Here is a 72089-nt window from a genome sequence, read left to right as displayed (position 1 = left end):
GCTGATGGAGCAGTCCCTACCTGGAATACCACCAATCACCATGGCAGAGGGAGAAGACAAGAAGGCAAAGCAAGGAGTGACTTTTAAAGCTTCTACATGGAGGTGACATATTACTTCCATCCACATTTTAGTGGCTAAAAATGTGCCTCGATCATGCTTGAGCTCAAGGCCAAGGATGAACGATCTTACAACGTGCCCCAAATGAGAGAGAGAACCAAAGACAAGGAATAGCACCAATGACTAACATGATGGGTACTCACCACAAGAAAAGTTTGGTTTCAGTTAAAATATCAGGGGAGGGGCACCTGGGTGGCTCAGTAGGTTAAAGCCTCTGCCTTTGGCTCAGGTTGTGATCCCAGGGTCCTGGGATCGAGTCCCGCATCGGGCTCTCTGCTCAGCGAGAGTCTGTTTCTCTCTCTCTCTCTCTCTCTTTGCCTGCCTCTCTGCCTACTTGTGATCTCTGTCAAAGAAATAAATAAAATCTTTAAAAAAAAAAAAAAGATCAGGGAGACCTCTTGGGGTAACCAGGAAAAGAGGTATTTGTGTTAGACATAAAACATAGAAAGGATTTAAGTGAATGGAGAGTAAAGGAAGAGGGAAGAGAGAAAAAAGCACAGAGGTAGGCAAGCACTAAGCAACAGGACAGGAGAGAGTCTCACTTAACAAGAACACAAGGTGGTAGTTCATTATGAAAAATAACTTGACATTGGAGAAGAAGATGGATTTGCATACACCAAACATGTCGATAAGCTTGAGAGTAAAATGATACGCTAAGTATAGAATGGATAATAAGGTTGCATGATAGACCACGAAATTAGGTTCAATGAGTAAATGAAAGAATGAGACCTGAGGATGAGGTTTAAGAAATAACTTTTTGTTTAAATCACAGAGACCAGAAGTATCCTGTAGGAATTAGAAGATAATAAAGGGTGCCTGGCACGAGGAGACATGCATATTCAAAAGCACATTTTCTGCCTTCTTTCATGAAGAAAAGAACAGACTGTGTAGGTTTTACTTTTAAATGCCATTGTGCTGTTAACGCCCTCTTGGTTCTTTGGGTTGGAGAAATTATTAACATTAGGAATATCTTCCTTTGTCATGATCGTCACATAGTAGGAAACTGGTAGTTTCATTGCTACATTAAAAACCAATTTGGATTTAAAGCTATAGATGGTTAACTATCAAATACTGCTTAATATTCCCATTTCTGTAAGCCCCTGGAAGGCAGGGCCTGCGTCCTATTTAAATTGATGTCTTCATTGTAACCATAGTGAAGACGTTCAGTAAAATGTGTTGAATTAAATTGTCTACAGCAAAGAATAGAATATTATAGAGAATTACTTCATTTGGGTTGTTCATACTTTCTTTCAAGGCAAATATTTTGCTTAGGTAAGATTTTTGGCCACATTAAAGCTTTCATGAGCAGAGAGTATGTGGTTTGAATACTGATGTGCTGAATTACAATTTTCTTTAAAATTTCATTCTGTGCTAGGCTCCCTTCTCTCCCTGTGTTTTTGCAGTACCTGTCAACTTCCCACCCTGGTGAGCTGAAAGGAACAACTTAGCAAGAAACACCAACTGCCTTCTAAGAGCCTGCAGCCAGGAACACTCTTGAAACAGTCAGCTTCTGGCTCCTTCCATCAGCCTCAGTATACTCCCTGAGCCCGACCTTCAGATATTCTGCTGCATGACTAAGAGAGAACAAAGGAAAGTACAAAGGAAGAAAGTTCTTTAGGTGTTGGCTACTACTGTCGTCCCTCCAAGGGTTTCCTAGATTATAATCCTTTTGTATCACATACCTTAGTTCCTTCCAGAAGGTCCAGGTTGTCAAACATCAGTATGCCTCAAACCACCAGAAACAGGAGAAGCCATCAGCTCCTGCCTACTGGATGGCCAGGGTGGCATCGAGCTTACTTTTCCAAACATGTGTATGGCAGCCTTTGGTGATCTAGAGATCGTATTTCCATCCCTGATATTGGACAAGACCCCATCCTGAGGAGGTTAAATTATGTGTAAAGGCTGTCAGGCCAGGAGTTTATGAAATCATTTCTTTGTGAGTTAGAGATTTAATATGTATAAGGGGAAAGTATATATTACCCTTTCAAGGAAATGGACATTTAGAAAACACCTCCATCTTTTGAGGGACTGGGCATAATTGCCTAAAATCAACTAAGGAACGAAGGGCAGGTGGTGAATACCCACGTTCTGGCTGGGGCCTGGTGAACAGGGAGCATCTCCGCACCTGGCTGACCAAGGAACTGGATGTTGGGCGGAAAGACATGAGTGCAGATCAACACCGTGCACACTCTCTAGCTGAGACCATAGCTGGGACGGAGCAGGGTTCAGTGAAAGGTTTTTACCAAATAGATAATATTAAGAAGACAAAGAACACTGAATCACTAGACATTTTATTAAGTTATTTTTGTTTACTAGAAAAAAATCACTGCATTATTCTACTTCATTGATGTATCACAATGTTAAAATGGGGTCCTCAAGACCCCAATTTTGGCAGTGGCGCTAAAGTATCAGGTCCTCACATGAGCATCAGGGACTTAAAAGAGCCAGGGCTGGAAAGAAGAGAGGGGAGGACTTTGGGAAGAGGTTTATTTGGCGCAAACTGTTACCTATCACCTGCTGGTAGTGTGAGGATCCTCCACGCAAGGGGGGGTATGACTCCTTCATCTCACACCTGGTGAGGACATTCTCTGCAAGGGAGCCACTGAGAGCTGTGTTCCACACACCTGCAACCCTGTTGGCAGAGAGGGCAGCTCTCTGGGTCAGTCGACACCTATAGAACCAGGAAACCACCCGGAAGGAAGAACCTCACTTGTCCACCTTCCCCAAGCTTTGACCCTGGAGGAGAGGAAAAGCAGCTGGCAAGTGGGAACCAAAAGAAGTCAATTACAAGTCTGAGCGTAGGAATGGGGGTTCAGGGTGGAAGTCTACCTTTGAAAGAGGATGACAGCCACAGTTTAACATTTGGGCCAGAAAATCTAATTTCTGAATTGAGACTGTTTTTAGCTTAAAGGGATCATATACCAATCTTTTACCCAAGGGTATGCATAAAAGTCACAGGGTCTTCCATCCAGGGGCAGAGAAGGATCTTCCCACTGCCTAAATTTTAAATAAGCAGGAGACATGAACCCAGAATAGAAGTCATATACTCAACACCAGAGCGCTTTCATTTATGATCACCTTCTGAGGCCTGACTGTGACATCGTTATGTCGAGTTCCAAATGTATAAAAACTGCCACCACTCTTCCTGTGATGTGAAAATCTCCAGTTGTTTAAGAGAGACATTTCAATCTACCCATCTCAATCCCTTGAAACGTTTGTAAGAAATAAGGGAAGGCATCTTCTCTGGAGATCTTGTTTTCTCATCAGTGACTCCGAGTGTTGTGGTCAACTCTTTCTCCAGTGTTACTGGTCATTGAGGCTTAGGGTTTTAAACTAAGCTATCTTAGGATAAAAAATACCGTATTCTGATTCATCCATTAAATTTGCCAGCTCCTCTTTCCTCCTGTAGCTACAAGCCACCGTTTCTTTGTATGTCAGGCTACTAAAATTTCTTAGACAACCAAATTTCCTAGATTCTCTTTCCTCTGCGAGCAGGGACCTTTAGAAAGTAAGTGGCAGGGGTGTGAATGCGGGCTATTATCCTGGCAGAGTTGAAGATGAGAGGGGGACGAAGCCCTTGATTGCTATGTGGGTACCCAAAGTAGGCTACACCATGCTTAAGGGCAATGGGACCTTTGACTGTCAAAGTGAGCATTCAAAATGACTTTTTTATTAACAACAAAAAAAAATGATTAAATATAATTCTTTATCTTCAAAGTGGTCCTTTTGAAAAATTGTGATATTTCTACAAAAGATGACAATCTGCCAACACAGAATAACTTGTGAATGCAAATATTGCTCACTTCATTGTTCCTGGTTTTCTTCAGAAGCTACATAATCTTACTTTCTAAAAGATGTCGGCTGCAAAGTTAATAGAATTCAAAAGGACTACCTTTCAATCTGAAAAGTTATAAAGATGTGAGTTCTCCAAGTCTTTAAGGAAATCCAATTATAGGTCTTTTTTATTATTATTATTATTCAAGCAAAGACCAAAAGAGGAGCTTTTCTTTCCTGGTGTCATTTGCTCAGCAGGAACTCACCTTGACATTGGAGCTGATTTCCCTGCATTTCTCATTAAGAAGTTACTACCAGATACCCAAACTCAGACTGAAACAATGTTTGAGATGTCCCAAGCTGCTCTGCACACGTCCTAGGTGCACTTTTCACACATGTTTATCTGTGGCTTTCAGGGATGGGACTAGGGTGAGGCAAGTGGAGTCCAGAGCACAAAATTTAAGGAGGAACTGACTCTCAGGGTCATGCAAGTGCAGGGTGAGACCGGGCGCATCCTTAAATTTTACACCCCACAGGCCTCCTCCTTCACCCTTGGAACCTCTCATTTCTAAGTAATCCCCAATCATGAAAAAAGGAAATGAAAATACAATTTTAAGAGCCTACTAAAATGTGTACTGAGTTGCTTTGGAGACTTTCAAAGAACACTGATTTAATATTTAATCTTCACACAAACAGGGAGTTGAGTGAAGTAGGCATCAACTGATAAAGCCTTCCTGTGAATTACACACACACACAAAGCCATCCCAGAGAGGGAGCAGGATTCTTTGAGGTATTCGAAACACAAAGGTATCTGGGAGCATTCATCTCTGTGCCAAGAGAGAGGTTCTTATTGGTTTTGTCCAAACTATATAGTGTATTTAATATGTCGACATGACCATAACAAGCTGACTGTAACTGACCTTTCTCCTTCATCTTGTCCTCCCCCTAATTAAATTGTTTTACCATACGACATTTTCTTATAGTGATCTGTTTTCCCTTGCTCAGGTTTTTGTTATGATCAGTTTCTATCAATTTTTACAATGGTGCTACTTCTATGTGTTTATGAGAATATGGAGTTCTGCCTTTAAGACTATGTGAGACTGTTTATCTCATTCTCAGGTTTACCTCAGCTCAGTGCTTGACGCACAAACAGACCACAAGCAGCTGCAAAGACCAGCCAGCACCATCCGAAAGGGGAAGACCAGGTCTTAGGACATTTTCCTGGACCAGCAGAAATATATATTGCAAATGTTATTTTACCCATTGTGTTTTTTTAATATTAGCAGTAACAGGCCAACGTAATGTCACTATTGACCATTGAAGACTATAGAGCTTGTCGAGTAAGTATAATAATGACTGGCACGTTCTGCTATCTCCCGAGTCTTAATTATCTTTTTCTCTCCCCCACAATTCATACCAATCATTCTTGTCCCCTTTCATCGAGGATGACTGAAGAAAAGTCAGAAACTCATGTCTCTCTGAAATCAACTTAGTGATTATCAGCAGTATCTTTGATACCACTGAATGGCTAATGCACACTGTCCCACTTTGACTTGGACAAGAAGAAAGCCAGACCAGAGCCCTCCAGTTGTTATACAAGAATTGAACATCACACACAAAAAAGGATTGTTATTTCCCTTTTCTTGAGGCCTTTGACCACAGCACATATCCAGATTTCCAATAGGCCCCATCACCCATAAACCAGAATGTGTATTTCTCTCTCCAATGAACATCCTATACAAGATCAAGAAATGTGATGCCTGTATCAGTGAGGTAGTTGTTAAAACAAATAAACCCTAAAAGCTCAATAGCAGTTTATTTCTTATTCATCGAACAGCACCATGCAGAGGTTCTGGTGGGTGGGGAGGTTTCTTCTTGCTCTGTATCCAGAATCTGGGTTTCGTCCCTCCTAGGGTTTGGCCATCCTCTAGGACTGTGGGGTCTTCTGCATCCAGTGATAAGGGCAGACAGAGACGGTAATGAAGGCACACTCTTTGCTTAACATCCTGGACCAAGAAATGATGTACATCACTTCCACTAGTGTTCCAAACAGCACCAAGAGTCAAATGATCCCACCAAGAGGCTAAGGACACAACAAAGATGTCCACGATTGGGCAACTGCTTTCCAGGAAAAAGTCTGTGATTGGGGACCATACGTTTTGGTAAACATCTCTCATTCTAAACTGTCCAACTAAAAACAGAAACTTTCAGGAACCGTAACATGCACCGCTCTTATTTTTCATTTTGAAGCAGATCCTCTCAACACCAAAGCTACACACTAACTATGAGTTTCTGAGGCTTCCTAAAATTCCCCACTCTTTGAGACTTTGAGGATACTCTTTAATACAACAAAGAAATTGTGTACTAAATGTTGTTCGGTGTTACTGAAAGAGTTAATGAGCTTTTCAAATATCTCACTTGCAGAGAAAATAACATGTGCATTGAAGCATCTGTTTGATAGTGTGACACTTTTTTCATTTGTGTTCTGTAACTTTTGACTCTATTTTGTTATATTCTCATTTTTAATCTTTAAAAATGTCCTGTATCTGAACATTGTATATAGAAGCTTCCATTCTTGAGAAGAAAAGCATAATAGATTTTAATTAATAAGCCAGTCAGTTCCCTCTACCGCCTGTTTGCTCCTTATTGGATCCATAGGCCCAGGATGTGTCAAGGATAGCAAGAACCTTGGACTCAATCCAGCCCCAAACTCCTCATTTTACAGATGAGCAAACATGCTGACTAACATTATTGATTCTTCCTCTTCAAATGAGTTTTCCCTTAGCTTTCCAACCCTCCATCATTTATTTTTACCATTCTTTTTACCACTAGCTTCCCGGCGACTCATATACCTTTGTCTAGGTTTACTCCTGAAGTGAAAAGGCTTTTGCTATCTGAGCATTTCCTAAGTAATAGGGCAGGCACCATGTGTCCCACCTCACTGTTACTCATAGAAGTGATCTGCTGGTATTTCTACTTAATTCTTGCCATTGTTCATCTTTAATGGATACTAGTCAGTCAATATAAAATAAGTCTTACTCATTCTCTCTCTTCAGGGACAGAAACCTTGAGAGAGATGCTCTATTCCACAACCTTGCCTTCTTTGGTTCATTCTTGCCACCGGCAGGAATTGTACTTTAGTTAGTCATAAGAGTCCTGTTTCTTCGTCAACCCGCTCCCCAAATTCTCACTGAGCTTCCAGTAGGATAATCACAGAACCAAGTTGTTCCTCAAAGTTAAAAATGGCAAGTGTATCTCAATAAAGCTGGAAAATAAATGAACAAATGAGCAAATGAATAGACGAATGTTAAAGAAAGTCACACTGGGGACGTTCATCAGGATAATTTTTGGTTTCATATTTTGCAAGGTTGGAAACAGGGAGTTACACTTCTACATCCTAGGATTTTTATCCCCTTGTAGCAGAGTATATTTCACTAAATGTCTATTTGGTCTACAAACATCTTTTTTCATTGTGGAATCCACCTACTCCTAGAAATACAATGTATCATCATCAGAAAATGAGATGATCCATCTCTAGAAACCCTTTCTGAGCTCCCCCCATTTCCAGGTGCACACAAACTCACCAGGTAGGTAAAATTCTCTTCCTTTGCATTTCCATAGCAGCTCCTATTTATATCTGTTTAATACCTATCACAGTGTATCGTTCCAGTCTGTTTTGTCCTCTTTGGTGTTTTGAAAGTAGAAACTAAACGACAGCACTTAGTCCAATATGGAAATTCTCAGTAAATCTTGGTTAAATGAATACATAGGAAATCCCTCAATGGTTTTAGTTAACCCAGTCTTGCAAATTAATAGTCTCCCAAACCTCAGACCTGAAAAGAATAAAATAGAAAACTGAAAGATTTCTTTTTAACTGAAAGCAACAAAAAAGTTATAATCGGATCAGTGAAGCCAACGATGAAATTGTTCAGGCTATTGATGGTCACTCAAAGGTATAAATATAAGATGGTATTCCCTCAGTCACCAAATATTTGTTGCATGCCTACTTCTTCCTGAGGACAATTAATAGGAGGAAGAGGGGGGACAAGTTTGCTGGTAGATAAAAACCATGGGTGACTTTCAAGTTCTTTATTAACTGGCCATTTAAAGATCCTTTTCCCATGGTTTGCTCATTGTGTTTCCAAAGGAACACAACTCTTGAGGCGCTCCTTACTCTCAGTAAGTCTTTATACCGGTATGTTATGGACATTAGTCTGAACCTCACTATGTACAGTCTCTGCACTAAGTACTTTGCATGGATCATTGCATGCAATTCCAGTAACAACCCACTTTGAAGATAAGCTGGAGACTGAGGTGAAGTCGTTTTCCTTCCGCATGTCCATGCCAAGGCAGAACCGAGTTCTAGGCAGTTGATAACACACCGCTGTACCTCTACGTGTGGTTTTCAAATAGTCCTCCTTTCCCTTCCTTTTATAAAAGACATTCACTCTCTACATCTCGTCTTTGACAAAGCCTGGCTCAGGGTCAAGATTTAGAGCTCCTATCTTCCTGCCTCTCTCACTGCTCTGCTCAGATAATCTGTCTCCCACAGTCCCACCTTCAAATGTCCCAAGATGCTTTGCACTGGGTCAATCTGTTCTATACCTGAAAGGGTACTCAAACAACAATTTAAGAAGAACAAGATAGTTCTGTGGAGCCCGCCATGGTGAGGGTAACAGGCTGGGCCCACAGAAAAGTGGGCCCACACTTTTGGGGCCCACAGAAAGTCCATGAGATCCCCATGCCCTTCAAGGCCTTTGGAACATGGAAATAAGCCCCCTCATACTGAAGGAGCTAAACCCTCCCAGTTGAGATGGAAGCTTCACCTGACCCAGCAGTCTTCCCTTTGACCGGCAGACCATTGACTCTGACAGGCTTCAGTAGAAACTTCCTCCAGCCTGCTTCATCAAAGGGACGCTTGCTACTGTGCGGAGAGGCTTTGAGGTCTGAAGAGGAGAAAGAATATAAAGTGAGGAACTGAGAGGTCTCAAAGGACATCTCTCCCAACAAAAAGCGAAAGAACACTAGTATAAAAGACCCATGATTTCTCTAACAGTCCGTAAAAAATACAGGTTGCTAGTTTGTCATATCGTAAACGTTTTCCCCACTGACTCTGAAGCCATCGTGAGCTGAACCAAATCTGAATTAAAAAGAGGCTTCAAAGGAAGCTTAACAGTTGGTCACAAGGGGTAAATTTCCCTGTACTGCAAAAGAGAAGGCTCCCCGGAGGGTGCTAAGTGGTAGGGTCCCTTCAGTAGCTTAATACAGTAGAAAATCATAACTCTTCGCAGACCAGAGCTGGATGCCGCGGCCACCTTCACCAACTTGCTCAAAGTCGCAGTAAAACAAGAATGCAAACCCACAGCTGTCATCTCTGATGACGGATTTACTGACTTCGGATGGCCGCTTCTCTTTTTAATACTTTCCTCCCCCAGCGAGGATGCGAATGACAGAGAAACACACTGCCAAGGTTCAGGAAACTTCCCACGACTGCTGGGCCTCTGAATAAGGAGTCACCTTCCCAGAGAACGGGACACCTTGGAACAAGTGCACATTTGCAGACAAATCCAAGAGAAGAATGTTCAGGCTCCCCCTGGGAGTTTGCTCATCGCCCAGCTGCCTATCTCCTCTGGAGACCTGGCGGGGAAATGACTTCCATCCCCAACAGGGAAGAGGAATGTCCCCCCACCCCATTCCCACTCACTGGCACTTCTGATTCCCCATCAGGGAAGCTGTATCCATGTACTGAATAAACATTTCAGTAGTGCCGGATGCTGGGCATTATTCTAGATGCCTTAGACTATTAATTTACTTAATTGGACAACAGTTCCGTTATCCCAACAAGGAAATGGGGACATAAGTTTGTAACTTACCCCAAATCGCATGAGTGGGAAGCACCCGGTATCCAACCCAGACTCTGGCTCCAGAACCCAAACACATCACTGCCTTACCCTCCTACTCCCCCATTAACTCCCTTTTTTTCTACACAAACAATTCAAGTCCCTGTTGTATTAGATCTTCCTCTGGGTTTGATTACCCCCCGCAGGGTTCCTAAGGTACCAGTGCTTTAAGGCACAGTTTTACAATCCAGCCCAGGACAAGTTGGGGAAAAGGAGAAAGGACAGAAGGCAGAGGACCATTGTGAGTGCGCTCCCAGGGGTGGTTAACGGGCAGCTTTGTTCCCCTTGGCTATTTCCCCCCTTGCTCTCAGAAAGCCAGTGAGCTTCTGATCCCTCTGCTGCTTGGGGTGGTGTCTGTTACACTCGCCATTTGCAGGCTCCCCGGGCTCTTTTATGTCCCCACGGGTTGTTACTTGGTTTCTCTGCTTCTGGAATGTCTCTGGCCGCTGTTTCATTATGTAGAGTCAGGCAAAAGACAGACGGGGGTGTGTGAAGCCGCGACGAGCCTGGCACCCGGGCTGCAGTGTCTCGGGTAGTTTATTATGCTGCCAGCAGAAGAGAAATCTGATCCTGGCAGATGCAGCCTGCTGTGAATCAATATTTTACAGGTAGTATACTTTGAAGAGATGACATCAAGACAGAATCAAAAGAGAGGAGGGGGAGAGAGAGAGAGAGAGAAAGAGAAAAGGCATGAGTAGGAGCAGAGAATTTATCCTGACATCCTTTGACAGTCCTTCCCACAAGGAGTGAGGGGAACAAGCGCCAGCAAGGGGAGCCGACACCGACGCAGGCAAGGACGGACTGCTTGACAAAAGCCGTTACTCCCCACTTGCCTTCACCACACACGCTATCACAAAGGGGGAAATGCGGCTGTGATACCCTTTGGACCAAAGGCAGCCAGTTCTTAAGCTCAGGCTGAGAAACACCTGAAGGCACAACAGGAAACAGACCTCTTGCCTGGTTGGGGGACAGGGAAACTCAGAAAGCGCTAAGCGGAGAGAGGAACATGCCCTCCACGTGTCTGTTCTGGTCTGTGTGTTCCAGAGAGCCTCTGAGATCTCCAGAAAGCATTCTAGAGCCATGATCTGGGGGATACAAATATGGGGCGGGTAGGCAGGAGATTCCCAGGGCTTTAAGGATCCCAGTGGCCAAAGCCGGAGAGAGCTCTCCCCTGCAGGCGTGGGTGCCGGCAGGCACCCAGACAAGGCTGGGAGGGTGGCAATTCCTGCTGAAGACAGACATGCTCTATACACATGTGGCCTTGAATAGGGGGAGGGTGACTTCTCAAGAGATAAGAATTCATTAAACAGCAATCCAAGAAGAATAGCAATGAAGAAAGCTGACTTGAGACCCGACAGTGGGATCTGGGAGAGGTTTCCAAGAGTTGGGGCAGAACCAGACGCACGATTGGGTCTGGGTCTGGGGAGCTGGCTGGATTTCAACAGAGCAAGGGTGCATCCCGGGAAGAGGAAACTACTTAGGCCAGTGTTTCTCAAATTGTGTTCCAAAGAACACAGGGCACGCAAGAGAGATATCGAATGAAATAGCTTCTTGGAGAAATAAGCTTTGGAATTCCCAACGTACACAGAGATAAAATTTAACACAGGGTTTAAAATGTTAGAGAAAGTTTTAGGGGAGAAAAAGAGATGCCCAATAGTGCAAGTCTACAGTTAGAAGTAAACTTTTAAAAGGCAAATTTGATGCATTCACATCCCTGCTTGAAATCCTGCCATGGTTTCTCATTGTCTTTGGGATGAAGTCCGCCATTCTTAAGATGGTTGTTGTATGCCCCTCTGTGGCATCATTTTGAGCTCATCCTTGCCCTCTGTGGACTCAGCTATGTGCTTCTATTCCAGGCCCTTAAATGAGTCACATCTTTTCTAGTGTCTAGGCCTTAGTATTATGGTTTTCTCTTCTTAGCTAATTCCTAAAAATTCCTTAGGGCTCAGCTTAATGAGAACCCTACATCAGGCTAAAGCTTCTTATCATGTGCTCCCAGTGAACCTTGCTTTCTCCATGGCCTTTGGTGCCATTAGGGCTGTACCTTTGGTATCTTCCACAGCACTTGACATGCAGAGAACTCAGTAAGTTGGGGTAGAGGATGAACCCTAAAGCAGCTGCTGGAGCCAGGTCGGGGAGGGCCTTGAATTCCCAGGGGAGACTAGACATCATCAGCAGGCAAGAGTGAACATGGAACCTGGGGGAGGAAAGACAGGCTTGAAGCTGTTTTTCAAGATTACTTAGCAGTGAAATGAAGGTGGTTTGGAGCACGAAGAGGCTGTTAATATGAAGACACATTAGGAGAACACTGCAAGAGCCTGGTCAGGGTGATGAGCTGGTTGCCAGAATATGAATAGGGAAGAGAGGTTGAAAGAAAGAGTCTGTGGAAATACACCCTCTAGGACTCCACAAGAGATGGCACGCACAAGGGGAAGGGAAACAAAGGCGATCCGAGGTTCTGAGCCCACATGATTGGAAGAACTTTGATACTGCTCACAGAAGGGGATTGAGAGAAGGAGCTGGGCGTGAGAGAAAGAGATGAGGGTGGGGCGTAGGTTCCCTCGCAGAGACTTTGACTTTAACGTTCAGGTGCTGAGATGGATCCATCCAGGTGGATGTGGTCTTTCCTGACCTCTCGCTGGCCAAGCCTGGGAGTCAGTGTCACCTGTTCCCAGTCTCACACACCCCGTGTCCTGCCATCCTTCCCCTCCGAACAGCCTGTTAGATGGGTCCTCTCCTCTCACTCCACCACCTGACTGCTGACTTTATAATCTCTCTCCCAGATAGGTAGGTAGATAGATAGATAGATAGAAAGACAGACATAGATATACTGGTTTTTTTCTCTGGAAAATCCAACACATTTACTCTTCCTCTCCATGATGACCCATCTCCTAGCTTTCTACTCATGACTATACTATGTTCCTAAATTAGCTCACTTCCAACGCCACTATTTCCTGGTGAACTTGGATTTAGAAAGATACTGAAGGAGGATGCTGAAGAAATCAATTAAAAGAACCAATAATCTTAGAGGAAGTTTTTTTTTTTTAAAGAGGTGATTTAGAGTTATAAATCATAAAACATTGAGGAGAATGAGAACCAGAAGGAAGCCAGAGTTCCACAAAAAGCCATCCTAGTGACTTTTGAGGGATCTATTTCTATAGGTTGCTAGGCTAATCTGGCCAAGAAATGTAGGGTGAGGAGGATGGAAGGTCTAGAGCAGAGCGTCTCAGACTATCTGTGAGGAAGACTCAGGTTGCTCTCCCACTCTGACCCCCAATCAATCAATATGTAGACTAATATTCTGAAAAGTGCAATAAAAACAACTACTTTAAAAATGATTACATGCTGGGGCACCTGGGTTAAAAAGCCTCTGCCCTCAGCTCGGGTCATGATCTCAGGTCCTGGGATCAAGCCCCACATCAGTCTTTCTGTTCAACAGGGGAGCCTGCTCCCCCTTCTGTCTCTCTGCCTGCTTGTGATCTCTCTCTCTCTCTCTTAAATAGATACATAAATAAATAAATCTTTTTTTAAGAAATGATTACATGCCTATGGTGAGTGCTGTGAAGGGTGTAAACCTGACAGTTCACAGACCTGTACCCCTGGGGCAAATAATACATTATATATTAGTTTTAAAAAATTAAAATTAATAAAAGATGATGTCAAATGTCAAACTGCCATCAAAGTTTTAGGTACCTTTTTTCACTTGCTAAATTTATCTCATTTTAGACCTGTACCAACAACTCACAGAGGGATACCTGTCCACAGACCACACTTTTGGGTAGCAGTGGTCTACATTTGTATTGTCCTGTCCAACGCAGTAGCTACTAGCCACATGTGTCTATTGGGCAGGTGAACTGTGGCTAGTCTAGTTTGAAACATGCCCCACATTTCAAAGGCTTAGCATGAAAATAATGTAAAATATCTCATTAATAGTTTTAATGTTGATTACATGTTGAGACAATATTTTGCATATCTTAGGTTAAATAAAATGAATTATTAAAATTAGTTTCACTCATTTATTTACGTGGCCACCAGATAATTTACATTACATTTATGGCCTACATTGCATTTTTTTGGACACTGGTTTAGCTGGCAAAACACTTCTGTGATTGAGTATCCTTAAACGTGATTCGATGGGATTCACACTGTTAATTTATTTTTCCACAGAATCGAACCACAACGCATCCCTGTTTTATCTATTAGTTATACAGTTATATCCCAGTTGTTTTGTAAAAAGCTTCCAGGCTGAGCTGCACTGAACTGAGCACACAGACAGGGGTTTGAGGGAACAGCTGCCCCAAAACAGGAGTGGGCTCATTTGTTTTCTTTTTTTTTTTTTTTGCAAGCATAAACAATAACAATGGGAGAGGGTAGGAAACAACAGTGGGCAGAGGGGTGAGGAGGAGATGGGTCATTGGAGGATTAGGTGAGCTTCCCTGTAAATGTCAATAATGTCTAAGCATATTGACATGACTTACTGAAACCCTAGTGGGGAATTGTGGTATGAGATACTTTGTTAGTCTAAATCATGGAGCTAAATATTCTCTGCACAGCAGCCCTCCATCAGCCCTCCTATGAAAGAAGAAAAGGTGCCCTCAGAAAAAGTGAACCATTGGATCCTGTTTAGGAATAATTCGCATCTCCAAGAATATCATCCCGATTAAAAGACTCTCTTCTTGACAGAGTCACTGGGACTAGGTATCTGAAGAACACTTTAACTTGACTGATAGACTTTGACTTAACTATGGCTTAGGGAGGGAGCACAGGAAACAATGTCAAACCTATCCAACAATTTTGTGCTTTTTAACAAAATAAACAAATATTCAGCCAAGACTATTTTTGAAGATTTTCTGATAAATTAAAGAATAATAAAAAATTATTCTTGCTAATTAAGGATATGCAGTGTTACATATTTATCTTTCCTATAATGCCAAGAGTAATAGATTGGGTTTGCCCTGTTCATTCCTTTCCTTCAAGACAATCCATTTCTTTTTTTTTTTTTTAAGACAGTCCATTTCTTATTAACACCTATGATAGGTTCTCACTATGGCACATTATTTGCTGTCTTGAGAATAACTCTTTGTCTACCTTCCCCATCACGAGCAGGTGGTCAGACCAGAGATCATCAAATTATCTCCATGCCACCTACCTCTCCTCTTTCAGAGGTACTTTCCTCAGGAAGGTGAACATGGAGTGAGGGAGGCAAACAGCCTTCAGAACTCTCTGCCATTTTCCTAGCCATCTAGAGCCTAAAGACTGTACTGAAGTTACAAGGTTTGGCTTACCTACTTGAATCTGGTATTTGGTATCTGCCACCAGTAAGAAGTCCATCCGGAAGGTCAGTTCTCCTTAGGCCCATAGACTGGATGGACTTAATGTATTTGATTGTAACATAGGGGGCAAGAGAGATTGAATGCCTCTCATGTTATATGGAAAAAAAAAAAAAAACCTAGAAAATATAGTAACAGTGTGTGATATCCAAATACCGAAAACCTGGGGTGACCACTCACCTCAGTTTATGTCTGTTTTCACAACATAATTGTTCATAGAGCCCCCTTTCACTTTTAAAAGCACCCCTATTTGGAAAATAAAGTATATGGCCACCCTCCCTAACCTGCAGAAAAGATGAGCAAAGCAACTGGGCATGCGACCCACTCAGGCCCATTGCCTCACTTCCATCCATCATACTCATAAAAGCTGTGTATGCTAACTGAATGCCACAGAACCATAATTATGATTTCCATCGGGAAGTGACCATTGATTAGGAAATGGAGTTCTTTTTATTGGAGTAGTGTAGGGCTAGCCAGAGGTTAATGGGGACAAAAACAGACTGGCCTAGAATCCTTGATAGATTAATACTAATTTGCATGGTGAAGGTTAAGTGCTATGTGGGCTGCCAAAGGAAATACAAGTGTCTCAGAATAATTGTGGATAAACAGGAAGGTCAGAACAGAAACAGGGGCAACCTGTGTTCCCTTCCAGCTCATGTCCTCGGGGGTGAAATGGTCACCTCTCTGGGGGGAGAGCTCCTCAGTTCTTGACAGCTCACCTAATGCTGATAGCCTAGGAGGATTAACAGGAAATCGCAAAACACATGTTTTTATAGTACAATCATCCTTGCCATGTCCTATGATCAGGATGGGAGTTTAAATATCTAACACAAGGCACAGATGAATCAAATGGATGCTCGCTGGCAACAGTCGTGAGCCATTGTGTTCCATCTGAGAATCATTGCTGCCGAGGAAGGCAGACAAAGTCTGACCCTGCCCCTTGCTCACCACACTCCCCTACTCACTGCACTCCAGCTACGTTGGCTCCTTTCCAACTTCTCAAATAAGTCAAACTCTTGCCCACCTCTGAGCATTTTCTTATTTTCTCTGGCTGGTATGTTCTTTCTCCGGGTTCTGCAATGGCTGATTTTTTTTCTTCTGTCATGTGTCAGTGTAGAAGACAATTCCTTAAAGTGGTCTTCCAGACAATTCTATTTAGAGAGCCATCCTCCTAGAATATTCTCTACCAAGTCTCTCATTTACTCCCTTCATTATATGTCATAAGGTGAAGTTATCTTGTTTATTTGATTCCTGGGTTATTGTTTGTCTCCACCGTGAAAACAGCCACTCTTGTTCTTGTTGACCGTTATAACACTGTGGCAGAGTTTGGTACACAATACTTGTTGAATGAGGAAATGAATGAATGAATGAATGAACAATGTCTACAGAAGAATAAACATGAGAGAGAGTTACCTGAAACCTACCCTATCAACCTCATATTCATGGAGCCACAAAGCACTGAGCAAAGAAGAATTAGCACAGCCAAAGGACCTCCTTGTTGGATACATAGCATAAATCCAGGGCTGAGAAGTGAAATAGGAATGAACTTCTTCCCAACATGTTATGACCATGGATTATAAACCACACAAAGTCCAGCAAAATATGTCTACTGTCCCCATGTTTCCAAGGCTCCAGTCACACAAGAGAAGTGTTGAGAAGGGGAGGGTTGAGTCAATTACCAGAGAATTCATGAATGGGGGGGGCATATGAAGGAAAGGAGGGGAAAGAAGGGGTTTTAAGGAGTCTGAGAGGGATCAAGAGGGCAATGCTCTGAATAAATCAGACTTACAGTCTATTCCAAACACATTTGTTGCCCCAGCCACTCCCCACTCTACACTGCACAGATACGCAGTTTTTAAACCTGAGTAAGTCACTTGAACCCTTTAAGCCTTAGTTTTTTATCATCTGGAAAATGATGATGGGGGTTACTTCCTCCAGGTCCTACCAAGAATTAGCACTCTGCAGTTGAAGAGGACTTGGAACATTAAGCAACAAATAGTCCAATTAGGTGGCCTCAAGTGGCACAAGGGATAACCCAGGAAACTTCCAGAAGACAAATGCAGTTATCCATCACGTTACACCAGCTCCCTCCCAGCATAGAGGGGGAAGTGCCACAGTAATGAGAATGGGCTATCTGACCTGTCCCTGGAGATGAAAAAGCATTTAGATTTTAAATGTGAGATTTTCCTGAGAAGGAGAAACAATTTTAATCATATATCAATACAAAAGTATTCTATCTTTTGTCAGGATTTTACAGAAGTGAGTATGACAGTCCCAGCAAGGCTGGGTAACAGAATTGGACTTCATGTCAACTGAAGAGGGGGCTTCACCCTGTCTGCATTTTCAGGATGAATCTTCACAGAGCTATGAAGTTGTAGGTAAAGAGAGGCCAGTTTATTAATGATTACGTTTATTTAAAAATGGGGTTCCATATACTTGCTTTTGAAGGACATGATCTGTCTTCCATCCCTTTGTCGTCATCACCATCATCATCATTGTCATCATCATTTCTAGGAAATGATGATGAATTCTCCAAGGTCCAGAGTGGCATGGCTGTCATCGTTATTATGGACAGCACGTGATCTTACAATGAAGTTGTGCTCGGGTACAAAGGGTATGATTTGATCTGATCACAGAATTATGAATTGAATCATTTCTCATTTAAGAGATGTTAGTGAACCAATGGCTTTTCCAACACATTTAAAGCTTAGCTTTTGAATTTGCATAATGAAAAATAAAGCAGCATCTTCTCCCCCAAATGTTGACATCGCCTTCATTGACTCATGTGCCCCTAGAAGAATTTATAGTGTGCCTTCAGATGTGCTTGCTCATGAATTAACATATAATAGAGCAAAACCAATTTCAAAAGTCTCAACCTGAAACCTTAACTGTTTGGGAATGGAGGGTCTATTCACATGCTAAAGTCATCATACAGTGTCCTAAACTTGTGAGTGACAAACAGCTGGAAAGATATTCTGAGGTAAGCAGACACCATTGACAATCTGGCCATGGTCTGAGGACTCAGAGGTGGAGATCTATCAGTGTATTCCCATGGTCCCTCTTAGTGGGTGCCTGTAAACTCATCTCTGTAGTTTCCCACAGCTAGCACTAGACCTTGATCAGAATCACCAGCACCTTCCCTCTTGGGATTTTCCTCATTGTGTGACATTTCTGCTCATAACAGCAAGCAAGGCTTTGCATTTAAGCATTTTGTTGGAGGGTTGTCTGTAGGTAACTGTAACCCATGGCTAAACCACCCTTTATCCATTGCACCAGGTTGTTTTCATTCCCAAGCCCTGTAGCTGATGGCTGGACCTGCAAATGCCCCAAACCACAACCCTTGCCTGAGGGAGTCTCGAATGTTCTCCCCGAGTCTGTGTGACAATGACATTTTCCCCCTCTGCTTGGAGAAAACTTTGCATTTGCCTTCTTTCTATAGGACATGGAGGATCTGTTAATAAAGACAATTCTCAGAATCTGTTCATCTGTGCTCATTGGGAGGAGAGAAAGCAGGCTGAACATGGGGCCCCTCCAGAGTCAACCCAGGGCCAAACCAAAGCTTGTAACAGCACATATTCATTCTAACCATCTCAACATTTCAAGATCATTATATAGCTGTCTCAAATTATACTGAACTTATTTTGTTTCCCGGCTACTGGTATTTTATTTTAAAATTGAAAATGGGCTAACATGCTTGCTTAAAAGTTTTAATTTTATCATAAATATTGACTAATCCATTTGACATCTTATTCCAGTTATTTTATTTTTTAACTATTACTGCCTTGAAGTGAAAATGAAAAATATATACCCATATAGAAAGTTTAGAGAACACAGAAAAGCTAAAAACCAAGGTAAAAATAAGTCACTCTGAATCCCACCACCTCAAGTTGCATTTCGATGTATTTTCTTCTCTTCTTGTCTCCCTCCATTCATTTTAAGGTAAATAAACAAACTGGCTCAGAATCGAATGAAAAGCCCGCTGCATTGTAATCCTTTTATTGGAAAAGGAGCCAAGAGAGAGCTCAGCTCCACTCACGAGGCCCTGCTGCTACAGCACGACAGGGATGCCACCCCTTTAATAAACATATCCTGAGCCCCTTCCTTGTGCTCAGCGCTGCTCTGTGCAGGCAACAGGGAGAAAGGGCACGGTGCCTGCATGGTCCCGTGCGGGGGCGGAGGAGGAAAGGGACACCACATGGCACGAAGAGCCCACCACAGAGGTAAGCCCAGACGGGAGGGAGAAGAAAAACTTTCTGGAAGGGATGGCACCGGGCTTGAGTCTCACAGGACTAGGAGAAGCTAGTCAGGCGATGAAGACTGCCACAGAGACAGAGAGAGCCGCACGTGCAAAAGCTTTGCAGTAGACGGATGGGCAGATGCAGGGAACGGCATGTCCTTCTAAGCACTGGGGCAACTAACAGGTTGACGAGCGGGAGATATGGGAAACTCAGTAGCTTCCGTCTGAAGTTTGGAGGAGCTGAATTTCTTTTACCTGCATTGCTCTGTGTCCAAATGCAAGGAATTGGCATCAAGACAGTATTGATTCTGGATGGGAAGCTGTGACCTGGGGACTTTCTCCGAGTCCTCCAGGGACCTGAATCAATCATTCTTAAGGGGGCAAATGTCCAGTTTGATTGAAGACATTTATTAAAAGCCGTCTTAAAGGGGTGCATGGGTGCCTCAGTCTGTGGGGCAACCAGCTCTTGATTTCGGCTCAGGTCACCATCTCAAGATTGCAGGATTGAGCCCTGGGTTGGGGTCCTTGCTCAGTGGGGAGTGTGTATAGGATTCTCTCTCTCCCCCACTGTGTTCCCATCCCCCCACATTCCATCTCTCAAGCTCTAAAATAAAAAATAATAATAAATAAATGCCAGTTTAGAAAGATAGCAATCTTGATCAGGTCCTTTTCTCTATTGAAATCTATTGATCTAATCATCTATAGAGCTAACACTTCCTTAGTGCAGAAGCACAGATTTCTAAATTATCCACTTTAATAAAAAGTCATGTAGAGGCAAGAGAATGAATAGTGTACCTAACCTCTAGCATATGTGTGGATATATTCCCTTATTTATGTCTCCATCAGTCTTCTGGTCAGAGCCAGTGCTGAATGCTAAGACTCCCAACAAATCAGTCAGGTGACTAAGAGGATGTGTGAGACCAGGGATGCCAAACAGGCTTCATTTCACCTGCCGGATTCTGATGATTGGTAGGGACTGTCTACCAGTCAAGGGTCAGCAAACTTCTTCTATAAAGGGCAAGATGGTAGTCGTTTGGGATTTTACAAGCCATGTGGTCTTTCACGGCAACTATTCAACTCTTCTGTTATAGTATAAAAGCAACCACAGATAATACATAAACAAATGTGTCTGGCTTTGTCCCAATAACACTTTATTTACAAAAACAGGTAGGGGGCCATATTTAGTCTGATGACTCCTGGCCCAGAGCACTGAATGAAGAAGGACCTAAGGCTATATTTCGGCTAAGCGGTAAGAGTGGGGACACAAACTTGCAATCTCCATGTTACACTAACTCCTTAGCTTGGGAATGGACAGTTTACTACTAATTCTGGCTCTTTCTCGAGTTTACAAGGTAATTTCAAGGCAACAGATTAGCCTCTTAAATTGGTTAGTGTTCTTGGTTGCAAACCAACAGAATCCACTATAACTAGTTTGAGGCTCAAGTCATAAACCACACAGCAGTTTCAACACAATAATTAAGGATCTCAGGGCTCCAACAGAGACCCCTAGAGAACCAGTGCCTTAACCCTAGTGCTGGGCAATGAATCCCCTCTCCAGGACACCACCTCAGGTTGCTCACTTCTGTGTCCAAGTCTCAGTTTCTTGTGCATTTGAGTAACAAATCTCCATCACATATCTATTCCTCAGCTGAAGAGAACATCTGGAAATAAGGATTTGGGATTTAGTTGAGAAAACAATACTCACAGAATGGGAAACCATCAAAATTTAGAAATGGCACACGGAAGGTGGGCAGCCAGGGTAGACAGAAGCCCACACGATCTCCCAATCTGGATCTCTTCCCTGTTACAACAAACTGCTCAGTATGGTCATTTATAGGTGACATAACAGTTTAAGTCCTGAAATAAGAAAAAATACTTGACTTTGACATAATTGGTTATTCTTAAGCTTCCAGGATTCCAGTGTAACGTGTGAGCAGTGTTAAAATACATAATAAATATATGGCTTAAAACTTAAATTTATCCCTGATGTTGACTTGTCACCCATTACTTTTCTTATCCCACCTCAAAAAGTTAGCTCCCCACATACTAAAGGATACAGGAAATTGGGGAAAATACAACTGCTCTTCATAACAGCAACATAAATAACAAGGACCTTCCCAGGTGTACTTTTACTATATCAGAAAAACAACTGATGGCATTTCGCTCTCCCTATCATTTTTAAATCTGTCTTTTCCTTTTTTTTTAGCGTCAAGCAGGCCAGAGGTCCTGGCACCATGTGTGTCCCCTTTGCAGTCCTGGTAAGTGTCCTTTATACCTTGACAGCTTTATCACCTACCATCAGCCTTTTCCCTAAGCCAGGCAGGCGTATTATTGGAAGGCGGTGTGTCGGCTCCTTGTGTGCCTTTATTGCCGTCCTCATCTTTGTCTACAAAGGAGGAGGCTCTTTTATGGCTGTGGGGATACTTGACTCACTAGACTTTCCTTGGATCTTTCAAAAAGCTTCTCACCTTATAACTTACAATTGTAGGCGTCTCTCGCAGTTCAAGCAATCAGGTAATTGTCCAGACTTGGTGAAAGCATCTCTTCTCTCACTTTTTAATGGGGGCTTCTCTTTACTGCTCCCTGTACCAAGGAATCGCTGCCCCTACCATCAGCCATGACAGTTTCTGGGGTTAAAATCCATCATACTGGCCTCCGTCTTCCGGTCTCACCAAACATTCTTCCGGAGCACATTTTATCGAACTCAGAAACCAGCAGCTGATACTCTTTAAGAAATCTGCAAAATACTTATCTGCTCCATACAATCAACCCTGCTTACTGAATTTTAGAATTGTGGGGAAATCACTCCACTTATCTAAAGACACACAAAGATTATTCCAAATCATATCTGTCTTGCTCATTATTGTGTCTCCAGCAACAAGCCGGGCCTGGCACATAAGGCTCAATAAATACTTGTTGAAAAAATAAATAATGGAAATATTAGATTCTAAATGTCTATATAGATCATCCCAAATTGTTCTTCTGATCTTTTATGTTCTCTGGCACAAATGTCCATGGTGTCCAGTATTAGATATAAATATTAGTCACAGGGATGGAAACAGAAATTACCATCAATATTTTTTTAAATCAAGAGAAACAGAAAATTACTTACCAAAAGTCTAATGACTTGGTTAGAATATTGTATTTGTAGATTCACTAAAAGTACCATATCCAACTTATTTGTTATAAATGATTGAAACAAAAAGTGTCAGGAATCATTTGATTCCTTACCACCCTCAAGTCAAAGAAACCAAAACTCTCAATAATTCATTCTTTTGCCATCATTTTTGAGCCACTAGATATAGGATATAGATTGTTCATTTTATATCTTGCAGTTCAATGTCTAGAATACCTGCATTATTAGTGAAACTTTGTAGATGGGTTTCAGAGGTTCACAGGTTAATACCCAACCTTTTTTGTTTGTATCTGCAAAATACGCCAACAGGGAAAGAGTCCATTGTTGGCATCATCTTCTCAAATAAGATAGTGATCAAAAAAACCTCTGACCTAAATGTAATGAAAGCTAGCTCTACCAGGTTTTCTCTCTGTTTGAAGTGACCCCAGCCTAAGGTAGTTTGAAAAGAACTGGCAGTGGATAGCATTTCTGGCTTTTCTGGGAATTCTATAGTTTAGTAGTTTTGAAGCATCAAAAGCTCGAGATGTTAACTAATTTAACTAGTCACCAAAACCTGTGCTCTGGAAGGTAAGGTGCAAGAAATCATGAATCCAAGTCAGCCAGACAAAAAATGACCTTTCTAAGGTGAGATTTAATCTATACCTAAAAATTCTGCCCAAAGTGCCAAACTTTCCAGGTGGTCAACATCAAGGAAGTCAACAGCTGAAGGCACAGTTTGGCGTGTATGAAGCCTGCATTTCAGTCCATGCTGATGGCGCCCAGTGGGGTTGTTACAGGAGCTGCTGGGAATCACATGACTCTCCAAGGACAGAGAAAAAAGGACATGCCAATGTAAAATTTCAAGTAAAAAGGAGAGCTGATTGTCCAGAAGGAAAAAACTAAAACATAAACAAAAACCCAATAGATCCATACTTAGGAATGGCAGTCCTTTTTGAGTAAGTATAGATAAAAGCTCTTCTCCTCTTAGAGGTACACTGAGCCCTTTCCTGTTTCCAAACGGTGTCAGTTTGTCTCTGCAACCGAGGTGTGTTGCAGAAATGAACCTCATCTCACTCTCTCCAGCTTGGATCACTGTACTCTCCCATCCAAGGTAGAAGAAATGTGTGCGACTCTTCTTCCCCAATCCTGCACCAACCTACAGCTTCCAAAGAAGGCAATTGCTTTGACTGGAATTGAAACATATCTTCCTCATGTCCACATTCCCAGCCAAGATGTGCTCCTTATGAAATATACTATCTATAAAGATTGGGGGAGCTCAGAATTGGTTTTTCCAAACGTTTGTTTTAATCTAAAATAACACAGAGGGAATAGCCCATGCTTTTTACTACCTATCAAGATAGATGTACAACATGGTTTCCACAAATAGATACATTTTTAAAAAATAAAACCTCAGAGTGAAAGAGCTTCTCCTCCTAAACAAACACAGGCAGCGAAGTACAAAATCCAGTATCTCTTTCAGCAAAAAAAAAAAAAACCTAGGGGCTACACTGAAAGGTGGAGAGTGAGCTCGGAAGAGAAGGAGGTACAGAACAGGTAATTCTTGATTTGTAAAATGCAAGACAGGTAGAAAGACAATTTGGGAATGAAGAGGTCAAAGGGCCTTAGCTGGAAAAACGAAACCCGAAGTAACTAGTATTTGGATAATTAGCCCAAACAGAGTAGTTCCTGAGTACAGTGAGGTTTTATATTTTTGATTACCCAGAAAATTGTCTTAAATTTCCATTTCCCACGACAAGTATAGATACGGGCAAAGCTATTTACTGATGGGGATAAGGGGACGAATGAACAAGAGAGACTTAAGAGTGGGGAAGTTTCTAACCACTTTAAACAATCATTCTGCATAACTTAACACCAAGAGGATAATTTTGTAAGTGGAATATTTCTGTAGCATCCCATAAAATTCAGGGGGAAAAATAATAACAGTGAGTATTAAAAAATAAAGCTAACCAGGTGTCATTTCATTTTACATAAAATAGAGATTGCATTCCCAGCCGGCTCGAAGTTAAGACAGCTATTTTCCATTTACTACGCCCCTTAAAGCAGTTTTAAAAGTGCAGCTTCTCTGCTCAATTGTAAAATGCCTCCTAGTTTTTTGAAGGAGTGCTTTGGAGGGTGAGAAAGATTCAACTCTAAAATGGCTAAAAGACAGTTTTATGAATCTCACCATGTCTACAAGATGAAGTATTCAGGCCATTATCATGTGCTTATATTTCCAGGATGTGAACGGACAGCTCCTGACTCTGTATTGATGACTGCTTACTACGAAGGCCCCTTTTGTGCCACACAATAGGTAACACATCTGCAAATCCACTTTCAGAAGCAGGAAAGGCAGCTGTTCAAATTACACTCTTCCTGCAGGAAAAGCGCCCCCCCAGTCGTGAGCCCTGTGATTACCACTAAGAAGTCCTCTTCCCTGATCCCTGTTGATGAGGTTCATACATATGTGTGGTCTTCTGAAAATATCACTGAGGTGTGTTGCCAGTCTTCTATTATTAGCAAGAATTCCACCTCTTGTAAGACAACAGAAGCTAAACCATTACAGCTTATAGACCCCCCCCCAATTCCTACCTATTAGGCAACCAGTCTCCCATTGGGTTGGAAAAGGCTGAAATTTGCATGCACATAGAGTTTAACCAGAAATATTTCATTTCAGTAGAAGAGGACATCTCAAGGTGGTAAAAATCAAAAGTTTCCCATTCCTATTCAATCAGCCTCTTCTGGGACAAAGGCCTTCTATCTCCCTGGCCCACTGCCCAGCAGGTCGCCAGGATCCTATGGGTCAGTCCTGACTGTGCTTCACGTTACCGTGCAGGAGCTGGGCACTGCGAGTGTCCCCAGAAAAAGAACCTTCAGAGCAGCAGGTTCTCTGTAATGACAGGGGGGCCCTTGGTTCAAAGCAAGGGTCCAACACAAACCTGCTTGGAAATCACCTGCTTCCTAGGAAGTGGGTGCCCAGACAGCGGCATTGACAAAATGGTGGCCCAGGGATTTCCTCCCATGTTTAATTTGAAACCTGTACTTGTTTTCTGTGGTTGCTATAACAAACTGTCGCAAGTTAGGGGCTTAACGCTCTAGAAATTTATTTTCTCCCAGTTCCAGAGGCCAGAAGCCAGAAATCAAAGTTCCAGGGGAGAATCCCCTCTGTTCCAAATCCAGCTTCCAGTGGCTCTCAGCCTTCCTGGACTTGTGGCTCCATCTTCGAGTCTCTGCCTCCAGGATCACAAGTGCTTCTTTTGTCCATGTTATCTTTCCCCAGTGCCCTCTCTTATGAGGACATTTGCGGGGCATTGCAGGATTCACTCAGATAATCCAGGATAATCTCCTCACCTCAAGACTCTTAACAATGACATCTGCAAAGACCAATTTTCCGAATAAGGTAACATTCACAAATTCAAGGGTTTCAGATTTGGTAACAATATCCAAGACCTTAATTCTTTCTCTTTTTGTTCTATTTAGTTATTTGGTCTTTTTTGGATTTTTTGTTTGTTGGTTTGTTTTTTGGTTACAGAAATAGAATTTAGCGATTCATCACTTACATATAACACCCTGTGCTCATCATAAAAAAATGCCCTCCTTAATACCTGTCACCCATCTAACCCATCCTCCAACCTCCTTCCTCCATCTACCCTCAGTTCGTTTTCTATCATTAAGAATCTCTTATGGTTTGCTTCTCTCTCTTTTTTCTCCCCTTCCTGTATGTTCATCTGTTTCATTTCTTAAATTCCACATATGAGTGAAATCGTGTGGTATTTGTCTTTCTCTGACTGACTTATTTCACTTAGCATAATACACTCTAGGTCCATCTACAACATTATAAAAGACAAGATTTCATACTTTTTGATGGCTGAGTAATATTCCATTGTGGGTATATACCACATCTTCTTTCCCCATTCATCTATCAATGGACACTTGGGCTCTCTCCATAGTTTGGCTATCGTTGATAATACTGCTATAAACCTCAGGGTCCATGGACCCCTTTGAAGCTGTATTTTTGTATCCTTTGGATAAATACTTATTAGTGCAATTGCAGGATCACAGGGTAGTTCTATTTTTTAATTTTTTGAGGAACCTCTGTACTGTTTCTCAGAGTGGCTGCAACAGTTTGCATTCTGATCAAAAATGTAAGAGGGTTCCCCTTTCTCCGCATCCTCACCAACATCTGTCGTTTCCTGTGTTCATTTTAGCCATTCTGACTGGTGTGAGGTGATGTCTCATCATGATTTTTATTTGTATTTCCTTGATGATGAGTGATGTTGAGCATCTTTTCATGTGATGAGACCTTAATTCTTAAGTCACCAGAGGTTTTGAGATTTGGTGCAATTGCCAATGTGACATTACTGATTTATTTAACATTTCCCTCCAATCTATGAGAAGAACACTGGGCTTTCTAAGTGCCTTGGTGCCAGATGACTTCAATGAGTTTGGCTAGGCCTTGTCTGGCCTTCAATCCTGCCACTCACCTTTACTCTCTCCCCCATTGCCTTCTCTTTGCCCAACACACCAGCACTGTTGCTGTTACAAAGAAGAGGAAACCCTATAAAATGCTTCATCCCTTTATCTTACTTCTCTCCTCTTTACATGAGTAGACAAGGAAATGAACCATAGTTCACAGAATCTGTATGCTATAGTAACTTAGTTTTACTATCAATCTGGCAATCTTAAAGACCAAAAACTTCTACTGCCTGTCATAGTCTGTTTCATCTTTGTTTAATCTTCTTTGTTCTTTAATCTCAGATGAACCAGACGAAGAGAATGTGGCCACTATGTTGTTTGAGCCCATTGCTTTGCCAAATCCTGGAGAATTGGTAGATATTGGTTTTGAGGAAAAATGTAAGGCCACATCTCTCCCCAAAAAATCCCCTACAAGGAGTAAACAGAAAAGGATATTGTCCAAATTTGCTAGTCTCTCTAAAACTGTGTCCAGCTGAAATATGAATTCAGGGTCAGGCCTTGCTTTTCAACACTCATACTACAATAAAAGAAAAAAAGGGAGTACAGTTCAACAACACTGCATTAGAAGCACACATAACTTAGAAGAACTCAACTTAATGCACCAGGCTGCACATAGAAGGAGAGAACATTTACATCATGGTGATGTTTCCACCTACCATTCCACTGAGTCAACATTTACCTCAATTAGCATGAAATGGGAGATGCTAATTTCTATTTCCTCAGGTAGTTTTGTCTCAGTATTCTATTACCTCCCAAAACACGAGTATCTTGATACAGTGCACATAATTCCAGAATTGAAAGATATGTATTGTCATGCAACACAACCCTTACAGACAATCCAACTAATTTATTTTAAATGCATATGTAACACATATGGGATTACATTTATATTTATATATTTTATATATATATATATATTTATTATTAATTATTTATATTTATTTATTTTCTTACTGAATTTCTCATTATTTTCAAGGGTAATGTTGAAAACTCGTGATTTTTCATTGACTTTATCACCTTTGATAATTACAACTCAACTTTGACAAAAACAAAAGCATTAAATAGCTACAAGCAGAAGATACCAGAAATACTATCACACAATTTAGGAGCTTTTTATGAAAATATTTAAAGTATTTCTAACACCTCAGCTATAGAAGTCATTTTAGAGGTTGTTTCACCCAGATTACAGCCTGTATCAATCAGGATAGGCCATTCTGCTACAGCAATACACAACCTCGATCCCCCTGGACCATCCAGGGTTTGTCTCTCCTCATGCTACATCTCCTATAGGGGAGCTATGGTTCTCTGTGCCATGTTCATTAGGGCCTAGGCCTACACATTAATGGTATAGTGTGGCAAATAGAAAAGAGGCAGCAAGCTATGCCTTTTCTCTTGAAATTTCTGTCGGAAAATGGCAGATGTCACTTCTCTTCACATCTCATTGGCCAGAGTAAATCATATGATCACTCTTGCGTTCAATAGCTCAGAGAGGTGTAACTCTCCTGTAGAGAGAGGAGAATGGAAAACTTTGCAAACTTCCAAAGATCCCTTCAATATTTCCCCCAAATGGCTACCCAACCAACAGTTAAGACCTCAACACCTCTCCAAGAAGCCCCTTCTACATTCAATCAGTTCTAAGTTTAAGAAAGTTCTTCCTTAGGTTGGTTACAAATCTCCTTGGAGCTTACACCCCTTGGTCCTCTTTTGTGTTTTGTCAATGGGAACAAATTTAGTTATTTTCTATGGGACGGCTCCTCAAAGATCGGAAACAGCCAAACACTTCTACTATTTTTCATGTAATAGGACATCCCATCTTTTCTCGATAATTTTATTTTTCCAACTCCCTATTCTGATAATAAATTTCCTTAGTATTCCTTCTGTCTTGTAGAACTTTTTACACATTTTGGCTAGAAGTGATGTGTTTTAACCATCAAATTCACTTCAGTCAGTTCAAATACCTGTCACAAGCCCTGTGGTCTCCCTCCCAATGTCCAACAAGCAAGATTCAGCAGGAAGATACATGGTTATGGCACCCTAGGTATCCGTGTTCCGTGGCACTGTTTGTACCTCATTAGTAAACATTTTCTTGAAATTATCTTGGATACTCATTAAATATTATCAGCTACTTAGAACAAAGGATAATTATGAGTTTAATGAAGCGTGCACCAGCTTGCTCAAGTCTAACGTTTGTTTCTCTGCTGGGACCCCATTTTACTTTGCACTTATCCTTCAGCAAAGCTACTCTACAAAGTCACTTTGGCAATAAGAAGTATTTAATTAGATTAATGAATTTTTATCGCCTCTCCTAGGGATTAGGCTTGTTAAATCCTGGCGACCAAAGAACAACAGATTTTTTATTACTGAATGTTTAGGGATGCACTGGTTGAGCTGCTGTGTCGGTCCTCATAAGTCAGCCTGCTCTGGGCAGTTCTACCTGGCATCCCTCGGTAGGCTGGGGATATTTGGCAGAGACAACCTATGCCTTCAGTTAAATCACAGAAATCAAAATGCAAATGAAATCATGTGCACCCCAAACAGGGCTTTTGGCAGCTGTCTTTCTGTCAGAGGCTTCTGACTTATTGTATCTAGACAAAATGGACCCGTCTTCCTCCATTTGCAGGTGTTTGGGAGGAAAGGGAAGACCCTATGCCCAGTACATCATCTTCTTGAAGGCAAGGGAATCCACTGATATTTTCCTAAGTCGTTGGTGTCATGTTTACTAATAAGGCAGGAAGGGGGTAATTTTTTTCAGGAGAGTTGTGTTCTCAGGTTGGTAAGCAATATACATACATAAAACAGTGTGGTGTCTTTCATAACTAATCCTTTGAAGGATGGTAATATCATTCTTCTAGAAACTTCCAAGCACTGAAAACAAAGTCAGCCATGTTTCTCCCCCATTGCATTCCTATGAGGCAGTTCTCCAGCATCGGCACCCCCACTTAATAAATGGAAAAACTGAGGCACAAAAGCACAGAATTGGCCAAAGTTGTAAAAACAAGTCGGTATCACAGCAAAGGAACAGTCTTGTGACAACAAGACTGATGTTCTTTCAGAAGTGTGTAAATCCAAATGTAATCACAGAATCCTCTCTCAGGGTCTTATAAGGATGCTTCGGGAAAAGAGAAAAGGATCGACACAGGGCCTAAAAGGAGATCAGAGATTCCCTGGAGTGACCATTCTGGATTGGCAAGGAGAGGGGAGACTAGAAAAGTGGAGGTGTGGAAGGGAGGTTTCACAGCAGTTCGGAGGGAAATTCAACCAAATTATAATCACGGAGGGCATCCCTAAATTTCGTCAACTTGTAAACATTTAGGTGACCCTATAATTCAGCACACAAATGAGGACATTTTTGAGAGAGAAGAAGATGCCATTAATAATACACCAATTGTGCCTTTGTCATTTCTTTTCAGTTAGCCTAGAAATTAAAGTTTTATGGTCTTTTAAATAACAGTTCTCATTTAAACACTGAGTGTTCCAGAAACCTCACATCTTTGGAAGGAAACGGAAGAGAAGTAAAAAGATGAGCAGAGGGAAGGGTTTTTGGTAACTATAAAAATGTGAACCAGGTTCAGTGCCTGTTCTCTCCTAAGATCAGCCTTCTTTCCTAACACATCAGGGAGGAGAAACTGCCTGGGAATAGATTGTACAAGGCTCATTTATAATCTAATATCTCTCTCCTTTCCAGTTATATTTTTTAAAAGTCAGTGTTCCCTGCCAACCACGTGCAGGTGACCTGGCTAACACAGTCACGGAGAAGGCAACATTTAGGGACTGGACGTCCCTGCAGACACAGACATTTATCACCGCAGCGTCAGGCGTTTACTCCCTCATGGAGAGAGTTGGACATGACGCGGTAGGAAGGAGGAGCTCCCTTCCACCCCTCACCCTGGTGAGGTGACTAATAAATAGCCCCACGGAGGGGGGAATCTTTTAAGAAGTTTCCCTTAAGGAGCCCAGAATAAGGACCCACACCTGCCTCTAGACAAGTTCTGTTCGATAGAATTTCCCAAGATGACGGAAAGTTTCTAAATCTGTACAGCTCGATACAACGGCCACTCACCCAATGTGACTATTGAGCACCAAAACGCCTGTGGTGTGACGGAGGAACTGGGCCATGGGGTTTTGTGTGATGTTAATGAATTTCAAAGTCACGTGTGGCTAGTGGCGACCGTGTTCAACAATACAGATCTAGACACTCAAGTCTGTTTTGTAGGAATCAGTAGATACTGCACTGGTTCAAGTTTCTAAGGCCTAAGAGCAGTGTTGCCCCTTGGAAACCATCTTGTCCTTAAGTAGAATAAGGGTAGAATCTGGAGCTCAGCCCGCTAAGAAGGGAGCAGGAGAGGGGAACCTTTCCACCCTTACGATGATGACAGCTGATCGGAACAATGATCTGGGGTCAACATCACAACCTCAGAGAACAGACTCTGACGGGGGGAAATAATGCGGTGCAGACACACCCGCGAAACCAGAAACATGTGGATCTGCTAAAGCACGGAATGCAAGAGACTAAATGCTGTCTTTCCTTTCTTTTCTCTGCAGTGAAGACACAGTTTAAAAGAGCTGAGCGGTTGCCTTTGTGCTAATATCATTTAACGTTATGTGTGAGTGACGGGTCCGATTCGTCAAGGAAGCAAGATCTGTCCTGGTTTGGATGGCTCTTCTTCCAGTGAAGACAGCTCAGTGACCACGGATTGAGAGCACCTCACTCGCCTTTCAGAAACAAGGCTGGTGTCAGACTGCCCCCTGCTGGACAGAGAAGGAAGGAACATTAGGTCCCCTCTAAAGGACCACCACCCACCCTCCTACTTCCTACAGGAATGTTCTGTTTCACTCCCAGTTCAGGAAACTATCGCTAAGAGCAGTTTGGATAACATTACAAGGCATTTGCCTTGGTCACATCTTTTCATTTCTTCTAGCTCTGGGAGGGGGCACAGCGCTGCTGAGGTGACCCACCAGAGGGAAACGTGGACCCGCTTCTGCATCTTTTTATGGAAGGCTTACCACTCATTACAGCGTCTACTGCTTGGAAAAGGAACAGCACGTGTTTTGTGAGAAATCAAAGCTAGATAAATTGTGGAGGAGTTGAAATTAATGCAGCTAACACATCCACACACATTCAAAAATCAGTGCAACACATGGGCATCTGTGGATTAACTACCGGACATACCCGCCCCCCCACCCCACCCAGCCGACAAACTATGCTATGAATGCAGTTATTGGGACTTTGGGGTGCCAAACCCACATTTGCAACATCGATACAAATACTTTGCTATTAATGCAGACTAAAGAGACAAATTTCCTTTGCTGTGAAGGTGCTTCCTAAAGTCCAAAGTAAAGCCACCTGGATTCCTGCACTCCTCTGACCTACAGGTCATGATAGACACTAAATCCATCACAAATTCAGTAACAAGGTTTGGGTTTGACTTTTGAAACTATTTAAATTTCATTCAACTGTTCTGTCTTGTAGAATTATGATATTTTCTTCTCTATCTTTCCCATTTCCAAAGTGGAATAAGATACAAAATTAAATACAAACTCAGTTAAGTTAGAAATAATTCGTCTTATTACATCCTTACCACGGAGAAGCCACTGCTAGGATTTCATCAGAATAACTCACATCTGTGTGAGCAGCACAGATGTGCCTGATGCCCTTCAGCTTCATTTACCTCACTCCTGCCCCTGGCCCTTAATCATATGAGCCACACGACCCTGACCCTGGGGCTAAGGACAGGTTACAGTGAGAGAGAGCAGTGTCTGGATACCGTTAGAGTAAACCTAGCACTAATTAATAAACACTGGATGAATTTCCCATTTTGTTCTTTTCCCTGATTTGGTGACAATTAGACTTTGACTATATCCCAGACCACCACTGCTGGAACCCTAGCCTCATTTAAACCAAACTTAGTTTCTGAAAACACGACACATGGCTAAAGCCATCACAGACCAGCCATCAGACCCGCTGCAGGGTGTGAAGGGGACAAAGCAGAAATGAAGTAATGCTCTACTTGTGTCTGCGCTAATAGACCCCCAGCCGTGCTGCCTGCCCTGGTCCTCACGGGGTGGCAGAGCCAGGCAGAGGTGATCTTTCTCATCTCTGGGCTCTGTCTTCAGAGAAGCAGGGAACACGGGGCAGGCAAGGGAAAACACAGATGATAACAGTAAGGCAAACGAAGACACCAACGCTAACTTCAGAGTTACTGCTCCTTTGAAGAATAAAAGAGAAGTCACCATAGATGAATAATCCTGCTAGAACACGAACGAACCTCAGGAAATGCCGAACTTCACAAAGGGTAGCTCTCCCCAAGTTGTTCCAACCCCTCTTAGCTCTTGTTTCGTTTGGACCTTCATGGATGGATGCTGTTCTCTGACCTGAGGCCCATGCGGACACCCACGGCAGGGACACACACCTATGTGTGTCCAAGGCTCCAACAACCCTGTTCATCTGACCCAGTCCCACAGGAGGTTTTGAAACTGCAAGCGAGAAGGTTCCTGAAGCACGTCAAAGTATCTTTTGGAGTGGTCATTTAGTCACTCGGTTATAAACTCACAAACAAGTAATAAACTAAGAAAACCTACAGCAACTGGGAAGGGAAATGTAGAAAGCAACCTCTCCCCCATTCAGAAACTGGCTCCTCGGCCAGCGTTAGCACAGGTAGGCTGGGTGGGAGTGAGGTGAGTCTCTTCCTTCCTTCCACTTGCTTTCCTTCTGCATGAAACCAGAACAGGAATAGCTACTTTCCTTGACAAACATATTTTGCTATTGCTTGGAAAATGCCTTGATGGTGCAAAGCAAGAGGAAGTCCAGTGACAAAGCATTATAGGATTAGACAAGCCAGGACAGGGCAGGCTTCCTGCTTCCCAGAAGTCAGTGGTGCCCTCGCCTGTCCTATCTGGACCAGAGCACTAGACCTACTCACGTGCCCCTCTCACTGCCACCCAGATATTCTATCACTAAAAGAAAGAAAGAGGTACATGATCATGTGTGTCAGGAACAAATGCCAACAGCCAGTAGGAATAAGACCCCCACAGTACACAGACAGCCTTACCCGGTAAGATATGCTTAAACAGTAGCAAGCTACAACTTATTTTCCCACCAAGAGCTTTTTACTAATGAAGGCTATTTACCTCTCTCCAAACACATTAATCAAAACTATTGTTCATTTAAAAATAAGCCCTCCGAAGGGGAAAGCATCCAGAAGAGAAAATATTGTATTTACCTCTTTAAGATCTAGGGTGACAGTAAGAAGACATGAATTTTTAAGGTGTTTCGATAGAAATTCTTGAGATAGATTTAAATTCATGAAATGATAGATCACTAGCTAACCAATCTATTATCCTGGCCACCTTGATGATTGATGCAGCTCAGTCTGGTTTTAGCTGGAGCACTTAATTGTTTCTTAGGGTTTCCCCCCACCTCCAAGACTGATTTCCAGGGACCCTATGAGCCTCAGTTCAATTCATCCACCCTTTACCAAACAGCCTCTCTGGTAATGACAACTAGCATTTCTTACATATTTACATTTACATATTTAAAATAACACATATTGATAAGTGCTAGCTTACCAGACTAGCACTTTACATACATAAATACATTCAGTTCTCAGAACAGCCTTGTAAGGTAGGGTTCATAATTATCCTGCTTACAGATGAGGAAAAGAAGAAGCTGGCCAGGTTACCTAGTGAATAAGGGCAGAGTCGGAACTGAAACTCAGTGGGTTCATACGTGGAATCCAGTTATCATTAATATACAGATGTGTGTATACTCGGACAGTCAGGTCTGTAGTACTTAAGAAATGTGGGTGACCATTTCCAAACCCTCAAAAGGAACAGACAGTCGATCTATACACATTGACCATCCTAACAGCCAACATAAATCTGATCTGTTTGCTTATACTTGCCTGTCTCTGGAAGAACAACAATTTAATACACTGAACATCCTCGCTACAACCCGTAGGCATATTTGCCCCCAACACAATCTGACAGATGTATGTTAACTAAGGCGTCTTAATGCCTCACACCAGTCTTTGACAAACTCTGTCCTTGAAGTTTGATTTAGTATTGCTGGTTTCTGATTTAATACCAAAAATAATTTCAACCCAATAAATCTGTTCAGAGAGGAAGACTGAGGGGAAAAAAAACAAACAAACAGGTTATGAGGGTATCTTCAATTTCTGATATTACAGATACAAGTTTAATCAGACAAAGTTTTCACTCAATTCGCTGCAATGGACTCACTGTCAATGTTCATCTCTTCCGCTGTGACTGGGATGATGTTAATTTCTCCTGAGTCACGTGTGACGTGACCAGGGGCAGAAATACAATCAATCCACCCAGAAATTGGATCCGCAACGGGACCTGGTCCTGGCATGGAAATACCACAGAACCTGCTTAGAGCTAAGGTTTGGACAACATCTATTCTGCTTGGCACTGAGACTCCTTTTCAAAAGAGTGGAAAGGGGAGAAGGATAAAGTAGAATCTAATTTTGAGAAATAAGGATTAACGGTTCCATTATTCATGCTGTTTTCACTGTATATATTGAGTTAACAACGTGTGATTTTACTGGATGAAAATGTGGGCCCCATGCAAGGAGACTGTGGCCCAGATCAATCCCCACCGTGACAGTAATGAGTGAGGGTTAGTGTCTTGTCGGCGTGAGGCTATAAACAGTCCTGGGTTTTGAGCTGGTATAATAAGTGGAGATTGTTCCTGGACTTACTGGGGAGCACAGATAGTTTCTGCCACAGGAAAAGCAGCACCCCCCCCACCCCGAGGCAGAGAGGCTCCGTGGAGCTATCTTCCCGCTTATCTCCTGGTAATGTGCGCATTGCAGGCCCCCAGTGCAAGCTCCTGGCGGGGAGCGGGGCTACATACTCCTCGGGGTGGGCCGCCTGCCTTCCTTCAGTTATTTATTTATTCTTGCTCCGCACTGTTTTGTCAATACTCCAGAGGTGGGCGTTTCACCGCCCCAACCCCCTTCACAACCCCCTTCCTTTCCCAAGGGCGAGGGGTCAAGGGAAACAGAAACAGTTCACAAGCAAAGGAAACCTGAGAAACTCAAACGTAGATCAATCCATGGTGATGGGACCAGGAGTAGAGAAAAACAGGCAATAAACTCACTTCGGAGCTCTGTAATGAGTCAGGATCTAAGCCACCCTCCCCAAGCCCAAGGTGAGCTCGCTAAAGACAGGCTGAGGACAAGGGAAGAGAGGTGGCTGGTTCCTCTAAAGCTCATGAATGCACTAGGCAGCTGGGGGGAAATGGGGACTTCACCTCAACACGAATTGGTATCCTAGATTAAGAAAGAGAGAGGGACTTTTCACTTTCAAAGCTACTGTTGGCTATCAAGTACACACATTCTAAAACTTAATGACGTTTTAAGTGCCTAGTATTTACCATTAAAAACCCTGCCCATCACCATTAAGGTGGAGATCAGGTCAGGCAAGATCATCCCCAGAAGCTAAATCTAGGGGAAACTTCCATGTGGGACAAGATGTTTCTGTGGCTTCAAAGGGCTCACCCACAGACCGCTTATTAGTTGCAAGGGAAATTCAGTAGTTGCATGAATGGAGAAACCAGGTGATATCTTGACTGAGTGCTCGAAATGAACATCGCCAGCAAGGGGAGATGCCATGGTTTGCTTCTGGATGTGCCCCCAACATCGTCTAGGGGCCATTCCAGCCTGGAATGCAGAGCCCGAATCAACACACCATGAGGTAACCTCTGACCACATGAGAAATGTTCTGTCGAGGAAAGATAGGGGAGGGCCTGCCTTCTTTAAAAATGCCAATGTCAGAAAAGAAAAAAATAAGTAAATAAGGCTTTGGAAATGGTCTAGAAGGAGGCTAAAGAGATACAACAACTCATTGTACTCCTCTCCCTGCACTGGATCCTGTTCTGAGGGGGGAAATGCTATCAAGGCCACAACTGGGCCAATGAACCAAATTAAAGTATAAGCACCAGCTTGTATCAATGTTAAATTTCCTGAAGCTGATAGTTGTCCTGTGATTATGTAAGAAAATATCCTTGTGCTAAGAATACATGCAAAAGTATTTAGGGATAAAGGACCATAATATATGTAAATTACCCTTAAATGGCTGAGAAAAAAATAGTCTGAGTATACACACATTTACATATATCATATTACAGAGCATAAATGCATGTACCCGTAAAGAGAGAGCACAAAGAAGACAGTGAATGGGGTAAAATGTTAACAATGGGTAAATACCAGTGAAGACTGCATTGTGGGTTTTTTGGTATTATCCTAATTCTTTCAAGTGTTTTGTAAGTTTGAAATTATTTCCAAATAAAAAGATTTTTTAGAAAAGTTTAAGCCTTGGGGAGCCTGAGTGGCTCAGTGGGTTAAGCCTCTGCCTTCGGCTCAGGTCATGATCTCAGGGTCCGGGGATCAAGTCCCGCATCGGGCCCCCGCTCAGAGGGAGCCTGCTTTCCCCTCTCTCTCTGCCTGCCTCTCTGCCTACTTGTGATCTCTCTCCTTCTCCCTATCAAAATAAATAAAATCTTAAAAAAAAAAAAAAAGAAATGAAAAAAAGAGAAAAGTTTAAGTCTTCAAGTGAGCACTACAACTTCCTCTCTTCCTTCATTTGAAGAGATGCTCCAACCGGAGGAAATTCCCCAGAGATGCACAAGCCCATTTTACCCAGTTTCCTCTGCCTCTGCTCTACCTGACCCAACACATCCTGTTCTCAAAATCGCCCCCAATCTCCAACCAATAAAGAGGTTATTGATAGCAGGCATGCACTATCCCAACAAATTTTCATGCATAAAAGAAAATCAATAAAACAAAACTGCATGCTATCTTAAGCTGCATACACTTCAACATGGGGATTCTCAAGCCATTTTACATTTGGAAATTTCCAATGATGGTCATATATGTCTTACGCCAGTATCCAAGCACAGACATCAGGCATCCAATAGACAGCATCCTGGAAGCATTCAGTCTAAGACATTCAGTGCAGTTTGAAGAAACACGTTCTTGTACGTTATCTTACCACGGCCCTTTGATTTAACTAAAAATGTTTTTAGTGTCTCTTCACCAAGAGAAATATCCAGGTGGTTGGCAACTCAATCTAGACTTTCACTTAAGCTATCAAAGCTAAACAAAAACCTAGCATTTCTTTCCATTGGACTAAATGAATAGATGTCCATCACCAGTTCGTATGGTGAAAGCAAGAGCACCAGGGAGAAAGAAGATTAGCTTTAGGGAACCCCGCTGAAGCCCTGGCGTGTTTATCAGATCTCCCCCTCCCGGTGGGTCCTGAACCTGAACTGTCCCCACCTGCGTGAGACTGCCTGCGTGTGTTTCCCTCTGCTCTCCATCTGCCCTTTCTGCTCAGGCTCTTAGCCTCCTGGTCACCATTTTGCAGTAAGCAAATACCTGACATTCAATGTCAGGTGCAACTTCCTGGACTTCCCCTCCCCTCAGGATCTTGGTCCCTTACGACCTTGCGGCATCCGTGATTCTGCAGGACCTTCCAACCAATGAGTATTCACATGTGTGTACCTGTCCTAGGTATTGTCACCGGAAGAGTTAATAAAATAAGACGCTCTGCAATTGCTGGGTGCCAATGCTTGGCCAGAGAGAAATTTGAATCTTGTTAGGGCAGGTGTGAAAAAAGAAAAATCAAAGATGGGAAGGCTATGACTTTTACAGACATGGAAGCAAACGTAGCCTTAACGGCAATAACAACAAACTTGGCAGAATGTAGTCCATTGTTCAACCTGTGACCCTGGAGCTTTCTTCCTCACACTCTTCCTCCTCCAAACAGTGGGATGAGGCTTTTGAACCCTACTTAACTTTAACTTTGCACCCCCAAGGAGAAGAGAGAGAGAGCCTCTAAGCGAGTTAAGGCAGCTTTTCTAACTGCACAATGTCAATAATAAAAACAGACATTTCCTAGTACAGGATGGTATGAAATAGCATTTCTTGAGCACCTACTACATGCTGGGCACCATGGAAGCACTACCACTTTTAATCCTTATGCAAAGTACTATTACAGAGGAAGAAACAGAAACAGTATCTTTCCCAAAAGCACAGAACCCACAAAGGGCCAAGCCAGGCTCTGCCTGGCGAGGTAGTGAGGTGCCTAATTCACAACTTGTAATGGTGAAATCCTTAGCCTTTGGTCTCCGTCAGCTGGTCCCCTTCAATAGGGCCCTCCCTGTGTGCTGGTGTTTGGTCCCAATGTCCCCTCGCTATGGGCTGCCAGCACATGGCCACTTCCTCTCTCTTCTGCCACCCCAGCACCCCCCCACCAAAAAAAGGGAAGGAAGTGACACGTGACTCCTTGTACACACCAGATGCTGGGACTGGCCCTTCACACCCTTTATCTCATTTAATCCGTGCAACCTCCCCATGAGGCTGGTTTTATTATCACCATTTAATGGTTGAGGAAACAAGAGACCACATAGCTCGAGAGCTCGCTTCTGTCCCCCTCCAGAGCCCATCATCTTTTCACGGAATAGTGCTGCTCCGCTTGGGGTCTAAAAGACGGGCCGAGCTTTCACCAAGGGCTATTTCTGAGGTGCTCTAAAATCAGTTTCTCAAAAAATAAGAGGTCAGGTCCTTGACTGGCAACAGATTCTCATGGGAATACCCCTTTTCAAAGGGAGCTTTTCTTTTGTAAATGAGAATCTTCTGAAAAATGATGAATCCTGCCCACCGTACAACAGAGTAGTCCGACCTAAAATTCACCTAAGGAAAGGCTTCATTTCTATTTCAGCAAATGATGGAAAACCAAAGATTGGTATAAGACACCCTACCTCGTCCTGGCTACCAGAAGACGGAATTTAAGGCGCGTGGCACGAATGATTCCTTTCCCCCGAAGCTGCCAACGCGGCCCCGAGGACAGAGCCCACTGCTCTAGACTAGACTGTCAGGGGCGGCTTGGATTTGTTCTGCAGCAAGCAGGTATCAGGACTTCCCTCTCAGGAGGCTGAGAAGAGCCTGAACAAATGTAAAGAAATGGGAATTAAACCCTTTTCATGCCTGGTTATAACGAGTGATGTCTGGGGACTCTTTGACAAGGAAATTAAAAAATCTTCTGCGTTTCATGGTTTAGTGAAAAGAACACTCACTTTCAAATCAAGGGTGGCTCCACATCTTACCCGCTGTGTGACCTTGAACAGTTCGCTTAACCTCTCTGTGTTTCTGTACCGTGCCTGGTAGCACTCTCACTATAAGGATACTATGAGGATACCGAGGGCTGGGGAGCCTCACCTGGCACATACAAGTCGCTGAATAAATGCTGGACCGCACCCTCCCCTCCTTGTGCTAACCTAGCAGAACAGAGTCCCCAGAGTCCTAAGAGCAGGGGTTCCCAAACTTGACCATGCAAAGGATCACCCAGGACACTCTTCGAGACAAATGTTTCCTGGCTCTGATGCAGTAGGTCAGAGGGGAGGAGGCCAAGACATGCAGGCTGACAACAGGCCAGATTCCTAAGGTCCCAGTCGGAGGGACAGTGCCCAAGGCCCTTCTAACAGGGCATCTGTTGGGGACAAAAACACACCTGAACTGTGCCTCTCTAAGGTAAACACGGGAAGCGACATTTTCTCCTTTCCTTACCTATCTGTCTGCGTCGGTGAGGGTACCCGGCAGTCCCTGCCGGCTTCATTCTGGAGTGTTCCGAGTGACATTGGGGCACACTGGCCTGCAGAGTGTCCTGCCAGCTCCCTAGCACCCTCCCTGTCTGGCCAGATTTATGCCATCAGCTGCTTCCAAAAAGCTAAATCACGCCTTAGACATGCTGTGTAAAGGAGACCTTGAGGCAGAAAAAGTTAAGTGGGAAAGAGAATCACTCTGTGGCAATTAAAGCCCTTTGAAATGACTTCTACTTCTCCTCCTTATTCTAAAGGAATATTATCATCCACCTCAATGCCTGGGACCTTTTTCTGATGCTGTTATTTAGAAAATACACATCGAGGTATTAGTGAATGCCTGGCATTATCCAGTCATCAAGTTCTGTTAAAAAAAAAAAAAAAATCTGTGTTTCATTTTGGCCAAAGATTTTTGTTTATTTGCTTAACCAAACAGCTGGTAAATTAACATAGTCAACCTCCTTTACTTATTCTGTCTTCCATTCCCTCCTGACTGGTAAGAAGGAAAATAAATAGTCGCTAGTCCATGACAGGCACAGGGAGATGAGGAGGAGGACGAAGGGGAGCCTGGGAGAGAATGTCAGAGTATAGATTCCTCCTGATTACAGAGGCAACACGCAGGGTTTTCCGCGTGTGTGCAGCTGCAGACCACTTACAGATCCTGCTTGTATTTCCAGATCTTCGTCTTGACTGGGGGTTAAATCAATACACTGAAGCCGAAGCGCAAAATGAAGGGACCACGTCAAACCTCGGCCGTGGATGCAACCCTCCAACCACGCACCTGTCGGCCGTCAAGCAATGCACTGACCTCCCTGATTGTTCTTGAGTTAATTCCACCTGATCTATTGGTTAGCTGGTCAGCTGTTGCATGATGACTAACCCAGGGCTCTAACCAGCAAGGAAAGGCAGCGGTCCCGAGGAGAGCAAAACAGAACCGAACCGTCCTTGTGAGACCCGCTTAAGTCACAGACACAGAGCCCATCTCCTAAGGACCCAAGACTTTTTTTCTTCCTCTCGCTTTCTGCTCCTCCCCCTCCCTCCCCTCTCCTCTTGCCTCCCAACATTCACACATGCTACTTTTCCAACAGAAATTCCTCTTGTTCCAAAATGCCCAAATCGGCGCCAACTTCTTCGCTTTTGTTCAGCCCCAGTGCCTTCTCATGTCCATCCCTGAAATCGTACCCTGAAGCGATCACTTGTTGCTGCAGGACAAAGGCAAGCGTGGAAAAGAATGTAAAATGAGGTCTGTGAGTTCTCTGAAAATTTCAGACGCCTGCTGAACGCAGCCCTCTCTGGATCGTAGGCAAGCAGAGAGCTCCCCCTGACGACCAGCTCGGGAAGAGAAAGCAAGGCGAGCCGGACGTTTCCCAGGTGCTGCATTTCCAGACTGGAAAACAAATCAGTGCACTGATCAAACGCTGATCTTCTTCAGAAAGTCTTGCCCTCCTTGTACCCCCTCCACTGTCACCCGCAAATCTCCCTCCCATCACCAGCAGCCTCTGTGTGAGAGTCCCACTTGTCAAGGCCACCCGCTGGAGTGCCCTGGCCCCCCAGGAAAGCACGCGCCTGTGGCACAGGGAGGATCTTCCACGGGAAACCTGGCTTCGAGGGCGCCTCCTTGTCAGGAGTGCCAGACTGCCATGGCTGACTCTTGGGAGCTGTTTGAAAAATTATAGTTTTGGTCCTGAATTAAAGGATTGCTTTTCTCCTGAAGGCCAGCTGTTGGCTGACTCCAGTGCCAAGAAGGCACTCTTCGAAGTGTTCTCCCGTGTTTCTTTAAATCATCGCTAATCCTCTGGCTGAGAAGCAGCCAGCAAGTCTCACTGGGGATTTGTTTGCTCACTGATAGGGCAGGACCCTGATATCTGCTCCGCTCAGGAGCACCTTGAGAACCAGAGAAAAGCAAACAAGAGCAGCTTCCACATCAAAGGAACATGAGTGTCATTTGGCGAAGCGGACAGAAGCCTCCGAGTCATTCAGGGTCTCATCCCAGCCAGAATAAACGAGGCTGTGGCCCCCGTCCAGCCTTCCTCTGCCCCTCATCCTCTTTCGGACCCGACTCTAGTCCGGTGGGTAGGACCCGAGGCCCCTGCGCCCGAGGCCCTGCCGCTGGGGCCATGTCCCACGCCCCAGGCCTCTCCTCTACTCCAGCCCTCCGGCAGGACATTCAGAATGGTCACCTGCTCCCAGAATGGCCACTAGGGTCCAACGCAACTAACGTACGAATCCAGAGGCCAAATCAGGGTGGTCAGAGAGATTTTTTTTTTAAAGCGTGCAGCGTTTTCAAAAAATCTGAATGATCAACATTTAAAAATCAGGATACTCCAGATAGCAATCCTTTTAAAAAGAAGGCAAACCAGCTGCCTGGAGCCCGATGTCACACACTCCCAGGGTCTGAGCGGCAGCTGGCCCAAAGAGGGGCCTGGATCGCACCACTCTGGGCCAGATCTGCGCTCACCTCACCCTCCCCACCTCCCTCCCACCACGGGCAGTGGCCGGCCCTCCCTTGAGCTACTGGCCTGGCCCCTGAGGCACTGTGTTTGCAACCATGAATTAATCAGATATATAACACATTAACACAGATTAGTTTATTTGGCACCTCTCCCAGGTAACATCTTAACCCAGTTAAAATGCCTGTCTACCGAAGATTCCTAAGAAGTGATTCTAATGAAATCTGATAATGGGAAGGTCAATGGGGGGAAATATTCTAGCTTCAGAAAGCTTTTCAGCACCTTCTAATTTATCAGTGACATTTGGGTGCTTGCCACATTTTCAACATAGGACCCACTTTGTATTATCTGGTTGATTTGTTCAAAATTAGTTCCACGTGAGAAATAAAAATAGGGAACATAGAGTCACCTAAAGTCCTTTTTGGAACGAAGCAGGCTGTATCCATAACTACAAAATGTTGAGATGGGCCTGCACCTGGGGACGCAGAGAAATCAGAATGATCTGTTTGTATTTTTTCTGTGTTTTTTGTGTTTTCCTTCTGATTGGCTTTTTAAGGGAATCCGTATCTGTAAGTCAAAGATGTTGTCTTCGGGCAAATGTTGGGTTGTTTTCAGCTAAGAAAATAAAATCCATGCAGGCCAGCAGTTACCACAATGACAATCACAGGGTTCAAATACAGACAGCCAATGCATTATTTTGGAAAAGAAATTGCAAGCCTACTATTTTATGTTTTGCTTTTTAAAATAAGGGCTTGAGGATGCCTGGGTGGCTCAGTCCGTTAAGCGTTCAGCTCTTGATTTCAGGTCTGATCATGATCTCAGGGTTGTGAGATCGAGCCTACTCTGGGCTCTGTGCTGGGCATAGAGGTTGCTTAAGATTCTCTCTCTCCCTGTTCCTCTGCCCCTCTCCCATCCAACTCTCCCCTCCGTGCACCCTCTCTGTATCTCTGTAAAATAAGAAGAGGTTGGTTGGATGGGTTTATTTCCTCAGCTGATAGAGACAGAAGTAAGTAAATATAACTGTAGACAATATAAAACTATATAGAAAAAACAAGTCTTGTGTTCTAAGGAGAGAATGTACCAAATTTTCATTCTCTCCCTCTGAGTCTTCGGCCCAGAACTCAACACCCCGGGAGCACGCTTAAATACTTGATGCCTGACTGTGTCCATGAAGCCATGCTTCTCAGCCTATTATACTACAGCTTGTCCTGTTTTACCTGAAGGACTTTTCCAATTAGAATGTTGTAATCAGAAGTTAATCAGGCAGAACATTCATAATACTGTCTATAATTTTACCAGAAAAAATATATTTGTTCTAGATATTAGATTCTTTTTTAATCTCTCTACCTTTTACAGCTTTATAGCACTGAGTTTTTTTAATTTAAATCAAAATTTTAAAGCATAAATTACAAAAATGCTATAAAATAATTTTTATAAAAATTACTGGAAAGTTATTCTTGATTTTTAAAATCTACCTCTTTTGAATCCTCAACTTGGGTAAAACCTTCATTGACCTAAGCACTCAACTTATCAGACCATATTTTTGTAATTTTATCAAAAATAAGCAACAACAATAGAAATTGTTCATTGGAAATGCAATTTTTAAACAGAATGAAAAATTCAACTGCTACATCTTTCCAGAGAGCTAGGGGACTACCTAAGTAAGCAGTTGTGATTATAACCTTACAACACTCAAAGATGGTAAAATCTCAGACAATACCAGAAACTTCGAGTTTATTCTAACAGCCTTCATTTCACAGGTGAGGAAGCAGAGGCAGCCAGTGCTCAAGTGAATTGTCTAAGAAGTTACCCTGTTTCTCAGAATTAAGAGTAGGGATGACCTTTGGTCTGGCGTGTTTGTCATCATTCCAGGCCTTGGTGAGGGAAGATCCAACTGTTTGGAATGTCCTGCATTAAATTAAAGCAACCAGGAGAGTTCACAATCACCCCCTCCCAATGATGGATTCTATACCTTATAGGCCTTTCCTTTCTTTTAGCATTTTTCTAAACCTTTTTTATTTTTTTTTTATTTTTATTTTTTGAGAGAGAGAGAGAGCACAAGAGTTGGGACAAGGACAAAGGGAGAGGGAGAGAGAGAATCTTTTTTTTTTTTTTTTTGACATATAATATATTATTTGCCCCAGGGGTACAGGTCTGTGAATCATCAGGCTTACACAGTTCACAGCACTCACCATAGCACACACCCTCTCCAATGTCCATAACCCAGACACCCTATCCCTACCCCCCAACCCCTCAGCAACCCTGTTTGTTTCATGAGATTAAGAGTTTCTTATGGTTTGTCTCCCTCCTGACCCCATCTTGTTTCATTTTTTCCCTCCCTTCCCCCCATTACCCACCACCCTGTCTCTCAAATTCCTCATATCAGAGAGATCGTATGAAAATTGTCTTTTTCTGATTGACTTATTTCGCTCAGCATAATACCCTCTAGTTCCATCTACATCATTGCAAATGGCAAGATTTCATTTCTTTCGATGGCCGCATAGTATTCCATTGTATATATACCACATCTTCTTTATCCATTTTTATCCATTCATCTGTTGATGGACATCTAGGCTCTTTCCATAGTTTGGCTATTGTGGACATTGCTGTTACAAACATTCGGGTACATGTGCCCCTTCGGATCACTACATTTGTATCTTTAAGGTAAATACCCAGTAGTGCGATTGCTGGGTCATAGGGCAGTTCTATTTTCAACTTTTTGAGGAACCTCCATGCTGTTTTCCAGAGTGGTTGCACCAGCTTGCATTCCCACCAACAGTGTAGGAGGGCTCCCCTTTCTCCACATTCTCGCCAGCATCTGTTATTTCCTGACTTGTTAATTTTAGCCATTCTGACTGGTGTGAGGTGGTTTCTCACCGTGGTTTTGATTTGTATTGAGAGAGAGAATCTTAAGCAGGATCCACACACAGCACAAAGTCGAACACAAGGCTCCATCTCACAACCCTGAGGTCATGACCTGAGCTGAAATCAAGAGTCGAGTCAGACACCCAGCTGACTGAGGCACCCAGGCGCCACAAGCCCTTCTTATAAGAATTCACTGAAGACCCCAATGGCCTTTTAGAAACATGAGCACTTCTTGATTCAACCAGAATCCATTGCCACACCTGCCAGCATGCACAAGGCCTCAGACAAGGCTCAGAAAGAATGACAAAGAAATGGAAAATTCTTCCCTGCCCTCCAGAAGCCTCCAGTCTCTTAGAGGAGACAAGAAATAAATGTGTGAAATAGTTAACAGAAAATGTACAGAGTCCGGCCCAATCAACGGTAGGGCCAAGTGTTATAGAATTAGTCAAAGAGCAAGACCAAATGTGGACAGGTGGCATCGGAACACACCCTTTACGGAGCTGAATAAACCATTAAGTTAAACCATTAAATGGGGCCAGGGCAGGGGGAGTGTGGAATGTGGAAGAGGGAAGAGGAGGGCAGGGGAGGAAAAAGCAGGTCTTCAAAAGACAGCCCCACTGCAGTCACATATCTCTGACTGAGCTGCTTTTCCCCTTCAAGTCACTGCTATAGACAACTGCAGGATGTTAACAGAACCAAAATCACCTCCTAAACTTGACCCCCAGGGGTTTCTGATTTCTGGGACTCCTGCCTCTCCTTCTCCTTGTGTGGGCCCCCCAAAGCGGCACCTTCTGAGCACGCTTTTGTGCCATATCTCCATAGTAGCCCTTAGCAAGGCACAGAACTGTGGAAGGCCAGGAGTGTGTTTCCAGTGAGACGGAGCCCTGGATCTAAATTCGCAGTCCTGCTTGTGGAGAACTGTCCAGTTACCCCTGGGGAGAGGAGAGGGTGGATTTGCAGAGAATCCCCTCCCTGGAAAGGAGAGCTGGTCCCTCTGCGTGGGCACAAGAAGTGGAACGTCCTCTCCGGCATCTGGATAACCTTGAGCCAGCTCCACAGCCCCCAGCCAAGGGGAAAAAACCACCACTAGTGTACCTCACCATGCCACCGGCACTGTCCTCTTAATCCACACAGCTCTCTTAATCCTCAAAGCCAAATGGCAACGTGGATACGCCATTATCCTGGTTTGTCCCCTGTAGGAACCAAAAGAGGGGGCAACAACATGCCCACGGTGATACCAGAAGATAGCGTGAAGGCTGGTGCGTCCAAGCACTTCACTTGGGCATCTCTGCCCCCCTGACATTACTCAAGGTGAAAGGGAAGCAAGACTAGGACATATTTCTTTCCGTCAGAGCTCTGGCTCTCCGCTGAACCTAAAGAACTTAGCATCACTGAGTGGCTGGGTGATTCAGGAAGCGATTCCTGCTGATTATCGGGTGGAATTTGGACTTAGGGGAAGCCTGACTAATTGTGGACTCTTTAAGGTGAGCGCCAAGTCATTGTTCTATCCCCTGTGGCACTTGGGACAGCACCTTTCCTGTCCGCACGCCACCAATCTCATTAGTTGCTTAAAACAATGAATACGCTCGAAAACTTTGCTTCATGGTATACTTATTTTATCTATACTAACCTTTCTGCTTGCCTTTCTCTCTCTCTCTCTCTCTCTCTAAATCTCTCTCTCTCTCTCTCTTTTTTTTTTTTTTCTGGAGTGAAACAAGATGCCAGTGACTTGCGAAAATTCGACTTCAAGACCATTGTCAGAAAGGTTCATATCTGGTGTTGTGTGTGCTATAAACAAGGGGTGCCCAGCAATTTCCGGTGTGGTAAAGGTCTGTGGTAGAATGAGGGGCACATTGGTCATTTGTAGAATCTGCCCCGAACAATAATATTCTTTCCATGGAATGGATCATTGAATTCAATATGGATTCCAGTTAAAGTTTTCTCACCATACCTGATAATCATCAGGCTGGTCGACAGGCACCAGGGTGTGTCCTGAGATAAGAACAATATTCTAGAAATCCGGGTCTACCATCAGGACAACAGAATTTTGCTTGTTCTGCGTAGGTTTAGATGATCTTTTTCCTTTCCCCCAAATTTATCAAAAAGGAAATGAAAATCCAAGTATCATGAAAGAGAAAACAATATTCTACCAGATTAAAAAAAAATGACTTTTAAAAACACTAACAAGGGGCGCCTGGGTGGCTCAGTGGGTTAAAGCCTCTGCCTTCGGCTCAGGTCATGATCTCAGGGTCCTGGAATCGAGCACAGTGTCGGGCTCTCTGCTCAGCGGGGAACCTGGTTCTCCCTCTCTTCTCTCTCTCTCTGCCTGCTTCTCTACCTACTTGTGATCTCTGTCTGTCAAATAAATAAATAAAATCTTTTAAAAAATAAAAAAAAATAAAAACACTGACAAACTATTTGCAACTTAACTTTCTACACAGATAGACAATACATGTAACAACTTATTAAGGCCATAATGCTGAAGTTTGGCCCTAAATCGTGCTCCTATTAATATTTCTTATATTCTGCTCATAAAATCTCTGAAGACTGGGACCTCATGTAGGTACAGTTACTGCTATTTCAGATAAACCTGTAATAAAGTTAATCAGGCACACATTTAACAACATACATGTGGTAATTGTTATGGCCTTGCATAATAATTGGACATTAAGACTAAATGGTTCACATAAATTATAGAAAAATGGAAAAGTCACATTACCCCTTCCTCTATACCACTGACTCCTGAATGCCTTGTACAAGCCACCTATATCCAAATGATCCAGAGAGCTGTTTGAAATTGTAAACTCCCCCCTCTCCCCCCAGAGAATCAGATTCAATACATTTGTTACACAGGGAAGCTTTGCATCACACCAAGGACCTCAAGTCCAAGTGCCTTCACAAGCAAGGCAAGCAAATTTGTATATAGGACAATGTCTTTTAATAGAAGTAAGTGTATGTACAAGTGTGTGTTCTAGCCAAGGCATTTACTCTGATAATGTCTTTTAAGCTATTTTATTTTTATTTATTTCTTTTGAAAGAGAGAGAGGATACACCTGCTCAAGGCGGAGTCGGAATGGGGGAGAAGTGGGCAGAGCAGAGGGAAAGGGAGAGAGAGAGAATCCTAAGTAGGCTATACATCCAGCCCAGAGTCCATTGCAGGGCTCGATCCCATGACCCCAAGACTAGCCAAAGTCAAAATCAACTGGCTGAGTCACTCAGGTGCCTCTGAGAATATATTTTAACTGTTAGCTGCTTCTGCCACCCCTTCCCTACCTTGCACCCCTGCAAGACACATCTGTGTACTAAATTGAGGCTGACCATTTGCCACGCTGTGGATGACAGCACACTTCACTATAAGTGAAGGTTTACATTTGCTGCTACAATGAAGTAGAAATGGTACACAGAAGCCCTTCATACATGGCAGCTAATCCTAAGTCACTGTTTACTACCCACATTTCATTCACTAAATCTTCACCGGGCATCTAAGACGTTTCGAGTGCTTGCCTCAGCCCCGGAAACACAACATTAAGTAAGACAAGTAGCTCACAGCGTGAAGGGCTATGTTTCAGAAACGATTCTGATGGTCAGAATTGCACTAAAATATTGGTCAGAATTGCACTAAAATATTCCTTTAAAACCAAGTGCAAAACTGATTTCTCACCGTCCGGGTGCTGAGGGACCAGACCTCTAGGAGAATCTGTTCTGAAGGATCCCTCCCCCACCCGTATCCCAATATCAACACAGAGGACAGGCCAACATCTAAAAACTCTGCAGCTCCCTGAAGCAGACGTTACCTCATGCTACATGGCTTCCTTGCTCAGAGCGGCTCCAAGAGAAAGGAGGCTTCCAGGACATTCCATCCTGCAGGCCGCTTGGTGATGTATTTGAAATGGCCCATTTCTGGAGCTCTCTAATGAGTGACATTTATAGGGTGTCCTTCTCTCCCTTGAACCAAAAGATACTGAGGTTTCTTCTGATCTTTGGCTCCCTCAGCCTGTGCATAGTGTTTCTATGGCCAAAATGTTGAGCAAGTCACTCAATTCCATTTCTGCGCTCACTCTTTCGCTACTGAAATGCAAACTCCCCTGGGTAATTCCAGGCAGTTTCTTTACCCAGAGATCATCTCTGGTCACAGAGCAGCTCAGCTGCAACCCGCGTTGTGTGTGCTGCATAATACTGTAACATTTTCAGAGTCAGGGAAGATTTATTCAGTGATCAACAGCTTCAGCATCCTGAATCACTCCAGAGACAGTCTGTTAAAGAGGGGACCTTGAGGGAGCTGAAAATGTAAGCAAGAAGTGAAATAATCCTCTCTTTCCCTTTTAACCCTTTAAGCCCTGATAAGGAAATCACATTCGTTGTTGCTTTTTTTTTTTATGCATAAGGGAAAATATCTAGAAGTAAATCCCTCAAACTATTAAGAATACTTATCTGTAGACAGTGAAATTAAAGGTGATTTTTATCATTTTCTTTTTGCTAATCTATATTTTCTACAATAAACTTGAACTCTGTAGTAAGAAAAATATTTTAAGACACATATTTATATACTGTTCTTCAAAAAGATCTTTCAAAGGGGACAAAAAAGACATCATTAGCTATCTCAGGAACTAGATCAGAATGGAGAAGACTAGCACACTCTTCACCAAAAAAAAAAAAAAAAAAAAAAAGATAGAGTGGTAAAATACAACCAGAAAGTAAAAGCTTATAGAGCTTTTACTATTTGAAGTCAACACAAGTCAGGAACTGCTAATAATTTTTATTTAACACTACCCACTGGACCAAAGCTGTTCAACTTATCCCAGTTTGCTTAGCAATTTGGAATTCAAAATGTCCTCCGAGTGTGAAAGAACTGAAGTGCGGGGGGGGGGGGGTGAATAGAGTTTCTACACAACTCTCTAAGGTCTCTAAGACCCTTCAAAGTGTATATCCACTCTTGCCTGTGAACTCTGCAAGAGAAATGGGCAAAATGGCCTTGTTGCTAATTGAACAAAAACCGAGGAGGCGGATAACGGCATTCTCTACCTACCCTAGCCTGTCCAATGTTGGAACACCAATGGTTTTGTGGCTGAAGGAAAAAGCAAGCCACGACTGGAATGATTTTTGAACTCAAGATCAAGGTGAGATGTATCTCTTAGAAGTACAGACACATCTTCCCTCCCATTCCTGTGGTCAGGCCGTATCCATGTGTACAGCTACTTCGTTTATTAAAGAAATCAACTTATAGAGTAAGCCCACCTGGGCCATTTGTTTACCTGATGGAAGGATTTTTAACTTGTGGTCCTTTGAGCTTACATACACACAGCCAAAACCAAGAGCCTGAGAAAATGTAGCTTAGCACAAACACCAGGGAAAACAGCCACGAACAAACCAGGTAGACAGACGGCAAGAAGAGCACATTGTGAACAAAGACCACCCATTCGACTGAAAGGAAGGGGCCGGATATCAGACGGTAAGAATCCCTATGAGTGCTCAGGTATCACCCGACAAACCTGCATATGTAAAACCACTAGATAATTACATCCACGCACAAACTGTAGATTTGGGTCAAACTTTTATTATGAAGGAGGATATTTGTTACTTTCAGTTTGAAACAGTGTCTCACTATGTCAATTCTACTTCAGTTAAAAGAAAAGAAATCTCACGATAAGAAAATGCTGAGCCTGGATCCCTCTAGTAAACACAGTAAGAATTAAATTTAAACCTATTTATGAAAATTCAAGTTAATTGTTTTCACTGAAATAATAACTGACTTTGATTACATACAGTAGAAAGCGCTCCTTAATTAACTCGCTATTCGGTTTTTACCAGGAGGACATTAGCCCATGTTCAGTCCTTAACTATGACATATACAATCAACTCACCCAGACAGCTTAAAATATGGATGTCAAAGCTTCATTTTCTTCTATCAGGAATCATAGGAAAGAAACATTAAAAAGTAAGAATTAAATGTGTTTAAAACACAGACAAGGCAAGATAAAGGGAGAGATCCTCATTTCCATAGAATTATTTTGCTTTGATAGAATATACACTTTTCTTGGGCAAATTTGTGCTTTAACCATGCCCTGAACCTTCCTTCCTGTGATGGGAGAATTGTGCAGTTATCTCCTGATCTCAACAGCAGCACCAAGGGCGATGCTCAGAATCAATGTGCCTTCTGAAATAGGACGACATGAAGATTTGAAAGCTAGGTGCTTATACTACGTGATTTTAGACTTCTTTTTTAAATACCTTTAAAGGTATGTTTCACCAATGTGAAATGATGTTATTTTCTGTTTTCTTAATCATACCCCATAGTGAATTTGAACACCCGTTTAAGATAATTTTTTTAATAAAGAAAGAAAAAGAAAAGAGAAACAGAAAAAGGGAGGGGAGGTATCACTTAAGAAAAATGCACACAGAGACCAGACCTTCTCCTGGATGGTAGGAGACCATCACTGATGTGAATGAGGCCTTCTCTTTCTCTGTCTCTCCCTGTCTCTCTCTCTCTGTCTCTGTCTCTGTCTCTCCCACACACACAAACACCAAGAGATGACACCATGGAAAAATCCCAAGGATATGCCTTTATTCATTTTTGAATGCTGCATGATTTCATTTTAAGGACAATTAAATATGTATTTGCATTAATTGATGTATGCTCTTGGGTGATGTGTTCAAGCCAGACAAATTCTGCAGAGGTTTGCCACCAAAGGTGTTTCTGAGTCTTTCAAATCACATCAAATATATCCTCTGAAAGACGCTCTTGATCTTCGAGATCTCCCTTATAAATTTCTTACTTAATCGGGATGGGAATGAGATATTTTTCTGTTTGTTTCTGAATTCCTGTCCCAAACAAGCTATTTTGGACACATGCATTTCACTCATCTACCAAGCTGTGATTCTAACTTGCATATAAGCACGTTCACAAATAGGACCTCATCTTCTCAGCTTTCGCAGACATGCGTTAGGTGACAGTATTTCCTCTTCTTTCCATCAGTCCACTTGGCAGCCGCTTCACCCAGCAGCAACACCCAGCCGAGTGAAACCACCCCAAGCGTTGTCCTTAAAACCAAGACACACTGCAGCCTTTCACAGTGAGGCTGGAAGCACTGGGTGACCCGTGGCATAGCCCTCAGTGAAGTGAAAACCATTTCACTAGCTGTCTTTTCAGCTGTGACGGGCCTTAGTCAAAAAACCAGGGAGTGTGACCTGCCAATCACGGGAGTGAGAGGCCCGAGGGCCATATGTCACACGACTCTACAGGCCCCTTCTGACTTCCAGTGTAAGTAATTCCCAAACAGCAGGCTCCTCTTGCCCATAAGCTGCGAACACGAGAGCTTTTCCATCTATTCTCGTAACTCGTTTGGTCATGGGCTTGGGGGACGTCAGTGTGAAACTTATTTCCCTGGCAGTATCTGTCATTGGTGGAGATATGTGATTATGGGTCTGCTAGATCCACAATTCCCCAGAAAAGATCGCTGATCCAAATCTCAGAGAGAATTGGAATCTCAGAGAGAAGCGGAATCTGTGTGCGGCTCCGGCGGACTTTTGCCCATCCCCACTCTCCAGGAAATGTGGCCTTGGAGCAGGGGACACATTTCTCCTCGAATGGAAAGGAGGCTGTTGAGCTGCTAAGCCCCTACCCAGAGCACCAGTCTCTCATCCTCCTCCCGAGAGCTGCCAGCTCCAAGGCTCAAATGAGAAAATGAGGTAAAAAAAAAAAAAAAAAAGGGATATATATAAAAATACCTGTACATGTGTCGTTACTGCTTTTACTAATAATAATGATATCGTAAGTTACATTTCTGCAAACTGGTACCTGGTCTGCTTTTTGCAAACTGGTCTACAGCATGAAGGTGCTTAGGTTTAGGGAAAACTATGGTCTTGATAGCTGAAAGAATTTGGAAACAGCTGCTCCCCAGTCTGTTAGAACTGCCTGGAAGGCTCGTCAAAACACAGATTGCTGGCCTCCCCCGAAGGAGTTTCTGACTCTGGGGATCCAGGGTCAGGCCTGAGAATTGGGTTTCTAGTAAGTTCCTAAGTGACGCTGCCATTGCATGTCCAGAGACCACTCATTGAGAATTGAGGCTATAAAGAGCATTTCACTTAGAATATTAATAGAGGTGTGGGAGAAGTAAAAATAAACGAGTTATATGGAGAACATGTGGGTGGTGGGAAAAGAGGGGATCCCAAAGAGTTGTATTAAAGAATTACCAGCCTATCAGATATAGAGATCATCTGGTTTTAATCTCACTTACAAGTGAGTTAACTGAGGCTCTAGGTGATTTGGTCATTTACCCAATGTTGTGGGACTGACCCATCCATAACACAACTAGAACTGAAATCCATCCAGTTCTTTCTTTTCCAGCTCTATACTTTCTCGTGCAATGCTGCCCGCAGCAAGCATTCTCGCTGTTTTTGACGAGGAAAGAAATTTCACACTTGATCTCTTAAAAAAAAAAAAAAAAAGGTGCTCAGTAACCTACTCTAGTCACTCAGACTGAAATGGGAGGGCAGAAGAGGAAACATCACGAAATAAAATAAGGTCTAGCCATGCACAAATGGGTTTTCAAGGAACACAAATATACTAGCCAGGTTGGGTGACTTAGTAGTTGACCTGGCATTGATTTTGAAACTCTCTGCTCTCTGTCTGACTCCATCATCCAGGAGGTTCTGGAGAAGCCCCGTTTCGTGCTTGATTTTTTTACCGTATCGGCTTTCCGCATACATTCTGGTTTTCGCTTGTGTCTGGCAGAGACGAAGGCAGCACTTGCCCTAGAAGCATGGGCCAGCTCCCAGGACAGAATGGGAATTTTCCACTTTCTTTTTAGGAACAGCTCCACATTAAAACTGTCTGGTGACTGACCAGCTGCCACACAGCGCTGTTTAATCCTCTCTCTTTTGACCTGAGGGCATAGAATCTTCCCTCTCTAGTTTGTTGTGAAAATTCTGAAGAGGAGAGAAGAGAGAAAAACATTGTCACCGAAAGCCTGTGCATGGACGGCCAACATGTTCGGCCCGCATTGCGTGAGAAATAAAGGTACACGAATTTGTTTTGGATTTGAAAAAAAATGGAAGACATGGGGTTCTTCTTCATATTGTTAATTTAGTTGGGCTCCTATAGTCCCATCCCTTAGACATAATGGGCTCTTGATAGGTGTCGGTTGAGGTGGTTGGATTTTAATGGCACTGTCTGGGAGAACCAGCATCACACAGAGGGCCATCTGAAAGTGGACAGAGCAAGAAACCACAGACATCCTATGGAGATGTGGTGAATTCAGAGTCCTGAGTAAACTTCTTTCTGTTAACATACATAGAAACATTTCAAGTATTGTGAAACAGTGTCCATATTAGATACTAGTAGTGAGACAATTCTAGAAAAATCTAGAAATAAGTATTCCTACCCATCTTCAATTAGGTCCCACTCCTAGTCCCAGTAATGAAAACAATAATGCTGTCCGGCTACGGTTTGGTTAGCACAGATTTGCTAGAGTGTCGTCTATCTTTGTCTCACTGGGCTTTCCCCGCAGAAGTACCAAACTCTAGCCCTGGTTTCAATTCCCCTCCTGGTCTTGGGAAACACAAGAAGGTGGGAGGAGGAGCAGGGATGTGTGGTTGAACAGCCAGCCCTCCCAGGGAAGGGGTCCCTTGACTTGCTATGTTTGCCAATTTCTCTGGTGCAAATATTCCATCAAGGTCAATTTAAACCTGTCAGCAATTTAACAACTGATACGCAAAATTCCTGACAAAAATGAGCTCTCATGAGCTGCTACAGGCTGGGGCCAGCACACCATTGGCTAGGGGGGAAATTACATGTCACAAAATTATCCCATACTAAGCTAAACAGGCAGGATTTTCTCCACTCTGTAGGAAAAAGGAAGAAAGAAAAACAATACGGGAATGATGGGAGCAGACACAACGATTCTAGGAGTTGGGAAACATGAACTGTGTTTACTTGCCAACAGCCAGATAGGTAAATGGATCCGTAACAGGCAGAATCTACTAAAATGAACTCAGAGTGACTGGAGACATAAAAAAGACATAAAAAAGAGACATAAAAAAGCTCTGGCAATGAGTTTACAGAGACTATGGAGAAACCTCAGTTGTCTGTTGTGGCGTGGTAATATTGGAACGTGTTACCTGAAGGCTGGGCTTTCAAGACTTCCCATCCCATGATCTCACGAGTTCCACTAGTACATCTCCCTAGGTTACCAAGCACAGTATGATTCAGTGACCTATGCTCCCCAGACCTAAAGGGACGGGGGGGGGGGGTGACCAAAAAAACACTCATGGGTTTTTGTTGTTGTTGTTGTTGCTGTTGTTTCTTTCTTTAGCCCATTCATGTATTTAACAAATATTTCTTGAGTACCAACTCTGGGCCAATCACTGCTCCAGCCATAAGGAAACTTTGAAGTCATCTAAATCCTCTGAGGCTCCAGATCTGCTACCCCTACTCCTGCCTGGCTTTGCAAGGGAAGCCATCCTTGGATATTTGCTCCAACTGCCCAGTCATTCCCTGAGCAAATAAGGGAATTATTTTCTAATTTCATTGAAATGGAAACATGACACTGAAAATTATATAGACTTCTCACATGCCTCAGAGAATGTGAGTGCCATTTTTTTTTTAATTCTATATACCTCTAGAGCTATGTAAGCCAGGTTATGAAAGCAGGTTGATCAATAGTTCATATTGGGATGCATACAGCATTGTCTTCATAACTTCCATTTGCAAGTATGTGCTATGTAAGTCAAGTACTGGTGATAAAAAGAAAAGAAAGTTAGCTATAAATTGAAACTCAGCCCCACATAAGAATTTGGGATTTTAATATTCTAAAAATATTCTAAAACATTTTTTTAAAGATTTTATTTATTTCCATAGGATGGCATAGCCCCCAGTATAGCCTTTGTCCTCTTTTGAATGACTTCAGGAAAATCATGTAACTTTTCTATGTTTCAGGTTGCCTCCTGCATAAAGTATAAATAATCCCCTCTCAAGTCCCTTCTGGCTCTAAAATGTCAGGCTTCTAAGTGGAATCTTTTAAATCACTTCAGTTGTTTTGAGTTTAAAACTATGTTCGCTGCAAAATACTGGTAGGAAGCAACACCGGCTTGGATACAACACGACTGTCATTTGGCCTCTAGCACAGGAGCTGAGCACACCACTGGCAGAATTGTCAGTGAGAACCAACGTCAGGGGCAGGACAGGGAAAAGCAGCTCCTTGCCTTTTACTAATTTCGGCAGTTGGGGACTGGAATTTGCCTCTGAACTTCCACCGCCCACCGCCGTTCCTGTTAATGGCCAGCCCTGCGGACTGCACAAAGGCCACTCCTTCCCGGAGCCCGCATTGCATGAGGAGGCTGGCCTTGCTCTTTGAGGTCCACATGGGCTCCTCACCAAAGCAGGTTAAGTGGCCTCCTTGGCATAAAGTGCTAATTTTAGAAGATGAGCGGGAACAACCCTTTTATTACTCCAACCAGAAATTAAAATCATCAGAGATTCAGTTATGTGCCTATTGAAATAACATCCCACTCATTCCTGAACCTAGTGTGAGGTCTTCCAGAGACTTCTGACTAATGGATTCTGTGTAGGTGTGTGTGCATGTATGTGTGTGTGTGTGTGTGTGAGAGAGAGAGAGAGAGAGAGACCGCGTGAGCGTGTGAGAAAATTGGGGGGGAGGGGGGAGAGTGGAAATCGGGTCTGGAGAGCTGGGTATATAAGCCTGTGAGCTTGTGTGTATATAGATATTTCCAGAAATGCGGTCAACAAATGATTTTAAAAGAGGATTTGGTTCTGTGGGCATTCTAGACGACCCCGAGCACTCAAAAGAGCAGCTTTAATCCAGCGTTTCTCAGGTATTACTAATCTGCGAATTAAAACTATAAGTTTTGAAGATGGATGTAATATCTTCACCTCCCTGATTCAACATCAAACAATCCAGTCACACTTTTATGCATTGAAAACAATGCAAATAAACACCTTATCAAGCATAATTACCAAGCTTGTGCTCGTGCAGGCTCTGTAAAGCCCCAGAATGAGAGGGCATACAAGAACATGTGACTGAGGGCATGGGGAGGGAGGGGACATAGCCTCTGAGCAAAAGTAAAGACTGTAAACTGGGGCACCTGGGTGGCTCAGTCCTTAAGCATCTGCCTTAGGCTTGGGTCATGAGCCCAGGGTCCTGGGCTCCCTGCTCCGTGAGGAGCCTGCTTCTCCCTCTCCCACTCCCCCTGCTTGTGTTCCTGCTCTCTCTATCTCTCTCTCTCTCTGTCTCTCTGTCTCTTTCTCTCTGTGTGTGTGTCAAATAAATAACTAAGACTCCAAACTAAAAAGTCAGATTTCGGAACAACTCGCCGTGTTTGATTTTTCCTGGAACCCAGAAAAAAAACCCTAGCTTGGAGTCTTTGTGATGATTAATTTTTCTAAGAAAAAAGAACTTTATTTAAATCAGGCCCTTAGGTTGGCTGAGTGCGCTGAAGCCTCGCTCAGCCCGCAGATGTCTGTCTGGGCTGCCACATGGCAAGAACTGGCTCTGGGGGGTCTCACGAGCCCAGCACAGGACCCAGAACTTCTGATTCTGGTGCAGGTTCCAAAACTCCCCGTCCCTTTCCAGTTCATTACAAACGCCTATTGTTTGCCATATTTATCTGCCATCACTGCTGTTTGTTAGCAAATGGAAAGAGAACTGCCAGGACTAAATTTCAGCCTGCCCTCAGAATAGTGCAAAGACGCTACTGGAATTGCACGACAGATGGTCTTTGAATGATATACAGAACCTCTGCCCTTGGGCCCGCTTTGGAGGGCTGTTTTGGATTGTTGCTCGTAAGAGTGGGAGGTTGTTGTGTGATATGTGATTATTCCATAATAATTTTAATTATTTCGCCTGTTTTCAAACAATAGTCTCAGCCTTTTTTAATTTTTACACTCACTGAGTTGTGACACGAGCATTCTTTTCTCTGTGTTAGCAGGGATTAAAATCAAGCCCTGTATCCCTTCCCTTTTTTTTTTTTTTTTTTCAAAGATTCCGCGTTTAAATAAATTACCTCGGTCTGGAAAACCGAGTTACGTGGCGTCCTCCTGGCATGCACACCCCCACGCACACGAGCAAGGGAAAAAAATTCCTTATTGTAGTGTCTGGTTTGAGACTGTCGCGGTAACAAGTTTCAAGGAAAGCCTGCTCTCTGCCTCCTCGGAGCTGGGCTCGGGCTAAGGGAGCTTCATTTACATTCATGTGGGGATCCCATCGGATCTGCTCAAAGGTACAGTCCGGCAGTCAGACGGCTTTCGATGCGCATGCAAATGAGGCTCCCCAAGTGGGGTGTAGGCTTCTGGAGATGCGGAAAATATGCCATCTCTGCCTCATCCAAATCCAATAGAAACTTCCGAATGTTTTTCTAAAGCAGCAGGAGCCAACGAGAAGCAGATGCTAAACTTTCAAGGCATCCGAATGCATTTCTCTTTCCCAGATAGACGTATTGGCTGAGCCCCGACCGATGAGGTTTGGGGTTAGAACCCCGGCTTTTAGGTTCTCAGCCCAGTGGGCCGGCAGATGCCAACCTGCCTATCCCAGGGGCCCCGCCAGCAGCCTCCGGCTTTCACTTAAAGGGAGAACACCTTTCTGGTAAATGCCAAGGCTGCCAGGCACTGTATAAAAAGAATCTACAGTGAGTCTAAACCACAGGAGAATCTGGGAGCGAGTTAATATTCATAAGATGGCCTTTTTACCGCCCAGAAGAATGTGTACCTCTACCTGGAGTTTGTTGCTTATGAAATTCTCCCCTACAGCCGAATTCTGTATCCCCAAAGAAGCTGTGGTTCCAGTTCTACAGCCCAGAGCCAAAGCAAGCTTTGGATGATTTCCAAGCCGACTCGTCTGGCACCTTGGTAATAAGAAAGAAATCCTGCCTTTCCTTGGTCTCCAACTAAGTGATATAGTTACCTTGAAAACAGGCATCTCTGGTGAGCGGGGTTACTAGAAAAGAGAAGAAACAAAACTCTGACCCTGCTATTTGATAGAGAAATCCCCCACGGAGTCTTAAGTGCTTCCCAACAACTGTGGTTTTAATCCAATAACAGCCGCTGCTCTAACAGAGAGAAACCCAACTCACACAGCAGTTAATACCCAAATGAAATTCAGATAACTCCCACTGTGTTGACAAAAAGGATTGGAGAAACGTCCTCTGCTCCTTCCCAAGGAAGACGTGCCTTTGGTGAGATTCAGCCCGCCCACCCACCCAGAGAACAGCCACGTGGCTCTCTCCCCAGCAAGGCCGGTGTGCAGAAAGTTCTGGTTATTCAGAGCACAAATTCTCCAAGAAAACATATAAATTAATGTTTGGCACCTGAAGGAGCCACAGCTACTTGTCTTTCGAAGCACAAAGGATCGTGTGAGGGGGACTTGCCCAGCTTGCCGAGGTGTGGGTGCTTTAGTAAGGATACTGTTGCTGAAAATGTTCACTAAGTCCTGTGATGGAAACGAACAGCTCTGACAGTATCAACCATCCCACACGATGTAGCTCGAGGCTCTGCCTCTATCTGATGTGGGGAAACCCCACTTCGAACATATTTATATCTTATAATCACTCATTCAGTTTCTATATAGGTCAGGCCCCATACAAGGTAACTTGACACATTATTTCTAACACCTACAACAGCCGGGTAGGTATTCATTGCCCTCGTTAAATAATGCAAATGAGGAAAAAGGGTCTCATGTTGATTAAATGACTTAACAAAGGTAACATAATAAATAGCCAAGTCAGGATTTGAATCCCTATCTGTTTAATTCCAGGGACCATATTCTTTTCATCGATGTATGTATGTATGGGGAGGGGGCTACGTTCCCATATGGCATATAGCCTTGTGAAAATGAATGCAAATTTCAGCATATTTTGGATTACTGAAGGAGGAGAGTATGTATATCCTCGGTATCTGGTGTGAATTCTCAAAAAATACTTGTTAACTGGAGTATTCCTTTATAGACCTACAATTGGCAAGTAAGATTTAGTCTTAATCATATAGACTTTACCTGCTACTTCCTTTTGGCCATTTCACATGATGTTTACCCCAACTGGACCTAAATTCTGGAAAGTCTCCCTGGCTGGGTCAGAGCAAGGGATTCAGCCAGCCTAGGTTCCAGTTGAGAACAACTACCAGTACCCATCCCCGAGATGGAATCAACAAGTATCTAATAAACCCACAACCAGCTCAGTTCTTCTGACAAAGAAATACGGCAAAAAAAATTAATTAATCAATCAATCACTTAATTAAAAATAACCTCTTTGAAACATGGAAAGTTCTGATAATGTCACTGACCAAAAAAAAAAATACTTTATTGATTGAGTATACAATAAGAAAGGGGGCAAATGATTCTACATTCAATGCCCTACTCCATTTTGTGTTTTGTAAATAAATTTTCCTGTGTCTTGGTATCTAATTCACATGATTTAGAAAATTATGCCATTTTAACACAAACATGCATCAGGAATAACAGTGATTTGCTTTAAGACAACCACCGGAAGTTTCCGTTCAAGATGAAAAAGTAAATGGCCCAGACCAATAGCAAGATGACTATCTCTGAAATAAATACATATTTAAAAGAAAGGCTATATTTAAATGTAAGCTGTTTTGCCACATTTCCTGAGAGCTCCTTTTTTAACATTAGCAGTCAAAAGAGTGTCTTCCCATCGGGACCCCAAGACCTCAATGGATGGCAAACTTAATAGTGAAAAGATTGCACAAAGTGCTTTTATTCTGATCCACCTGTGAATTAGGCTCAAGCATAAAGGAAAAATAAATGGGAATTAGAGGGCAACTCACAGAGGCATCCCAGTTGGGGAGAAAATACCACCATTAAGTCCCAAATGCAATTTACAAATACAGCATTTGAATTTTCTAATTGTTTCTACAAAAAATGAGGCTAATGGAATTACATTGGAACCAGCCATTTAATCATATACAATTTTGCTGACCAATGTCTCTGTACATCCAGTCCTGAACTCCTGCTCACATCTGTAACCTTGCCAAACCATGAGTCCAGAATGAGAAATCTTTTTCTATTTTGCTTTTTTGTTATTGTTTTCCACTGTGGGTAGGAATGGAAGAGGCTGACGATTCCAAGTCCTCCATGTTTCATGGTCAAATAGGATCGATTTGATACAGCTGCCAGGGACATCTGAAGCAGAAAGGGGGCCCTAGAGATTTTCTGTGCCAGTAGTTCTCCAATCAACCAGAACCACTCAAAATCTACTCACCACACTGTCTGCTGTTCTCGCCTCCAGTGGCCCAATATGCCCTCTGCAGAGAATAGGAGAAAAGGAAGTCTCCATTGGATACGCTGCCAGGCAAGTGATGTTAAGTATCTCTGAAACACATATAAATTAGTATTTTCTCCAGGAATGCATGAATACATACTTTCGGATGACAATTTTTAAACGTTGCCGTAGACAATGCAACAAACCTCTCAAAGGCTTTTACCTAAGACTGAAAATGTATGTCCCGTCTGCTTGTAAAGTTCTATGGGTACCACACTCCGAAGAGTGAAGAGAACTCAGTTCAATCTGATGAATTGAGTCATTCATTCATTCACTCATTCATTCCAGTATTTGTTAAATTTCAGGTATGCCAAGCAGTGGTTAGTCAGAGTCTCTTTTCAAAAAGCATACTGTCTAGTGGAGAGACAAACATGATAACAATAACAGTTCAAAATGAGAATTGGTATGTAGCAAAAGCTCCCCCAGTTTGACTGTCCAGATGCTTCCTCACAGAAGCTCCCCCCAGTAAGGCTTCCTCCAGCTTTCTCACGGAGGCCCCAGGCTACTAACTCCTCTTCCACCAGGCACAGCTGCCGCCATCATTCTTCTTCTGGGAACCCCAGTCCCCATGTGGCTCCTGCTTCTCTGGCCCTGGCAGAGCAGGCCACTCCTTCATACCTCTAATTACCCTCACCCCTTATTCCTCCTCCAAAATCTTGCAGCAAAGCCAGCCTGCAGCCTGTGACAGAGTGGAAGGATACAACCCTCTCCTCTCCGTGCTTTGCCACGTTGTAGGTCCAACAGACGTGTTCCAGAATGTCGTGAAGTAGCGCTCTCAGGCCTTCCTTACATACCATGGGACTCAGACCCATTGGAATGAGGCCAGGAGACAAATCCAAGTCTCCCAGGAGGCTCTTTGACCTCCGTGGAAAGGCTTCGAACCAGCCCCCCTGTGGGCTCTGCAGGTATCACCAGTCCTGTCTGAAAACTGAGAGAAGACAGAACCTGGGATTTCTTTTCCCAGGTCTCTTAGCCTCAATGTCAACACATTCTTGTGAGGTCTCTCCCACTAGATCATAGACATGTCTTGACACACGGGACTCCAACTTCAGCTCCGGTGAGGGCAGCACCAGTAGAGATGTGTAGGAAGTGCCCTTGGAGCCTAGAAAAGGCAGCTGAGTCTGTGAAACTTCACTGAGGAGATACGATTTGGAAGATGACTCACATTTTATTAGACCATCATTGCACATGTAGGAGGAGAAAGTATCAAAAATGCAGAGAAATGGCCAATTTAGAGGCTTTTAGGAGTGAAGAAGGTACATGTTTGCTTCCTAAAGCACAATATCTGATGTTGGGAGGGAGAAGCAAAGGACAACACCGGAACGTGGTATGGATTTGATCGTAAGGGTTGTAGATGCCAAATAAAAGAATTTGTTTTATCCTGGTTTGGTTGGGTTGGGTTGGGCTTTTTGGGGGGTGGGGCGGAGTGTTTGTTTTGTTTTATTTACCAGTCCCTGAGGAATTGAGTTGGATGATGATTCAATCATATTTATCCATTGGAAAGATAACCATGGTCATAGCACAGAAGATGGATTTGAGGCAAGACAGACCCAACAGGAAGAGGCAGGAAGACCTCTATGAGAGAGGCTACAACATTCAAGGGGAGGTAAGGGGACATTGTGGAGGCAGAATACTGAGTAAACCTCCCCACCCTTGAATGTGGGTGGGGCCTGGAGATGTAATGGATTTCACTTTTATGGTATGGCAAAGGGGAAGGCATTGTGTAGATGTGAATGAAGTCCCTAATCGGTGGTGAATTAATCAAAAGGGAGATCCTGGATGAACCCAACCTAATCACGGTGAGCCCTTAAAAGAATATTTAGAGGTCGACTGAGAGTCTCCTCCTGGCCTTGAAGAAACAAGCTACTCTGTTATGAGAGGGTCCTATGATGAGGGGCATGCCTGGAGTCCTGACCCATATAGACTGAGTGATAATAACTGTGAGTTGTCAGGGCACCTGGGTGGCTCAGTTAGTCAAGCAACTGCCTTTGGGTCTGGCTATGATCCCAGAGTACTGGAATGGAGCCCCACATTAGACTCACCACTCAGTGGGGAGTCTGCTTCTCCCTCTCTTTCTGTCTCTCCTCCACCCTCATTCTCTTTCTCTCTCTCTCTCTCAAATAAAAAAATTCTTTAAAAAAAAAAAAGTAAAAATAAATAAATGTGAGTTGTCTTAAGCTTCTAAGTTTGGAGTGATTTGTTATGCAGCAATAAAAAAACACAGATATAGCTAGCAGGGGACAAGTAAGTAGTGTATTTAGGAGAGAGAACTGACAGGAAGTAGAGTTTGCATAGGTGGGGGTAAAGGCAGAACTCGGGAGTTACTGGCCTGGGACGGTGGATAAACAGATTTCCTGTGGTCGTTTGGAGCTTCCTGTATCTGCAGGGCATTCAGGTGGCCATGTGTAGAATGCAGTGGAATAAAAGGGTTTAATGCCATAGTTAAGCCAACGTTCAATCCTGGCTAAACAAGCCAAACTTCAGTACCCAAATCTGAGGGGCCAGACAGAAAGTGGCAGCCAAGGGCTGGAGCCAAAGTGGGCAGAGTAGCCACAGCAGCCATGTTCTAATGAGCATGCAGGGTGGCACCAGGCAGATGGAAAAGGGGGCCTATGGAAGTTGCCTGCAGGTCTCACAGGGACTCCACGTGCTTATGTAACTGCTCCAGAGGGTTTTGGTCATTATATTTAAGAAGCATATCAAAGCAGGCAGGTCCATGGTTAGGATGTGATCACCAGGGAAAACTCAAGGAGAAAGGAAAGAAGAAGACAAAGGATGAAGCTCTAGGATTCATCCATGTTCAGATAACAGGAAGGAGCTTGCTCTAGGACTGAGAAGGAGAAGCCTGAGAGGTAGAAGAATGAGGAGAATCAGATTTCTCCCTCCTCACCCAGGAGGGAGGACGTTTCCAGTGGACATGCTCACCGGTCTTGAATGCCAGCATACATGAGGAAGGCTGAGAACACCCACGAGATAAGGCAATTATAAGATGAGTAGAATTTAATGTTAGCAAAATTTCAGTTGAGTTCTTTTGCTCCTTTATAGCAAATGCTGTAGTTTTCTCATCGGGAAAATGAGAGATCAATGAGACTAAAATACCTGCCTTGCTTTCCTCACAGGGTGAGACGTTGTCCTCTTCCGTCCACTCGGCTTCCTAAAGGCTTGGATGAACAGAGGCCAATCTTTTCACCTTCCTGGGCATTGGGAGACTGCATCTCCTCCTCAGTTAGGACACACCAAACCTGCCCTTAACTGCTTTGTCAGGTCCCACACCCCTTGCAAGCTAATTCCTTTCTGAAAGGAGAAGCATGGAGACAAAAGTGCGGGTCGATTATCTCTAACTGCCGGGAGATACAGGAAATTAAAATGCAGAAAAAGGGAACCTCACTTCTCTTTAAAGACATGTTGTCACTTTGTTTACTTGACATTTGTTTTATCAGAAAACAACTGAGAACCAAGAAAGAAACGAAAGAGACCTCAGAGCAGCCAACATCTACACGACAGAGCCCACCATCATTAATGAACTCTACCAAAAAGGATTTCCTAGGGTCCTTATTTGGGGGCCCATCTTCCTCGTCAGAAATTCTAACAGGCTTGGCAATATGGTTTCCGAATGAACAGCCCAAGAAGAGCAGCAAATTAAAAGAAGAGGAGAACCAGAAGAAACACATCAATAACATAACGAGTGACAGCTGATGGCTTAACAGCAAGGATGGAAACAGGGGAAAAATAACTATAGAAGGCAAACAAAAGAAGTAAAAATCACAGCAGTTTAGGATCATTTCGTGCAGAATAAAAACATTCTACATACTACAACAGACCCTTGAGGGCACTAGAGCCCAGCATGATGGCCTAAGCCATCATTAGAAAAAGTTAAATTGCATTTGGTATAGTCTAAAGAGGCAGAGACATTCATAATATACAATAACAATAAGAGGAGACTTATGGCTTGTTCCATTTATTCTTTAAGAAATATTTCTTGAGAACCAGCTATGTGCCAGGCAGTGTGCTGGGCACAGAGACACAAAGGAGCAAGAATGAGATGACATCTGTCTTGCATAAGCCTCAGTTATCTGGGAGGCTCAGCTACTCAGAGATACCAGTTCCCTGCAAGGTATCTTTGGGAGAGCCCTTAGAGAGAACATTTATTAAAATGTCGGGTTTTGGAAAACCTAAATGATTCACAATTTCCTCATTGACAAAAGCAGATCTGTTCTACCTAGATTGGACTGATTACTTTTATTGAAAAACAACAAGAATATGTAACTATAATTCTCCCAGTAGTGGCTACCATTTATTGGTTATATATTTTAAAAAACAACAAAAAAAAAAACCTTGAAATGTGATGACAATTTTTAACAATAGCTTTTATGTACTTAGAGTATATAATATTTGTTTTAATCCATTAATGTAATCTTAAGTGTTAAAAGTTAAAATGAAGAGATAGCTTAGATCCAGGGGGAAAACATGGCTCTTTCTCATTAATATCCTACACCATTTTGGGGAATCCCACAAAATAAATTCTTTTTTTTTTTTTTAATATTTTATTTATTTATTTATTTGAGAGATAGACAGTGAGCGAGAGCATGAGCAAGGAGAAGGTCAGAGAGCGAAGCAGACTCCCCATGGAGCTGGGAGCCTGATGTGGGACTCGATCCCGGGATTCCGGGATCATGACCTGAGCCGAAGGCAGTCGTCCAACCAACTGAGCCACCCAGGCGTCCCCACAAAATAAATTCTAAACCAGTGTTTCCAAACTGTAGGTAGACCAGTTGTATCAGAATCACAGATTTCTGGGCCCTAGAACAGATCTGCTTAGATAGAATTTCTGGGATGATACCTATATTTTTAAAAACCTCTCCAGAGGATGCTAACAAATAATCAGAACCACTTAGAGCTCTGAAATTCCATCATTTTCAATGTCTCTTATTCCAAATCAGTATGATAACTTCACCATAAATACAATAGCCCAAATTTAATAACAAGAAAACCCCGAATTTTCCATTTTAAAATTTAATCTTGTAATTAAAGTGGAAAAACATTAGCAAGAGAAATTAAAACCCGTGGTATCTTTTTCATAATTTTGAGGTCTACAAATAAGAAAAGTGAGAAGCTAAAAAATTAAGCTAAAAACCTTTCAAGCACACTTATATTTTGGCTACATCATCTTTATGTCATCATGCATGAACCCTCAGGGTACTAATAATAAAGTCACAGGAAACCTCACATTTTTGTTGTAAAAAAAGAATATCAAATAAAGCTTGTCAGTCTTTAGAAATAATGCCAAGTCTCTCTCTCTCTTCTTTCTCTTGTGCTGTTTAAGTTTCTGCTTTTGCAAACCCAAATATAATATGATGATGAAAGGAGAAAAATGTTGAAGCCACAAATAGTCTCATTAAGAAGGATTTAGGGACCCTGTGGAATGTAATAGGTTAGGGAGAGTGACACTATATGTAATTAAGAAGTTTAGGATTTATTTCAGCCCCCAGGGAACCAATGCAAAATATATAGCTATTAATAACAATGGTTAAATAACAATAACCCAACTTCTTGGAGCCCAGAGGTTTGGGGCTGGGGGGTTGTTTTTTCTTTCTTTTTTTCTTTTTTTTTTTTTTTAATGCTAAGTGACTGTTCCTTGGAAAACTCCATGAACAATTTAAGTGAAAGGAAGGTTAGTAGGACCAAAGGTTAACTTCCAAACTGGAAGGCCAAGTGATTCCAAGCATGCTTTTTGCCTCTTTCACTAAGGGAAGTCTCTCTGCTCTTCTTTCTCATCAATAACAAACTGAAAGATCTCCAGACCCAGGAAGCTGTGGTTACTAGGGAGTACATGCAGATTTTTGGCAGGCCGGGAAATCTAGTCTGTCTTTTCCTTACTTGGTATAAATTCTTTGTAAGATATCCCTGGACATTTGGTGTGAGGAACAAATTGGCGAACCAACACGTACCCTCTATACACAGAGCATTGTGTTAGGAGCTGTGGGAGATGGTTATTTTAACACTATACAAGCAAGACTTCTGTCCTCAAGGAAATTAAAATATAGCTGGGGAAAAAAATCCACAAACATCAATTAGGGAATTGTATGCCATAATTCATGATTAAGTAATAAATTAATGTCATAGCTGCTTAGAGAAGGGAAATTAAAATGAGAATAATTGGGAAAGACTTCATGGAATTCACACACATGGGCTTTGAAGGACGCCACCAGAGCTAGTCCCAAGTGGATACACGAGGGGAAGAACCGGCCCTTGTACACAGAATTGCATGTGTAAAAAAATGACGTATATGGCTGTCTTTTCCTTTCTTTTTGTTCTTCTTTATTAATAAAGAAAAGGAGTATCTTTGCCCATGGCCATGACTTAGAAATATGTAAAAAATGAGGTTGCCAATTTAACATATTTGGTATTCATATTCTCCAGACAATCTTCTGTTTTTCCTAAATTTCAGGAAGGAAAAAATTTGAAACAGTAAGTAGGAGAAACATGGGGGGACCAGAGTGGGGGGAAGTGCTGCTGTAATTAAATAAGCTGATAACAGACAGGAGTGACTACTAATAATGATGGTTGAAGCCAAACACCAAAGGCTCAGCAGGCTAGACCAATCTACTGTTGAGAGAATACAACCATACTGTTCCCATCCACCCCCTCCTATTGCCCCAGAATCCAGCATTGCTACTAGGAGTATACTTTCTCTTCTTACTTTGAGAGAGGAAGGAAGGAACGAAGGAAGGAAGGAAGGAAGGAAGGAAGGAAGGGATTAGAAGGGAAGGGAAAGAGGAAGAAAGAAAGATAGAAGGGGGAGGGAGGGCGAGAGGGAGGAAAGGGAGAGAGAAAGAGAGGTAGAAAAAACAGAGAGGGAGGGAGGAGAAAGAAAAAGAAAGAAAAGGAGGGAAGGGAAGGGAAGGGAAGGAAAGGAAAGGAAAGAAAGGAAAGGAAAGGAAAGGAAAGGAAAGGAAAGGAAAGGAAAGATTAAATGGGGGAAATAAAAGGATGAAGGTCATTTTATTCATTCATTCTTTTTTTTTTTTCAAGAGATTTTGTTTTTGAGGACCTACTGCTCCTTTAGATGTTAGACACAGCTGTGAACAAAAGAGACAAATTTCCTATAGTTTTAGAGCTCTATGTATATGGGAGTAAAAATTCTTGATCTTATGATTATTTAAAAGAATGAGGTACACAAATCTTTGGGTGTACCTCAGCTTCAGTTTCCCATGAGTTCGTGAAAGTCAGCCTCGATTTAAAAGATATCCAATTCCACACGGAAAATGAGCTTCTTGCTCAGACACGAGTCCAGATCTGTTGCCTGTCTCTGCTATTCCCTTTCTGGAACTGTCCTCTATTTCTTCAGGCTAGCTATCCAGTTCTCTTCTATTTTATGGAGCTAGCCTGCCTTCCCTCCTTCTCCATCTCTCTTACCCTGGCAGAAGCCCTCTTGTCCTTGCTTCTCCCATTTTGTTTTCTCCAAACTCCAAAAGATCACACACAATTGTGAAACCCCAATGTAAGTTACATGATTCCTTCCCCAAGAGCAAGGGTCTGAGGAGCTAAGAACGAAGGTCCACGTTTGCCTCTTAGGGAATGACATTGCTCACTCATGGCCTGTGCCCTTTAGGGGCTAAAAACATGTGTTCTGGTTTTCCAACTTGTTCTTTCAAAAGAGAAACCTAAAACCCTTTTCTTCTCTTTAATGAATTATTCTAGTTTTGCTCTGAGACCGCAGCTCCTGTTTTATTTTCAGTTGTCTTTTTCCATAACTCCTTTTAGAAATAAAAATGGGAAACGTTATCTAGCCCCTAGGAAGAAATATGTACATACATTCAAAAAGCAGTTTCGTGCAACCTTAATAACCTGAATTCTATTTCCCTTTCTGTACATGATGGATGAAATTACTTTGATTATGCTGGCTTTCCAATTACTCATTCATGCCAAGAAAGCTAGCCCTTGAAACCTCGTCACCTTGTTTATTCCTTTCCCACCTTGCCCTTCACAATCAGAAAATCAAAGAGCACTGGAGCCGAAAGAAGCTTCCGTGATCCCCAAAGGAAGGATTAAACTTAAAAGTCATACATATTGATTGACCCGAGTTTTCTAAAATTAAACCAAAGTAACTATTTCAATACCAATTTTTAAGCTGTAGAAACTGATTCAGAGTTGCTGAGTTTTGAGTCATACGAAAGGCTTGGTAAATATATAACTTGGTTGCCAAAGGGTTTCTATTTAATATGTCAGGAAAAGATTTAGTCCCTTGTATTCATTTGATTCCTTAATCCAAATCAGTGGTGTTCAAATTGTGCTCCTTCGGAGTCTCAGAACCTACCACCCGCGGAAGAGAAAGGGGACCAATTTGAAGCCACTAACACCCTCTGCCCTGGGTTTGACCAAAGACCTTCCACTTTTTCTCTCTTAGGGTTGGGTTCTCAACCACAAGCTTATATAAATAAAGCTTCCTGCTACTACCCCAAAAGGGGAAAAAAAAAAAAGTTTAAGAAAGGAATGAACTTAAATAAAATGGTACATAAATAAACAACAAAAAGTCAACCGAATCATCCTTTTCTCACAAACACATAGACTGGGGCAAACAACAGTTCCCTGAATCAGCACTGGGCTGGCCTTCTGGTATGTAATTCCCCACTGACTACATCTTCAGCATCTAGAACCAGGGCTCACAGGGAGCCAATTCAGAAGTCATAAGCTCTTCTGGCTACTTAGATAGAGCTCTTTCAACAGCTTATAGTTTACAGTTCTTGTTGACCTATTCATCCAACAAAAGACTCGACTATGGACACATGATGCCTGGAAGTACAAATTTTAGTCTAGTGGGGAGACAGACAAGCAAAGAAATTAAATCATAGTATGTAAAAACAGAAAGGCCATTATTTTAATGGGAGTTGTATAAAGTGTAGTGGGAGCGCAGAAAAGCCACACCCTAGAAGATTCAGGGAAAGACTGACAAAGAAGCCTCAGTACATTCCAGGTCGAAGCACAAAATGTGAAAGGTGGGAAGGGGGGAGGTCTAGACTGGACAGATAAACAAGTTCCACATTATGAAGGGTCATGCCCCATGGAGGACTTCATAATCTATGGCATAGAAAATGAGTAACCAACAGTCCATTCACCCAGCATTATTGAACAATGGGTAGTGTCCTCATTTGCTCAGTAGTGTGGTGGGTTTTTGTTGTTGTTGTTGTTGCTGTTGTTTCTTTCTTTAGCCCATTCATGTATTTAACAAATATTTCTTGAGTACCAACTCTGGGCCAATCACTGCTCCAGCCATAAGGAAACTTTGAAGTCATCTAAATCCTCTGAGGCTCCAGATCTGCTACCCCTACTCCTGCCTGGCTTTGCAAGGGAAGCCATCCTTGGATATTTGCTCCAACTGCCCAGTCATTCCCTGAGCAAATACTCCTACCCAGGATGGCAGCTGACATCTGGTATGGGGACTTTCCACCAAGAATCAGCAATAGAATCTTTTTTTCAACTGCAGAAATAGATAACACAAGTAAGGAAAAGAGTTAAAAAGGAGGCTCTTAAAAACATTTAAAATAGCTGCTCAGCATTGAAAATCAGCTTAAGGGATGGCAAATGCAAATGTGAGCTCAGACAGGCCCAGCTCAGTTTTGCAAATCCTTTGGTAATGAAAATAGATCCGCACTTTAATTTTTCAAACCATAAACCTCCCCGAAGCAAGTAAGAAAAGAGAAGAAACAGAAGGGAAATGTTCTACAAAGAAAGTGAATTTTGGATTTGATGTTTTGACAGAACTCAGTCAGGACAAGACTCCCCAGTACTGTGAGGTGGGCTCAGTCATTGCTGGTATCTGAGGTCCCATTCTCCAATGTCTGGTAAGGTTGGGAGCATCCCTTCCCAAAGTCCTTAGCTGTCCAGGATAAGCTCATCTCATCTTCCTCCCAGCCCCAGCTAAA

The sequence above is a fragment of the Neovison vison genome, chromosome 1, assembly GCF_020171115.1.
Source record: "Neovison vison isolate M4711 chromosome 1, ASM_NN_V1, whole genome shotgun sequence".
In the NCBI taxonomy this organism is placed as follows: domain Eukaryota; kingdom Metazoa; phylum Chordata; class Mammalia; order Carnivora; family Mustelidae; genus Neogale; species Neogale vison.
This window is presented reverse-complemented; position numbering follows the sequence as displayed.